This window comes from Hylobates moloch, unplaced genomic scaffold, assembly GCF_009828535.3.
Source record: "Hylobates moloch isolate HMO894 unplaced genomic scaffold, HMol_V3 SCAFFOLD_2, whole genome shotgun sequence".
NCBI classification, from domain to species: domain Eukaryota; kingdom Metazoa; phylum Chordata; class Mammalia; order Primates; family Hylobatidae; genus Hylobates; species Hylobates moloch.
In genome coordinates this window covers 175,855,627-175,927,140 of record NW_026652277.1, presented here as the reverse complement: position 1 = coordinate 175,927,140, position 71,514 = coordinate 175,855,627, and the positions used below count along the sequence as shown (strand labels likewise).

General features: G+C 50.4%; 2 long non-coding RNA genes across 2 annotated transcripts; both read right to left on the bottom strand.

Moving 5' to 3' along the window:
* Positions 1 to 19,987: 19,987 nt before the first annotated feature.
* LOC116476328 (uncharacterized) lies at positions 19,988 to 27,952 on the bottom strand. The gene is made up of 5 exons (XR_004250190.1): positions 27,815 to 27,952; positions 23,116 to 23,629; positions 22,693 to 22,915; positions 21,201 to 21,906; positions 19,988 to 20,656 (listed from the first exon to the last, which is right to left on the bottom strand). It is a non-coding gene; the product is annotated as an uncharacterized LOC116476328 (long non-coding RNA).
* Positions 27,953 to 58,226: 30,274 nt separating this feature from the next.
* Positions 58,227 to 62,745, bottom strand: LOC131381886 (uncharacterized). Its single transcript, XR_009210917.1, has 3 exons — positions 62,669 to 62,745; positions 58,379 to 58,498; positions 58,227 to 58,295 (listed from the first exon to the last, which is right to left on the bottom strand). It is a non-coding gene; the product is annotated as an uncharacterized LOC131381886 (long non-coding RNA).
* Positions 62,746 to 71,514: the final 8,769 nt, after the last annotated feature.

Below are 71,514 nucleotides of genomic sequence, written 5' to 3'. Positions count from 1 at the left end.
GCCTCCTGGGCAGGGTGAGTGCCCTTATGTAATGTCCTACATGAGGCCCAGAGGGCTCCTCACCCCTTCTACCATGTAAGGGCACTGCGGGAAGATGACACTAGGAAGCAGCGCTCACTGAACCTGCCCTGACCTTGGACTGCCAGCCTCCGGCCCTGACCTTGGACTGCCAACCTCCGGCCCTGACCTTGGACTGCCAGCCTCCGGCCCTGACCTTGGACTGCCAGCCTCCGGCCCTGACCTTGGAGTGCCAGCCTCCGGCCCTGACCTTGGAGTGCCAGCCTCCGGAACCGTGGTGGGTAAATGTCTGCTGCTGATCGGCCGCAGATTCTATTCTCAGAGCCGCCTGAGCAGTCTGAGACGTGGTGGTCTCCAGCTCTTCGTGGCATTTCTGGCTTCTATGGAGACAGGGCCTGCAGTCTCTGCTCCCATCAGGACCTGGCTGTTCTCCCTCTGTGTGTCCCACAGTGCTCCCCTCTCGGGTCAGTCCTCTTACTATAAGGACACTCTCATATTGCACTAAGGGCCACCTACCCTACTGTGACCTCATCTTAACTTACATCATTTTTGTTTTTGTTTTTTGAGACAGAGTCTTGCTCTGTCACCCAGGCTGAAGTTTGGTGGCACAATCTCTGCTCACTGCCACCTCCACCTCCCGGGTTCAAGCGATTCTCCTGCCTCAGCCTCCTGAGTAGCTGGGATCACAGGTGCCTGCCACCATGCCTGGCTAATTTTTGGATTTTTAGTAGCGACAGGGTTTCACCATGTTGGCCAGGCTGGTCTCAAACTCCTGACCTCAGGTGATCCACCCACCTCGGCCTCCCAAAGTGCTGGGATTACAGGTGTGAGCCACTATGCTGGACTTAATTTGCATCTTAATTGTAATTGCAATGACCATATTTATTAATAAGAACAGATTCACAGGTTTCAGGGGCTAGGACTTCAGCATATGGATGGTATGAGGAACAATTCATTCCACTGCACCAGGCAAGGCTTTCTGGCCCTCTGGGCTGGACACACGTGCAGTCCCTGCCACCTCTGCCCTCCCCATTCCCGATGTCACACCATCCATGGATAAGCCTCCTGCCTGGACCATGAGCACCTGTCATTTAAGAGTGTACAAATCGGAGGGAGTTCTATGTAGGGCACTGAAGTACTGAGCCTTGTTTCTAGGGGAATGCCAGGGAAGACACATTCTGGAACTTTCTGAGCACTTAGGATTTGCAGTCAAATGGAAGCCTCATAGTGTTTTCATGTAGAGAAGAGAAAATCAATGCTAAGAAAGTATTGATCTTAAATACACAGCCACACAAAAAGCCCTGCTAGATGCGATGGAGTGGTTCCTATGAACGTACCCTGTGCTCTGTGTGGGTTGACTCATGCCTGGGCGCACTGACGTCCACACCCCGACCACAGCACACACTGACCCACAGAGCCCTTCGATGGAGCCTCACTGAAGGTACCTCCAAAGAGGAGAACACCACACAGTCACCATTTATGTCAGGAGAAGAAAAATAAAGTGCAAAGTTGAGGCCAACATACTAAGTTAAAAAGTAGATTAGAAAACAGATTTTATGGAGCCAAACGTGTGATGTATTCAGAAAAACATTCGTGGCTGTGATGATGTGATATAGTAAGATGACTGGTGTCCACACATTGTGGCAGTGACGATGTGATGTGCTAAGATGATGGGTGTCCCACACATTCGCGGCAGTGACAGTGTGATTTGGTAAGATGATTGGTGTCCACACATTCACGGCTGTGACGATGTGATATGGTAAGATGATGGGTGTCCCACACATTCGTGGCAGTGACAATGTGATTTGGTAAGATGATTGGTGTCCTGTCCCACACATTCACGCAGTGACGATGTGATATGGTAAGATGATGGGTGTTCCACAGTTTTGCAGCAGTGATGATGTGATGTGCTGAGATGATTGATGTCCCACACATTCATAGCAGTGACGATGTGGTGTGGTAAGATGATTGATGTCCCACACATTCGCGGCAGTGACGATGCGATGTACTAAGATGACTGGTGTCCCCCCTGCTTTCACATTTCCCAGCATAGGGAGGTGTTTCTCAGAGAGATGAGTGCGCTTTTCCTTTTCAAACTTCCCTTAGGACCAGCTGCAACCTAGCCTGAGGCATTCCTTGAAACTTCCAAAATAGGATTTTAAAACTTACAGAGAAACAATGATATTGCAGGTCAGGCTTTGCTAAGGAAGAAAAGTGACTTCTAAACCCCAGAAGGCCTAGAGGAATGGAAGCCGGGACTCAGGCCCCAGCACACAGCTCCGGCTCGGCAGGGGATGGTTAGGGAGCTCTTGCTGCTGAGAGAAAGCTTTGGAATGGCTGAGCAAGGGTTGACCAGGCTTTGCAGTGGCAGAGCGTCATTTCCCATGAGACCGCCTTCCCTCCCCACCTGTGGATGACAGAGAGGCACCGAAGTGAGCACACACAGAGAGGGTGGAGAGGTGAGGCCCCAGGGCTCGACCTGCCGGGCTGGACAGGACCGCATGCAGCCAATTGACCCTGCATTGACCCTCCCTGACACCTGTGTTCCTGGTTCATAAATGAGAGCAACGGTCGTGTTCATATGACTTGAAGAGGAAACTCGGGGATCCGGTGTTGTGCCTGCTGCTCTGAAAATGAGGTGCTGCTGTTGGGAGGCTTGGTCTGCATGTGCAACCCCTCGAGTTTCCAGCTCTGAGTATGGACTTGCTTCGCCTGTTTCTCATGTGTACACCAAATGATGAAATGCTTGCCACTGGCTTACGCTTCAGAGGAAAGGTGTTTCCCAACACGGAGTCAATGATGTTGACGAGGCTTTCAGAAACTCCACATCGACTGTCGACATCAAACGACGAGGTGATGCTCGCGTTTTCAGTGCAAGGCGCCCCCTGTGTGTCTTGTGCTGAGCTCGGTGTTGCTTGTGTGCCACTGTCAAAGGCATCAGTCGGCAGCCCACGAGGTGTCTGTTCTGCTTTTACAATTAGTGCTGGGACTCTCTGAAGCTGCAGAAGATGCCTACGAGGGCTTTCCTGAAAGGCCCAGTTGTATTCAGGGTGGTTATTTTTGGAGCTGGCTGGAAGAAAGATCTGTCCAGATGCCATGCCCAGAAATCGGCATAGACCACAGCTCTCGCTTATTCATTAATTCCAAATGAATTAATTCACATTTCCATCAGCACGAGGCGCTCAGTGAAGGATGATTGATGCGAGGTCCCAGCTGCAGCCCCCACAGGAGCACACAGCGGCCTTGAGCACGCCCTCCCCATCCCCCAGCCTTGGTAGGAGGGACGTGGACAGGACAGGGCTGGGCCAGGGGCCGAGGACTCTGAAGGGGGGACAGGAGTGACACTGGATGCTGGTGGAGTCTCTACATCCTGGGGCTGCTCCACAGCTGGGCTTCACCCTCTGTGACATTTCCCCACCCGAAGCACCCAGCCTGGGAGGAGAGGAGGAGCGAGCCCAGAGACCTCTGACCCCACCCGAGCCCAGGGACCTCTGACCCCACCCGAGCCCAGGGACCCTCTGACCCCCCACCAAGCCCCTGGTGCCGGTTTTCGCTATTGCCCTGGACAAGGGATCCCAGTTCTCAAGCTTCCTTCTCCGCGGCAGTAGAATAAGGGGCCAAGTGTGACCGATGGGATTGAGGCCAGGGGAGCCCAGCCTGGGACCGGCGGGGCATGGAGACTCCACCCAGTGCAACCTCGGCCGTGTGTACAACAGACAGTGCAGCCCAGATTCCGAGGTTCGTTCAGCACGATGGGTCAAGGATTGTAGACCCTGCTCAGGCTAGGAGGCAGGAGGCCGGGCGGCGAGTTCGCACAACCTCAGCAGATGATGAGCTTGTGGGGGGAGAGGCTGCCCCGTGGGGAGGGTCCCGTCCTCGCAGGTGGACACCCTAGGGGCTCACGGCACCATCCTCTCTCTCTTTTGTGGCTGTGGCAACACCACGGGGGCTGCTGCCCTCACAAGCTCCTGCTCCCTACAGCGAGCTCAGAAGCAGGCACGCACCATTCTCCTCCTTCCCGTTCTCTCTGGGGAGTACACGGGAGGGTGTGGGCTGGACGGGCGGTGCCCATGTACCACTTGCGGAAAGCAGGAACTCACAGGTGACCTGGGCTTGCTAGTTAGATGCTCCTCACCAGGACAGGAGCAAGTGCCCCAAGAGACATGAAATCACTCCAGTGTGTGTGTGGTGACTGGGGAGAAACCCCATGCAGGAGAGGAGCAGGGCCACTCCATGGCTCACCCTGTCTTAGATAAACCACAGTTCCTCTGCCTCCACTTCTGGGCTAATGAACAACAAACAAATAAAACAGACAAGGACATTTGGTCACAATAAGTATTACTGAGATTTAAAATGAGGTGGGATGACAGCAAGTGACCAGACACCTGGCCCCTCCTGCTGGAGAGGGGCGTGGGGTCCCCCAGTCCTGCCTGGTTCACAATGCAGCTGCGGGAGCAGCACCCCCGGAGCCGCCATCTATCACCTGCGCAGCCTCGGTCCTGCACAGCTCTGTATCACGCGGTTTTGCAAGATGGTGCTAGGGGTTTGGTTTTATTCTAACTGTGTCAAGAAATCAATGGACAGATTTTGAGCAGAGAGAGGCATCATCTAATTTAATTTTGCTTTTCAGATGCTCCTATCTTATGTGTACAGGACAGATTATCACCGAGAAGAGTGGAATCAGGGAAACCAAGATGCAGCTATGGCCATGGTCCAGGTGACAGGTGATGGAGACGTGGGCCAGAGGGGAAGGAGCAGGGACTAGAGAACTGGATGGGCGTGGTGCACGTGATGCCATAGAATAAGGTGGTGCATGCAATGCAGAATAATATGGGTGTCGACAGAGAAGAGCATGGTGCATGTAACGTGGGGTGAACGTGGCCAATATGATGTTGTAGAATAACGTGGCTCATGTGGTGTAGAATAATGTGGCTCACGTGGTGTAGAAAAGCGTGGCCCATGTGATGTAGAATAACATGTATTTTTTGGAATCTCATTAAGTTTACATTGACTGTAAGTCTACCCGTTGGAAATGCTGAGTAGGCAGTTGGAATTCTTAACTGGAAGCTCCTTGGAATACGAAGCACTAGAGAGAGCGTTTGGGGAGTCACTGGCACTTGGGCAGAACTGGTTGAGGTCGCCCAGGGAGATGGCATAAAGAGGGGATACAGGGACCCGGGACTAAGCCCTGAGTCACTCCACTCTCTGTGGGTTTAACAGAGAAGGAAATACTGCTGATAAGCGCGAGGAGTCAAGAGTGAAGGGGCAGGAACCCCGGATACTGTGCTATCAGAGACAGGAGAAAGATGCTGCTGTCCGGAAGGGAGCTGCTGCTGGTGAAATGCTGCTGGAATGCAGCGCAACTAAGGCCACGCATGGGCTCCTGAGGAAGGATGCTCCTGAGGAAGGATGCTGCTAGACTGGGCTGGGGAGGAAGTGGGAACCCTCACACCTGCTAGCTCTCCCAAGAGCTACTGCTGCTCAGGCTGGGGAGAAGGGAACATTGTGTGGCGCGCGGTTTGGAGTCCAGCTAGCGGCCTGTTTTTGCAGGTGCTGGCTCCTGGGGCCAACACATGCTGGTGGCCGTCATCATCCAGCTCTACGGGGAACCCTGAGCAGAAGACAGGCCAGGTCCGCGGAGCAGGGTCTTTGCTTTGTGGACGCTGCACAGCAGCCGCAGAGCTGTGCTTGACGGCCCTCGCCCTCATCCAGCGAGGAAGAGACGAGGAGCTCCCCTCCAGTGGCCCTGTTTGTCGAGACGTGTGGGGTTAGAGTATCAGCTAAAAGTGAGGAGGGGAAAGGTCTGTGTCTGAGGGCAGAGGAGAGCTGTGCAGGGATCGTCCTGGGAAGGGGAAGACGCTGGCGGTGATTGCTGCTTTCTCTGCAGCTGCATGGCCGGACCCAGAGTGCCAGGCTTGCTGCTCTTGGATGGGTGGAGACTTAGAACGAAATGTCTCCAAATGGCAGCCGGCACACATTGTAGCCAAAATTACAAGATATTAGAAGTCTAAATTCACAAAATTGAAGACAATAAAATGTTCTGCGGATGGTCCTGTGTCATGCACATGCTAATAGGCACGGCCTCGCGGGCCCTGGAGCCCCGTGCACTCTGCTGGGATATTGCAAACCAATCCACGGAGCGGAGCAAAGGACCCAGGGCAGACGTGGGCCGTCACAGTGAAGTAACAGGCACGCATCACGGAGCACGAACTGCCGTTTCCCATGGCTCCAGCACATGTCAACCTTGAGTCCTCCTCGTGGTTTTAAAAGCAAATTTAATAATCATCTTAAAGACTTTGGTGGGATATATGCGAGTCCAAGCTTCGGCAGTAGTTCTTTGTTCAAGAGCAGAGAAAACTTGGAGCGAATAATTCAAATACAGCAGGAACTCAGTTCTCCACTGGAATTAGAGCGAATAATTCAAATACAGCAGGAACTCAGTTCTCCACTGGAATCATATTTCATCCTTTCAGTGAGGGTTAATCCTGATTACGTAATCTTTCAGAATTAGGATTCAGTCTATTGTGATAAAAGAAGGCTTTGGAATCACTCTGAGCTTCCCGTCACTGAGCACGGGAGAGCCAGCCCTCGGCTTGGTCCACCTCCCCCAGCTCACGTCCCACCCATTCACGTCTCCCTCCTCCTGTCCCCTCAGCCCTGGGCCTCTCTGAGCTAAAGGAAAATGTCCCTCATTGTTTTCCTGTGGTGTCACTCTCAGGCCTCGCGGAGAACAAGACGGAGTCCAAGGCACTATGGAGGAACCTGGGGCCTGTAGGGGATCCTGGGGACAGTCAGGCACACCAGAAACTTTAGGGGACACTGTAGGCTCTAGGGGGCCCAGTGACTATAGGGGACCTCCAGACTTTAGGGACCCCCAGACTGTAGGGATGTGGGAGACTGGAGCAACCAAGAGGGGCCCCTTCTCCCTGAGACTCGTGCTGTCACAGAGTTGCTCCCTTCAGGCTTGAGAGCGTGGCGGAGCCAGGTCCCAGCACACAGATGAGCTCTCCTGGCTCTCAGAGGGAGTCTGGTTAGCGCTGTCGTGGCATCTCTAGAAGAAGGAATCAGGCAGGAGTGCAGAGACGAGCGGAAGGGCACTGTTCCAGGAAGGCTCTGGAGGAAAGACACTCTGAACATCAGAGAGAAGCTCTTAACTCTGACAGGAGCTGCAGTTACACAGAGAACAGAGACTCCGCCCCAAGCTGAAACGCCGCCTGCACTTCCCAACACCACCTGGAGAAAGTTACCCATCCCTGGAACCACAGGTGTCCCCCTGTAAGTACAGCTGAGGCTGCCTTGGCCCACTGAGGACCAGGCTGAGATGGGAGGATGCTGGCCCAGGCGGCCCTGCAGGCAGCACCTCTGGAGTCTGAAGCCCTGAGTTTAAATCCACACCTCCACATGCTTGTCTCGGGCAAAGGATGTTAGCCTCTCTGCCCCCAGTTCCTTCTCTGAAACAGGATGTTCACCATGTCTCGAAAGCAGGGCTTGGAGAGGAGGGAATGCCAGCGTGGGCGGGATGCAAGGAGGGAATGCCAGCGTGGGCGGGATGCTGTGTTCCTGGCATGCAGGATGCCCTCAGAAAGCAGTTATAGGGCCAGGAAGCCCAGCTGCTAATCTGATGCAAACTCCCTTTGCCTTAGTTTCTCTGCACACAAAATGAGGGATCTGGACAAGTGGATCCGTGTGATCCTCCCCGCTGTGGGGAGGTCCCTAAGCTGTGCAGCTCAAGCCCGGGATATGTTTTTAAAGAGAAAATGCAACTGAAGCAGCACAACTATGCAGAAAGGAAGAGAAAGAAGAAAGAAAGGGAAGAAAGAAGGGAGGGAGGGAGGGAGGGAGGGGGGATTAGAAAGCAAGTTTATTAATGAAATCAGCAGTTGCCATCCTGCAGTGGCGATTTGCAGTGCCTGGCTGTGCAAACCATCTGCGGCTTCAGCCTTGCCCTGCCTCTTGCAGCTGCACTGTTCCCTCCTGCTCCTCCATTGCCTGGGGTGCAAGGGGTGTGAGAAGCTACGATTCATGCTTTCCCGTGGTCTCTGAGGTGCAAATGCTGCCCTATCCTGCAGGCCTCAGGCTGGAGAGGCCACGCAGAGGCCATTGCAGGGAGGGAAGGGGCGTGTGTCCCTGGGAGGGGCGTGTGCAAAGGACAGCTTCAGCTTCAGCTTCAGGCGCCAGAACCTAACTTTCTGCCCCTGTTTGCAGACCTGTGCAATTCAGACCCTCGCCGAGATTAAGATTTCTCAAGTTAAACAGTCAATTAAACAGGATTGTGTTTAGCCAGTCCTGTGGGTTAAACATTAAACCAGGCCAGAGGAAAAGCAATCCACAATGACATTCTTCCCCCGTCAGGACCTGCCCCAGCTGTACCATGTCCTGTAGGAGCTGTGGACACATTTATAGGAGAAGACAGAGACCTGGTGGCCATCCTGTCCGTCCAGACTGGGACATGGGACAGGGATGGGGTGTTCCTCGCACTGACTTAGGGAGAGCAACCAGGTGCCCTCTGAGGATGGCCACCTCGTTTCCCTGTCCTCCTGTCCTTGTGTCCTGGGGAAAGGCAGCAGCAGATTTGGGGGCAGGGCAGGGCTGGGACCTGTTCTTGTGCCAGGATGGGGGGCTCTTTGATCCACCCCGGACATTGTAAAGGGTGGGAGGGGAGTCTCTGGGCTTGGGTAAGAATACTCCCGTGTGGGATCCGTGCCGGGTTTTCAGGAGACTGGCGACAGCTCAGGTGGGGACTGGGGCGCTGTGTGCTGTGAAGGGAACCCGGCCCACCCCCTGCACCCAGCGGCTGTAACTGTGGTTCCTCCCATGGTGCTGGGCTGGGTGGAGCCGAGACGGCCAAGGGTGTGGAGAGAATGGAGTGGCTCCCTTAGGCTCCCGGGGTGACTAGGACAGTTGACGTTGAAACAAAATGCCAGGGTGTGTCTCCCCAGGCAGTCTGGTGGCCGCCTGCTCTTCCCAGGGTGGCAAGTTCTGCTGAGTCCCGTGTCCCACCGCACGCCCTCGACCAGGGTCCTGGCCCAGGGACACAGCCAGTGTGGACAGCGACGCGGGGGGGGACCCTGCATGCTGGCCTAGTTACCTTTCATTCTGATGCAGCACAAAAGAAAACTCTTGTTCCTGCTTTTGGATGGGAGAAGCAAAAGCAATTGCCACTGTCCCCACGACACATGAACATGAAACGTGAAGCAATCGGCACCGTCCCCAAGAAACGTGAACTTGACTCTGAGCTGCAGGAGAGCTCTCGGTGGGGACCTTCCTCCTCCCCGAAGCCGGGGGTCCCCAAGGCCCAGGCCTAGCTCCTCAGGCATCAGCCCAAGGGCGGCTGTGGGGGTGGCTCCTCACACAGAAGTCCAGGTCCCCCCTTCTGTGGGCTGCAGAAATCTTTAAAGAACCCGTCCCGGTGTAGGACTCATTCACACAAAGAGCCAGGGGCGTTGGCGAGCAAACGCCTTGCAAATCACACCACAGTTTATCACTTACAGGAAAATCCCTGAGAAGAAAAGATGTCATTGCAGGAATGTCAAAACTGTTGTTATATAAATAAGAGATTTGGTGGAAATACCATCCTCCTCTTAAGCCTCTGCACAGACTTGCTAATTTGACAGACAAGCCAAGTGTGAAGACTTCCTGGATGCTTAGCAGAGGGTCACAGCTTTCATGGAAATGGAACAGGAAGCCTCTCGGCACCATATTCCATTTTGATGTGTAATATGCCACTTAAATCTCCCGTGCAGTACTGTGAGACGAATTTCTGTAAGCTTTTTGTGTAAGGAGGGTTTCATACCTCACTTTTGTTTTTAAAAACACATTTACTGTAAATGTGAGATTTTGGTACTAAAGAAAACAGGATTTACTGTGCTTTGTCCATTCCCAAACTAATTTTGTGTCTTTGCTCCAGCAGCCAAGCAGTTAAGTTGCCCTATGAAAGGGGGCGAGATGCGCCTGCTGGACTTTTATTGGCTTCAACAGGGCGGCACAGACGTGAATAAGCCGGTTTCTGCAGCTTTTAAACTGAGACGACTATGACAAATTCTCTAGAATGGCAAAGAGTCGTAGGAGACAATTGGCTGGACTTTCAGTGAAAGGTTTTCCAGCCTCTAAAAGAAAGCAGAGACTAGTTTCCAGCTTGTAGAATAGTGCGTTTGCGGGGTACTCCCAGTCAAACCGCATGACACGCGTTCCCGACACTTCCTGTCAATCAGGGACGGCCTCCAGCAGGAGCACTGGGTCCCCACAGGCAGACAGCGAGGAGCGGCTCTCAGGGATTTCCTCTAGGACTTTGCCTGTGGTTATGTGTTTTGTTTTAGGGGTGAAACATTTAAATGTTTAAGGATGTTTGGGGAGGGCAGTGCACAGGCTGGGGTTGGAGTGTGCAGTAAACAAGCGAATGCAAACCTCGTGTGTGTGAAGTCCAGCATTTTATTCCATTCAGCAAACAGTAAAGTAAGAGACCCGCTCTGTCTCCTATAGCCACCGCTGATGCCTCCGTTGAGAGGCAGCGATATGAACAGACATCAATATCATGTCAATAAAACGGGCAGAGCCACGTCCTTTCACTGCCTTCGCCTTCAGCGCACCCGAGCCAGCCCAGGCCTGCCTGCATTTGCCACACGCCTGTGGAGCTGGGTCGCCACTGCTGGGGCTGTTCCTGTGCCGCTTCCGTGTTGCTGCTGTGCGTGTCTAGACACTGTGGGATTCTGAGCGCTGGTGTTGGGCTCTGCTGGGCCTGTGAATGAGATTTCTCCTGGGCCAGCTGGGACCCCGTCCCGGGGGGCGGACAGTTCCCGGCTTTGTTTAGATGGGTGATAGGACAGCATTTCCACATTACATGGATGTGCTCGGATTGTCTCTCACTTCTGCTGTCCCGGGGCGAGGTGCCTGGAGGGAGGGAGGATCCCTCGGCAAGACACCATCCTCCGGGGCCCTGCAGCCTGCACAAGAAGCATGTGGCCGCCTAGGCGGATTTCAGAGGGAATGAGGATTCCAGCGTGTGTGCGTGGCCCTGTGTGCATACCTGGTTGGGAAGGGGGTGGCCGCCCAGGGAATTCAGAGGGAACGAGGATTCCAGCGTGTGTGCATGGCCCTAGTCCTCCAGCACCTGAGACTCACGTGCCTTGTCCGGCTGCTTGGTCAGCCCAACCAGAGCACGGGTCCTCTCAGTGGAACGATTGGGAAGGTGAAATGGCCGGGCGCGATAGCTCATGCCTGTAATCCCAGCACTTTGGGAGGCAGAGGCGGGCGGATCACCTGAGGTCGGGAGTTCGAGACCAGCCTGACCAACATGGAGAAACCAGGTGTCTACTAAAACTACAAAATTAGCCAGGCGTGGTGGCGCATGCCTGTAATCCCAGCTACTCTGGAGGCTGAGGCAGTCTAATCGCTTGAAGCCAAGAGGCGAGGTTGCAGTGAGCCGACATCTAGCCATTACACTCCAGCCTGGGCAACAAGAGTGAAACTCTGTCTCAAAAAAAAAAAAAAAGAAGGAAGGTGAAGGCAGATGCAGACAAATCGTCTTGCACCCTCCCAGAGAGTGGCCACCTCCCTTTACAAAGTACAGAGAGAATAGCAGCTTTCTACTTAGGAAAGCCGAGCTCAATGGGGACAGGCGACTCTAAATGCCCTCACCCTAGAATCAAGCACAAGCCCCGTGCACTTGGCAGGAGGGAGCAGCCTCGTTGATCTGGGTTCTGTATCCCATAGCGAGAGCAGCCCCTTGGGCACATGGACTGGGGGCGTGGGAGCCTGAGCTCTGGATAGAGAGGTTTGTTTTTTCTGTGGGGCCAATGGCAGGAACCTCTATTGACCAGACCTGTGATGGCGGCTTGCGTTTTGTGTCGTTTGGCAGGATTCCCACCTGTAGCTTGTCAGGCAGGCCTGGCCTGTGGGAGGTTTTGCGACCACAGTTGATGGGAGTTGTGGGCCGCCCACTCAGAGGAGCCGGGGGACAGGAGACACCTCCATCACTGAGACGGAGCCTCCAGAGACAGGACAGCTTCCCCTCCTAGGAGAGCTAGAAGCCACTCAGGAGCTGTGAGATCGGGGGCCACTGGCTGGTACCCCACAGCGGCCATGCCCTGCGACGACGCATGTGTGTGTGAGACAACATGGGGTGTATAGTGTGTGCGGTGTGTGCATTATGTGTATGTGTGGTGTGCGCATATGGTGTATACTATGTGTGTGTGTGTGGTTTTGTGTGTATGTTGTGTGTCGAGTATGTGTGTTCTGTGTATTATGTGTGTGTATGGTCTGAGTTTTTTTTGTGTGTGTGTGTGGTGTGGTATACATGCTGTGTGTGGGGTATGTAGTGTGTGTGTGTGTGTGTGTGGTGTGCATATTACGTGTATCTACAGTGTGGTGTATATGGTGTGTGTAGTGTGTGTGGTGTAGCTTATATGTTGTGTGAGAGGAGTGTGGCAAATGCGTGGGGTGTGTATTATGTATGTGTGGTGTGATGTATATGATGTGTATGGGGGTGTATGTGTATGGTGTGGTGTGTATGTGTGTGTATATGGTGTGTGGGGTGTGGCATATTATGTATATATGGTGTGTGTAGTGTGGTGTGTGTGTGTGTGTGGTGTGTGCGGTGTGGCATATTATGTATATGGTGTGTGTGTGGTGTGTGTGTGTGTGGTGTGAGTATATGGTTGTATATATGGTGTGTGTGTGGTGTGTGTATATGGTGTGTGTGGTGTTGTTTAGGTGTCAATGGTGATATTGAACCTGTGGTGTTGACTGCAGGGTCACTATGTTCACTGATGCTCACATGCTTAAGGCACGAAACAGATGGCCTGAGGAGTTGGCCCCTGAGTTCTTAAATAAGAGAACGAGGAAACAGATAGGGCAATTTATTAGGACAGTATTTTTCCTAGGGAGGGAAAATAGGACCCAAGGAAAAAGAATCACAGACTGTCACACGTGCTGCCATATGGCTGGCGAGGCTCCCTCCGGGAGGCACAGCACGGGTGTCAGCGTGGACACAGCTCCGGCTTCTCAGGACTGCAGCCTGCTGCCCGCAGCCTGCCAGGGAGAAGTGGGAACCAGGGAGGCTGGGCACAAAACACCTCGCCCGTGTCCCTGGATCTGGGGTCACGGCTGGTTGTGCGGGTCCTTCCTTACTCTGCTGTTAGCTGTAATTGGCTCTGAGCTTCCACTTTCCTGCCCCAAATCAGCAATTCCTCATGTCCCCCCTAATCCTCATGTCCCCCCAACCCTCACGTCCCCCTAACCCATCACTCTAGAATTTGGCCACATGCTTGACAGACCTCTCCTCCTCTAGTGCTTCCTGAGAGCCCAGCACATCCCGAGGACCCTCACCCCAGGCCCTCCTGGGAGACCCAGCTCTCCTTTCCTGCATCACAGTCACCAGAGGGGCTGGGGGCTCCCTCGCCCTCCTGGAGCTTGGGTCCTTCTCACTGTCCCTGGGGCTGGGGTCTCTGTCACCATCTTCAGGGTTGGGGTCTCCCTCACTGTCCTTGAAACCTTCTGCATCAGCTCCACCTCCCACCGTCTCTCTTCTATCCCCAGGCAAACTCCTTGAAAACTGTGTCATTTTCACAGCCCACGTTTCCTCCCTCTCATTCACTGGTTTTGCCTTTGTTTAATGAGTTTTAACCAAATAAGCTACGCATAAACATCGTGACTCTACCACTATAAATGGCTTCAAGTGTGGCAGGAGACCAGGCATCCAGCACCTTGTCATCCCACAGAAGAAGTGCGTGGGCCCTGTAGGTCCTTCTGGAGGGACTCCCCTCTCTCCCCACCCCCAGTCCTGGCTGCTGCCCTCAACTTTCCATTGATCTTCCCCAGCCTAAGCCCTGCCCTTCTCGGCCAAGGACTGGACACTCCCGTCGGCCACGCACAGTTCTGTTGATCGGCATTTCCCTAATGACTGCTAACGTTGAGCTCCTTTTCATGTATTTGCAGGCCGTGTGGACAGCCTCTCTCGTGCTGTTTCTGCTCAAGTTCTCTGCTGAGATGTTCTTTTGGTTCGTCTTCTTACCGGTTTGGGGGACATCTTGTTGCATTCTTGGTGTGTGGGTGTTTGTTGAATGCACGGATTGCAAGTTGCCTTCACCATGTGGAGCTTGCCTTTGCCTCTCCTAATAGTATATTTTGATGAACAAAAATTATTAATTTTTCATAAAGTTCCTTTTTTAAAACTTATTTATGATTAGTGATTTCTTTGTCCCATTTAAAAAATCTTTGCTGAATACTTTCACACTGTTGGTAGGAATGTCAATTAGTTCAACCATTGTGGAAGACAGTGTGACAATTCTTCAGAGACCTAGAACCAGAAATACCGTTTGACCCAGCAATCCCATTACTAGGTATATACCCAAAGGAATATACATCATTCTATTATAAAGATACATGCAAATATATGTTCACTGCAGCACTATTCACACTAGCAAAGACGTGGAACCAACCCAAAAGCCCATCAATGATAGACTGGATAAAGAACATGTGGTACATATACACCATGGAATACTATGCAGCCATAAAAAGGGACCAGATCATGTCCTTGGCAGGGACATGGTTGGAGCTGGAAGCCACTATCCTCAGCAAACTAACACAGGAACAGAAAACCAAACACCACATGTTCTCACTTATTAAGTAGGAGCTGAACGATGAGAACACATGGACACAGGAAGGGGAACAACACACACTGAGGCCTGTCAGAGGGGACAGCGGGAGGGAGAGCAGCAGGAAAAATAGCTAATGGATGCTGGGCTTAATATCTAGGTGATGGGCTGATAGGTGCATTAAACCACCATGGCACATGTTTACCTATGTAACGAACATGCACATTCAGCACATGTACCCTAGAACTTAAAATAAAAAATAATTTTTAAAAATCTTTGTCTGCCCATCTTCTTGAAGACAGGTCTGTGTTTTCTTCCTGATTCTTTAGTGTTTTACCCTCCACATTTACATCTTCAATCTACATGAAATCAACTTTCGGAATGGTGGTTTGAGGCAAAAGAAAATATTTATTTTTCCCCTAAAAATACACAATTGATCCAGCCCTAGTGTTTTTGAAACTATCTTTTCCTCAATCTGTTGCAGTGACCACTTTGTCATATATTAGGGGATGTGGGGGGTCTGTTTCTGGAGCTCTGGTTCCCTGCCTCGGATCTGTTTGTCTGTCTTCTAGCCTATCATGGAAGAGTCTGACTTCCAACCTTGTGATCTAAGATCATTTATTGTCTGTAACTGGCCCTGTACATTTCAACATACACCTTAAAATATTGGAGTCACCATGTCAATTTTAAAACGTGTGTCCCTCTCCCTGCCCCCTCCAAAAAATATCACTTGTGGATTTTTGGAGGGATTCCATTGAATCTGAAGGTCTGTTTCTGGAGAATTGGCATTCTCAAGTGGTTGAGGGTCCATGTCTAGAGAATTGGACCTGTCAAGTGGTTGAGGGTCCCGCAGGAGCAGCAGCTGCTAGGCTGGGTGCACACACTTCCAGAGATGTGCCTGGCCTGGACACGAGAGCACCTGTGGTTTTAACATTTATTGCACACCCCGCGCACAAGCAAGACGGTATGCTGCAAGCTCTGTGTCTCTGGTCCCACAAGATGGCACTGAACCAGAGCCCCCCACTCACAGTAACCAAAAACCAGGTGGGTTGCTCACCACGTGCAGAGTTCCCTCAACAAGAGTGAGTTCTGATACAAAGACAGTGAGTTTATTCTGAAGCTGTAACTTGGGGAAGGGGCACAAGACGTCCTGCCTTTAAATGTGCTGCTTCACCTTTGCAGCAGAAAGTGAACTCTTTTTTAAGGTAAGGGCAGGGGCCCTCTGCTAGCCTGGTGCCTTATCTACCAGACATCTGAGGTGGCACCTTCCTGGCGCCTTGGGCAGAAATCAGTTGTAAAGGTGGCCAAAGGGGCATGCTTTTGCGATGCACTCCTGGTGGAGGAAGGTCCGGGGCAGCTCGCTGGAGTCTATGCTTTCCTCTGCAGATCCGGAGACAGCTGCCTGGGCACACAGGGTTAGAAGAACTTGCCCGCGGGGAATGTCTGGTAAGGAGGAGGTGAAAGGCTAGATTTGCATTTCTGAAGAGCTTAGTAGGAAGTGAGCAACCAAAGAAAAGAAGAGAGAGAGGGAAAAACTAATAAACCACCTCTTAGAAAAAGGGGGGTACTCGGTTACCCCATGACTGCATGAGCAGCCAGAGGCTCTGCTGTCGGGAAGTCCCCCCATTCTCCAGCAGCAGATTGGAAGCCTGCAGCTGTCCCCTGCGGGGTGAGGTGGAGACTCCCACCCTCATTAAAAGCAGGAGGCTACTCCTCCCACAGTCTCCAAGGGTCACAGGCCACTTGCTAAGACCAGCCAGACAACGGCAAGCCTGACCTGTGGCCGGTGTGGGTTCCCGCAAGGGTGTCAGGTGCCATGGCAGAGCCAATCCCCTACAGAGACCCTTCTCCACTGGTGAGGCTTCCAGCCTCTCCGTCTCACCTGTCCCCCACTCATAGTGACCTTCCAAAGTTTGCTGACAGTGGGTCAGTCTCCAGACACAAAACATCTTTAATGTGCAACTCCTAACCCCATCAGGTCTCCTCCATCAAACCATCACTTCTGATCCATGGAGAATGTTAAATCCTAGTACGGATTTGAATCCACTTAGGTCGCGTCTATTCCAGGACAATGGAAAGAAGGGGGGGAAGGAGAGTGAAGAATGAATTCCAGATGTAGCCATCCCATTGTCGGGTTTTCACGCATCCGCATCCACCAGCCCGCACGCTTTTGCCTTTAGATTGGGGCATTTGGGAAACAGCCTTGCTCTTCTGATCTCCGTCTCCTCTCAAGCCACAGAGAGCAGGTGGGAGCGGAGTGCCGGGATGCACCGACCAGGGGTCCCACAGAGGCTCTGGTGTGTGATGTTGCGGGGGAGGCCGCAGCGTTTCCTGATGTGCCCGCATGTTCCTTGCCGTGTCCAGCATTCTCTTGGGTCAACATCCTTCATGATCCACATGGGACAGTCGCAGCCAGAGCCCCTCCCATAACATGGAGCCTGAAGCTCCTATCCCTGAGTCGAGACGGCCACCTGCTGACATCTCTAGCCTGGTCTGCTGATGCCCAGGGGGTCTTCGTGTTAGGAAGGGAGGATTCTTCCAGAATCACTGTTCTCTGCCTTCAGGAAAAAGGGGCTGAGAAGGTAACAAAGCATAAAACACAGTGTAAAGGTGCAGGAAAGCTTTGGGATTTAAAACAGCGGGAGAATTGGAGGAAGGATGCGAGCCAGGGGTCAGTCCAGCGCCTCCCAGGAGGACAGTCGCTCGTCCTGGGGGGTGGGCCAGGCACCTCCAGCTCCTTATCTGGCTCAGATGGGCCCATCCCTAATCCCCTAATCAATCGGTGTTTGGAGAGAAAGACAGTTTTCCTGCATGGTGTCTTCAAGTGCCTTCCATTCCACAGCACTTTGGTACATATGTTTAGCAATCCTCTCATCCAACCAGCATGTCAGGGCTCGGCACACAGGGGCAGGGACTGCCCGGAGTACGAGGAGCCTTTTTACATGGCCTGTCATGTAGATTTAAAACGAATCAGTTGAGGTGGAAAATGCTATATGGTTTCCAAAAACAAGTCCCAACGCCTGACCCTTTCATGAGCTGGAAGCGGAGCTGTCAGGGCGTCGGTGGTTAGGAGGCGAGGAAGGAACGGAGGCCTCTTCTCCGACCGTCTGCATGTGCCACCAACAGCTGTGAGTAAGTCAAAATAGACAACATGCAGGAAAACAAAGTCGGCCCCACAGTTCTGCGACCGCTATGGGGAGAGTCATGTGGCCAGAAGCCAGTGGTGTACTTTGGAAAGCGTTATGCATTCTGGGGCCTGTTTCATCACATTTTTTTCAGTTATCCTTCATGATTTCAGAATTTTTTCCCCTCCTTTACAGTATTCTAAGTGAGGAGCAACATTTGTGTTTTCTCTTGGTGGTGAATGCACACGTTTCAAGTAATTTACAACTTAAAATCCTGGAGACTGGGGAGGGAAAGAGCTGAGGACAGGTGGGCTGCGGGTGAGGGGCGCCGGTTCAGGTGGGAGCCGGCACGAACCTGAAGTGTCTGCATAATTAAATTAATGACTTTAAAAATGTTGGGGAATATATTGCTTATTACAGTTTTTTTTCTCACTTTAACAGTTGAAGGGGCCCCAACACCTCTTCTTAAGAAAGTTAGTTGGCTTCTCTGTATTAATATTTAATATCCAAACCAGATAAATATAGTTTATAAATGTAACGGAAAATTTAACAACTTTATAATTATAAATCTAAGGAACTTAAAGAATCACAAAGTAAAAAACACTTGGATAATAAAAATGAAGTAAAACACAAGTTTACATTTGATTATGTTCACATCTAAAGAGAAATATTAGAAGGGAACAGGTAGGAAAAATATGTTTTTAAATATATTTTGTTATTTAAAAATACACGTGTATTTAATTACAGCACTGTTCGCAAAGTGTGGCTCAGCAGAGAGCCTGGTCTTAGACCCCGGGAAGATGTTCAGGTCCCACAGATTGTTTCTAACAAGGAGATGGGGGTTGGGGGGCGGAGGAGGAGATTCAGCTATTCTGAAGCTAAATATACATCAGTTTGGGAATAAGAGACGCAGAAAAGCCAGAGCTCGTGTTGGGCTTTCTTTTCCACCTGGCAGTGATCATCTGCAGCAGCCCACAGAAAGGCATCAGGCCGCAGACAGACTTGAGGCTCTATCCCGCCCGTCCCAATCCCCAGGACGGGCGCCTGTGCCGTCCCACGCCGGCTCCTGCTGCCAGCCGAGCCCTGAGTGGGGGGCGCGGCCTCTGAAGGCACCCGGCTATGCGGCTGGAAACCAGTGTCCAGTGCCCACTCTCCGCGCGTGTCTTCAGCTTTTCAGGGGAGACTGCGCCCACAGCTCCACCTCGTTGGAAGCATTAGGCAGTTAGAAATCAGCCTTCGGGAAGGCTTCGTCAATTTCCTTCACGGAGAGAACCCGGGAGCCTGGTGCGCCTCCCCTCTGAGGCTGGAGGGGCTTTGCGTCTGAATTCCTTCTCCAGCGTGAGACAAACCGCCCGCTCTGTGCTACTTGAAGGATACTTTTCAAAGTGAGGAACCCGAGGCCACGCGTCATGGTGTCATAATCCACCAAACACATTTGTCGGACGGTTTTCCTTTTCCTTTTACATCTCAAGGAACGCTTATTTACAGCTCAAGTGCAGAGCTGAGCTGGAAATGCAGGCATCACCCGCGTGAGGCTCAGGCCTAGTAAAATATTGACACTGCTTTACACTTTGTTCATTGTAAGGAGTCTCTTTCTAGAAAATAATAAACTTGTATTTGCAAATACAGAGAAAGGGGCACTTTGGGCTTTAAGATGCTGGTACGTTTCAGCGGCAGAAGATGAATTTGCCCCAGTCTGGTGATTCCAGACCCTGGAGTCGGGAATCAGGAGGCCCTCCCTTCCTGCAGGTTGAGGCCCTCCCTTCCTGCAGGTTGAGGCCCTCCCTTCCTGCAGGTTGAGTCCCTATAGGCCTGGGGGCCAGGACCAGGCAAAATGTCAGCCGGTGTGACCGAGGACTCTGAGGAGAGCCCAGGAGAGCCCACAGCTGGTCTGAGCCCAGGCTAATTTTGTTGTTGTTGTTGTTGTTTTTGAGACACAGTCTCACTCTGTCGCCCAGGCTGGAGTGCAGTGGCGCGATCTTGGCTCACCGCAACCTCTGCCTCCCGAGTTCAAGCAATTCTCCTGCCTCAGCCTCCCGAATAGCTGGGATTACAGGAGCCTGCCACCACGCCCGGCTAATTTTTTGTATGTTTAGTAGAGACCGGGTTTCACCATGTTGGCCAGGCTGGTCTTGAACTCCTGACCTCAGGTGATCAGCCTGCCTCGGCCTCCCAAAGTGCTGGGATTACAGGTGTGAGCCACCATGCCAAGCCTCCTTTTTCTTCTTTTTAATTTTTTTTTTTTTTTTTTTGGAAACAGAGTCTCACTCCATTGCCCAGGCTGGAATGCAGTGTGGCACAACCTCGGTTCGCTGCAACCTCTGCTTCCCAGGTTCAAGCGATTCTCCTGCCTCAGCTTCCTGAGTAGCTGGGACTACAGGCACCCACCACCACGCCCAACTAATTTTTGTATTTTTAGTAGAGATGGGGTTTATCCATGTTGGCCAGGCTGGTCTTGAACTCCTGACCTCAGGTGATCCGCCTGTGCCTCGGCCTCCCAGAGTGCTGAGATTACAGGCATGAGCCACTGCGCCTGGCCCCAGGTTAATTTTTAACATGACTGTGAACTCTCAGAGACTCCTGAAGAATAAACAAAAGCCTCTCCCGCCTCATTATCCCTGAGGGAGAGACCCTGGTGCCCTGCGAGGGAGAGGCTGAGGGTCCGGAGGAAATGGGAGGCTTTCCACGGCCACTCCAAGTGTTTGCTTTAAACAAATATTTCAAAAGTCAAGATCCCAAGAGCAGCCATATGCCTCCTTCTGGGGACCCATGAGTCTCTTTCATCTGTAGTTTATTCAGTGGGACATTGGCCTTCTCAGACTTCTGAAGGTCAACCAGCCGAAGCCAACACACCCTCTTCAAATTGACTCACAGCGCAGGCCAAGTCCGCCTGAGTGGAACACACTCCTGAGAGTGAATTTCCTGGAAGAACATGGGAAAAAGAGAATTTAAAGAGGAAATTCTGATTTTCTTTTCAGTGTCTGAGCCCAAGTAAATATCCACAATTATAGGATAATTTAAGTTTATTCTTACCTTTTCTTACATAAAAAAATCTACTTTTATAACATAAAAGTTATAACAAATTAACTTCTTGTTCGAATGCACTTTGTGTTTTGAGAGCTAGTAGTTTTTCAAAAAGGCTTCAAAGCTTGTTCATCCTCAGCCTCACTTGCTGTCCCACAGGGACTCTGCTTAGTGGGATATCTGGGGTGTCGTAGGATACACATGGCTCAGCTCATGGGACATTTGTATGTCCAGAAGGAACATGGCCCAAGGCAGCCTCTGTGGTCAAGGGATCCCACTCTTCTCCTTCTGTGGACGTCTCCCTTAAGGGGCGCATGGGAGCAGCTTCGACACAGCAGCCGTTCCTGGCGCTCTCCCCTCCCACCCTGGTGGTCTCCCCAGAGCTCCGTATCACCTGCCTCCGGGGGATATCACCTACCTCTGCGGAGTGTCACCTCCTGACCTGCCCTGGCAGAATCAGGTGCTCCTGCACAGAGGAGTTTGCTCCCAGTGATGGAAGGTGTCACATGCTGTCCTGAGAGCTGAGACGGTCGATACAATGTTCGAACTTCACAGAGCACATCAGACCCACAGGAGTAAAAGGAGGAACTTTATTTTCCAAAGCGTCCCCTTGCGTCCCTCCTGGAGCTTGACCCTCTGTAAATGAGAACCATTGGCTCTTTCCAGTGTAAATCAAAGTGCGTGTTTACAGATGTCCCTGTGAAAATGAAACTATCTGGGCCCTGCCTTTCATAAGCAGAAAAAACAAAACAAAGTGTCCGGTGAAGGCCATTCCCTGGGTTTCATTCAGCACCCATGAGGCTCTGGGAAGAGTCCATCCACGCGGGAGATATTATTACCAACGGACCCGAAGAACAATCGGTGGATGACAGGGTGGACAACATGAAATAGACACACCAGCACCGGAGGAGCGCCCCGGCCGTGCCCCCTGCCCTGCATCCCCCACCCACCGCCCTGCAAGGTCAGCCTGTGCAACGTCGGCCCCACGCAGGCGGCCTCTCCAGGTCGAGGGGTTTCGGTCGGTGCTCAGAGCCGTGCAACTGCCCTTCCGGAGGTGGACAGGCTCCAGGGGTGCCGGTCAGCCCCGTGCAGGCCCGAGAGCGCCTGGAGGCAGGTTTCAATGCGTGTTTTGTTTGGGGCTCTCTAACCTGTGGAAGGAAACGCCCAGCGGTTTAAGCCAAGTGAGGGGAGGGCTGGGGCTTTACAGGCAGTGCCGGGATTCCCGCGGGCACCCAGAGGGAGAACCGGAGGCGCCGCCCCCCAGGACCCAAGCCTGAAGCCTCCACCACAGCCGACAGCTTTCCTGTGTTTCCCGGACAGCAGCCCCCGAGAGCATGCCGAGGGTCCTGCTGCACACGCGGTCAGCTGCGGTGTACACAGGATCAAACGACCTCCCTGATCCGACCTGAGTTGGTCAGGGAGCTGTGCAGGGCACGACAGGCTCTGGGAAAAAGTACGATACGAACATTAAGGTATCAGCCAAGGCCGGGTGCGGTGGCTCACGCCTGTAATTCCAGCACTTCGGGAGGCCAAGGTGGGCGGATCACTTGAGGTCAGTTCCAGACCAGCCTGGCCAACACGGTGAAATCCCATCTCTACTATAAATACAAAAATTAGCTAAGTGTGGTGGCGAGTGCCTGTAATCTCTGCTACTCGGGAGGGTGAGGCAGGAAAATCGCTTGAAACTGGGAGGCGGAGGCTGCAGTGAGCTGAGATCATGCCACTGCACTCCAGCACTCTAGCCTGGGCAACAGAGTGAGACTCTGTCTCAAAAAAAAAAAAAAAAAAAAAAATTGCAGCTAAAATGAAATGCACAAGGTGCTAGCACTGATTTCATGGAGGGTAGAGGAGGAATCTGAAGGTGTCAGATTGTTATTTAATAGAGTTCTAACCTGAAGCTGAACAGCACTTAAGGAGCTGAGCCAAGTCCTCACCTTCTCATAGGGAAACCGGGCCCACAGGGGACAGTGTAAAGGAACACAGCACATTTCACCCGCACTGGGACGGCATTCGAGGCCTCCTAACCCACAGACCCAGGCCGCACTCTGCCTCCCTGGCTGGTCTGTAGGGTGCAAATGCTCCTGACAGGCAAGCTTGATGGACTGAATATTTCTTCCATGATGATAATATTTGAGATTTAAAGAAAAATCACAAGTACTGGGGGGGGAAAAAAAGACTATGAAGTACAGAAAGAGCTCCATGTTTCCATGCATACTTCTTCTTCTTATTATTATTATTTTCCTGCACAGATCAACCCATCCCCTGGGTATGAAGCCCCACATGCATTGGCTCTTTATCCTGATGCTCTCCCTCCGCCCGTCCCTGAAAATACTTAGAAAATTAAACAAATAAGTTACCGTATGTTAGGACATTAGGAGTGCTTTTGGGGCAGGCATATTATAATTAAGTGGTTATGTAAAACTTTAAAAACCGTGATTAGTTTCCACTGTTTCTGTTCTTGTTTTCATCCCTAGCAGAAAAGCAATTCAGAGTCAGTCTCAGGGAGCAGAGAGAAGGCTGGGAATCTCAGCTTTGCTGAAGGTAGTTGTGGGGCCTTGAGGAAGTCATTTAATTTCTTGACACGCCGTTTGTGCACGGGACTGACCCCAGTGGCTTCCTCGTATGACTGTCCTGGGTGGCAAAGGCATCCACACACAAGGAGCTGTGGTGGGTATGGTGATGCCTGGTGAGGCACGTGCTCCCTGCACCACGGATGCTATCTTCTTTAGGTATGTTCTGAAAGACTTGACTTCTCGGCCAGGCGCGGTGGCTCACGCCTGTAATCCCAGCACTTTGGGAGGCTGAGGCGGGCGGATCACAAGGTCGTGAGATCAAGACCACCCTGGGTAACACAGTGAAACCCCATCTCTACTAAAAAATAAAAAAAATAAAAAAATGCTGGGCGTGGTGGCGGGCGCCTCTTGTCCCAGCTGCTCGGGAGGCTGAGGCAGGAGAATGGCGTGAACCCGGGAGGTGGAGCTTGCAGTGAGCCAAGATCACGCCACTGCACTCCAGCCTGGGGGACAGAGTGAGACTCTGTCCACAGTGACTTGGCACGGTGGGGTGGGGGGAATCCTGAATTCCCTCTTCCTTGGCATCAGGTGGCTCTGCCGAAGCCAAAGCTGGCAGCGAGGGTTGAAAAGCTCCCTTTCCACAATTATGCCTCAGGCCTTTATTGCTCTAACAGAGCAGCCATCCCTCTGGCATTATCAAAGCCCTCACAACCTCCCTTTGCAAGGCAACACCGGCATGAGGGCAGTGCCCAGAGAGCTGACGTGGATCCCTGGATGCAGTCCAGCCCTGGAACTAATTTCCTGAGCTTGCAGAGAAGTGGTAGCACGAGAGCCACTGACCTCCCTGGCCCTCACCCTCCATCTGTCCCATGGACACCAGGATTTTGCTCTCCTCTGAGAGCCATTAAGGTGGCTAAAAATAATTACAGAGCTCGTCATAAACGCACAGTGTTATGTAAACAGTGCAGGAAATCCCCCACTGAGCAAATGAAACACTAAGATAGTCTTTATGAGCCAGCGATGGGTGAGAAACAGAGCTCAGGCTTTCTAGCATCAGCCCTTTACTTCAAAACTAAGTTGTAATAGCGACAACTCTAATAAAAGTTATTCTCATTTCAATCATTCGCACCTCATTCATCAGTGAAAAATAGAGAATTGGCATAATTCGGTATATATAACTGGAACTGTGCTTTTCAGAATAGCACTGCATTTCACAAATTAATAACTTTCCCAAAGACTCTTAAATTCAACAGAATGTTCGGCTCCTAAGCAACATCTCTCCAGTCTGTGAATTATAGACTCTTAATATAAAGTAACAGCACTTTCTGTGTGGAATGTCTCACTCTGAATACCTTATCAAAAATATTTGACAGCATCAATTACACCTCACACACTGCCCAGGGCTTAGGACACAATTGTGTGCGGATCTTACAGGAGGCTTTTTCGCAGATAGACTGGAGTGCAAATTTACACACACCCAATGCATATGCGCTGCTTTCCCTGTGCCTCCCTTGGGTGTGTCACTATAGCAATGCAACATGAGCAACTCTGATGCACGGACATGAGAATTACCAACTCCCTAGAAGTAATTCTGATTTAATTGGGAAGCAACATGGTCTATTAAAAATTAACACAGACTTTGGAGACATCCAGTTGTGGATTCAGTTCTCTGTCACCCTTTGAGCCTACATTTTCTCCTCTATGAAATGGGGCTCACCCTCCTCCACCTCCGTGTTTCTGGCTGAAGGTTGGATTCGCGGCTGTATTTGAGGTACAGGCTTGGGGAGCGTGGGAGTGTAAGCCCATGACGTGCAGGTTGCATTTCTGCTTTTATGGTTTACAGATAACAATGGAAACATTAAGTGTAGTGCTTGTGCTGTGCATGTCTGGAGCGGTCGTAGCTGCCACACGAATAAGGAGGAATCAGGTGGTGTGTTCCTGTGATTCTGGGCATCTGAGAGCTGAGGTGTGATGTCCTCAATCCACACAGCTTCTCAGATTCAAAAGAAATCCACCTTCTTGCCCCAACCCTCCCACACTGCCTTGGTTGTAGGAAAATCACTCAGTGGTCATTCAAGGCTACAAGTTGTATTCAGCTGCTTAAGCGAATATTGGATTACGTCTTTGATAAACTGTTTTTCCTACCTCTCAAATATACAGTATGTTTTAAATAGAATAATGCTTTGTGGCAGATTAGATTCGGTTCATGAAAAGAGTAATAAAAATTCAGTTCACTCCCAACTGTGTATTTTTTTTAAATGATTTGATAATAGCCACTTTGGGGGTTGCTTCTGATGATTGAAAATTCCTGAAAGTTGCTTTGAACATCCCAAAGACGGCTGCTCTATCCAGAAATTTCGGGTGCAGGTTAGAACATCCCAAAGATGGCTGCTCTATCCAGAAACTTTGGGTGCAGGTTAGTCCGACAGCCAGCTGCCCCGGGGCTTTCGCGTTTTTGTGTGAATTGGATTCAGGTTTCTTTTTTTCTGAGCCATGTACTTTTGCTGAAAGCCTTGCAGCTTTGAAGGGCTCTGAGTTTACTCAGCGCTGGAGCCAGTACTGTTTGAACTTGGTGTGTACGTGTTAACAGACAAGGTTTTGTTTCCAAGCTTGACTGAATTTTTCAAGTAGTGTAAACTAACTTCAGCCCATAAGCTGTTATTTCCATTTCGGTAACAGCACACACAGCCAGGCCTGTGGAGAGCATCCTGTGTACTAAGGCCAAAGCTCATCTGTGAAATTGTGAACTGGGCCCACACTAAGGGGCCTTAAACAGTGAGCAGTCGTACAGGGGCAAGAGTGGGGATGGGGCCGCATGGATCCGTCCGCTTTTGGGGATGGCCCAGAGGGGAGGGGGTAAATAATTGAGGAACCACGGAATATTGGCACTGCCTGGTTTCTACATGGAGGGTATCATCCCCCCAAAACTCAGGTGCTGTCCTGATAAGGCGGGCACCCCTGGCCCTGTGAGCCCTTCAGCTGCGAGTGCATCTGCAGCGTCGGCTGCTGCACTTGGCGTCCCTGAGCCGGACGCAGGCTCCTTGAGAATCTTTGGAGAGCTACGCGGGGAAATGGAATTTACGCTGAAGGGGTAAAGCATTCGTACTGACTTGCTGGGGGTGTGTGTGTATAAAGCTGTAGCGTTTCGGCCTCTTTAATATAAAAAATACCATCCCTTCCTTTAAGAACTAATCTTTTCCTCAAAATCAGAAAAATAATAAGCAAATCTGTCTCACTATGCAGAAAGTTGTAGAATCTATTAAGACCACCCCCACTCACTTCTTTTTTCATAAATTCATCCAACCCTGGGATTAACTATGTCTTTCTCACCATCTTACAAAGCCAGGGAATGTCAGCTTTTGCCCAAAGTGAAGCTCAGCTGAGACAGGACCATCCCTGTAATGGAAGCGTTTGCATGTACATTCGGAATAGACGGGACCCCAGTAATAGAAGCGTTCGCATGTGTGGTCGGAATAGACGGGACCATCCCAGTAATGGAAGCATTCGTATGTATGGTCGGAATAGAAACGGTAGTTTACAAACACTGAAAAGGTGCCTGTGTTGTGTTCATATGAGCGAGAACGAAAAAGAAAACCTCCGATGGCGCCGCAGGTGCCCACCCTTCCCCATGAGGGCCCTGTGCTTCCAGGAATCCCCCTTCCCACTGAGGGTGAAACGAGGGCCTCGTGCTTCCAGGAACCTCGCCTTCAGCTACAGAAAAGGGACCGTCTCCAGGACAGTGGTTACATGTTCATCTTCATTTCCAAAGGCTCAGGTCAAGGGCTCAGATTCAGAAGGTTAAAAATCTACTCAAAGCATTAATTATTCACAGCAAAACTGGTATAGGAGGTGGGGTCGGGGACAGAGTGAGTATTTTGTGGAATCTTTAAAGAGTTTGATTTCTTTCATTAGTGCCATTGTTTGCTGCTGTGCACTGTTTCTGGTTGGGATGGAGAGGAAGGCTGGGCAGAGAGAGGGAGAGAGAGAGAATGGAGAGGAAGGCTGGGCAGAGAGAGGGAGAGAGAGAGAATTGTTTCTTGATGAGAACTGATGCACATGTGCCTGTGTCACACATTCTCAGAGGAACCTGTATGTTTGATCATAAATAAAATATTTTTTCCTTCATCTCCTTACCTAAGCCGAACTTGCTCTTCTTCTCCTTTTTATTTTTGTTTATGTATTTGTTTCTCCAGAGCGCAGCTTTCTTTGTGATCCTCAGGGTTTCTTTTATGTTTCTTGGGATTCGCATTTTCCAGACCTGGTGCTGCTGGGAGACCTCAGGTTGGGGCAGTGGCTGGGCCACCCAGGCTGCCTCTGCCCTCTGCCCTCTGCCCTCTGCCCTCTGCTCTCTGCCCTCTGCTCTGCACTGGGCAACCTCGCGGAGCTGGATCCTGGGACCTAGCTGTGAGCACTTGGCTCAGTGCTCAACTCTCACCGGGCCGAGGTAGCCGGGAAGGCATGAGTGATAGGCACAAGCCCTTGCAGGCCCCGTCGGGGTGGTGGCCCTGAGCTCCACATGGAGGGCGTCCTCCAAGCCACTCACCATGTGAGAGCCCCAAGGGTGGGACGGCCATGGCCTCCTGCTTGCTGGTCACGGAGCCAACCACACTCCAAGGCAGAGTTCCTGGAAGCCGAGGCCTGTGCAGGAACCTGGGGGGGGGATGCTGGGGTTGAAGAGGAATGACCAGGGCTTGGTGGGTGAAGGGCGAAGGCCCGAGAGGAGAGGAAGGTCTCACCATAATTAGAATAATTAGAATGCTGACTCCATAATTAGAATGCTGACTCCAGAGTCCGAGGAAGTGAATTAGCCCGGGCCCTGTTTTTGAGCAGGCTCTATGGAATATCACCCAAAGGCCACGGTTCTTCAGCAGAACATGTTTTGGACCTACTTTTTGAAGAAACATGGAATCCGAGGAATGGGAACCTGGCCTGAGAACGGATGTATCAATGCTGTAACCACACACGTATATGGTGGATTTGTGTTTGGTTTTTGTCTTCCACAAAACCTCACATACGCCTCAGGAAGTTACCTTGGGAGCAAGTGGCCATGGCTGCTGGGGGAGAGCCAGGCTTCCTGCAGAACTGCCCCCTTTTAACGTGTGTATACACTGGGGTTCCACACAGGGTCTCCTCAGTAGAAGCCAAGCAATGACAGCCACCTGCCCAGGCCTCATTTGACAGTGGGAGACCCGGGACCCAGTACAAGCAGGGACTTGGTGACCTCCTGAAACCCCCATGGTTACGTCGCCACACTGAAGGCCTGGCCTGGGTGCTGCACTGTGGGGGCCCAACCTGGAGCCCTCTGGCTGCTGCCCTCTCCATGGGGCACAGGCTTCCCAGGGCAGAGGGACTGACCACCTGCCCAGCCCCATGCCCACTCTCTAGGCCAAGCCAACACCCGGACCTGGAATTCCTGCCCCATGTCTTAGGCTGGCAGGGTCTGTGCCAGCCTACCCCTGCTCAGACAGCCAAGGCCCATCCGTGCTGCCAGTGTGCACCCCAACAGGAGGCTCTGGTGGAGGGGTGCTTGGAAGTGAGAGTGAGGGTGTTGACATGCAGGCATGTATTCGAGACCCCCTGCAGCGTCACTTGAGGGAGGGGGAAACTGAACACAGACAACAGCGCCATGTGCAAAGACGGAACTCTGACCCGCAGCCCGGAAACGGACACAGCGCCGTGCGCAAAGACGGAACTCCGACCCGCAGCCCGGGATGCCAAGCGGGAACCCCTGTGACGACTGACCCAAGACGGCCGAGACTTGATGAATAGCTGACAGCTGCCTAGGTTTTGTCCCTGCTTCCAACTCAGGACCAACCAGCGAAAGCCAAGTGTGCACCCCACCCTGCAGGGTGCCCTGATTCCAGTTCACTGCTTCCATCTTCCCCAGCCAGCAGCCTCCATAGGACGCACCTGGCACCTTCCGCTTTTGCACCATGAGGCTCCCCTCCTCTGGCTGCCTTTGAGGCTGTTGAACATGGGTGATGGTGGCTGACTCCTCCGCTACTTAAAGGGAGACATGTTGCATGCTCCCATTTCTACAGGAGGAAAGCGGCAGGCTGCAAGCTGAGGGGCTGCTGTTTGTAATCTGGGTCTGCAGATATTGGGGAAACCCTGAGAGGTGGCAAGACCCCTTGGTTTTCTCGCTGGGACACTTCTCATTTAAATTAGGCCCAATTCCTGAGAAATTAAAAAGATACTTACTGATTTTCCAAATATCTCCTTTTCAGACCAGGAACTGAAATGAAGAATGACTGTGCTCTAGTTTCTAATTACACGTGGAATGCTTCCCCAGGCCCGCTGAGCTGATCCCTGCCCGTCTGCTCCACCAGCACCTGCCCCACTCCGGACGCCATGGGAAGCTTCTCTGGGTGACCCTCCCCAGGCCCAAGGGCTCCCCTTGCCGATGTCATGTTTCCAGTTCATCAGCCACACAGATTCCGGAGGGAGGTGCCAGGTATGGGAAAGTGAACAGGTCAGGCTCTGCTTAAAACTCTCCCAGACATCCCTGACAAAGCCCAACCCTTGGGTGGCTCAGGCCCTGTGACCTGAGTGGATGTGATTCAGCTCACCAAGTCCGTCTCACCATTCGCTCCGCTGCTTTAGCTGACCTTGTTTCCATCTCTTGGAGGGTCGTCTCTCCTCCTGCAGGTTTGCATAGACACTGGGACACCCTCCCCCACACACCCTCTTTATCCAGCTGATTCTGGTCATTCTCAGGTCTCAGCCAAAATCATATTTCCTCCTGACCCTTCCTTGACCACAGGAGGCTCAGATGGACACAGCGCTGCTGCACCTTCCCCGTTAACACCTGCATACTTATTGGAAGGGCTGCTTTAACCTGTGTCTCCCCCACTAAACAGCAGGCTCCGCAGATCACAGACAAGACGCATTCCCAGCACCCAGCTCAGTGCCTGGCACAAAATCCACAAATGCTGTGGGTAAGCCTTGTTGAGAGTAACTGGGATTTCATGATTTCACTGTATTCATATTTGAATTGTGCTTGAATGTGACCCTGTGGGAACAGGGAGCCTTTCACTCCACTGAGTTTCACATTGCCGGTGATGGTTGAGGGAAAATTCACCATCAACTCCTTTAATGCCAGGAAACCCCCAGACGCAGCCCCCGAGGCTGGAACTCTGTGATCCTCCTTTGCTTTGTCAAAAGAGGCTCTTCTTTTCCTGTTCCAAAGGTTTTCTTTCTGTGTCAGTCCTTGTGAAAGCAAACAGAGAAAGTCGTGAACTTGGATCTTCCTTTCTAAAAATAAGCTCAGTACTGGAAAATCTCTGGCTTAAGCTTATCATTTCTCTCAGAGCCATGTGCAGACACATCACACCAGGGAGAAACCACTCACAGTTCACAAAAGACACTTCCAGGCCCTCACTCAGTAAAGAGCTCCCATAGTTACTCTGTACACAGCTAATTCATAGCCTCGATAATCTCTAGAAAGTCAACGGTTCTGTCTCATGTAGCGATCTCAGGCCGGGGTCCACATAAACCCCCTAGACAAGGATGGAGCAGGAGGGCACAGCAATGTGGAAACACCCCACGAGCAAATCTCGTCTCCCCCTGGGGATAAAGTTTGAAAACAGGTTCCGCTCACACAGATGGGCCATGATTCTGCTCTGATCCAAATTGCATCCGGAACAATTCCATCTCCTAAGAAATGGAGATGTGTATCAGTTAGGATTCAACTGTCAGTGACAGAAAACCCAAAATGCCAGTGACTTACACAAAATAGACATTGATCTCTCTCTCTCTCATGGTATGGAGTCTGGGGGTCGGCAGTTCTGCACCTAGCCAGCAGCACCATGGGTACCTGGGTCCAACTCCTTCCATATAACTCCACCATTTTGAACAAATGGTCCATCTGCTCATCCATCCATCTGCCCATCTAAGCATCTGCCCATCCGTGTGTGCATCTGTCTGCCCATTCCACCTACCCATCCACCTATCCATCCACTGCCCATCCATCTGCCCATCTCTCTGTCCGTCTGTCTGCCCATCCATCTGCCCATCCATTTATCCATCTATCTATCCATCCATCTATCCATCTACCTACCCATCCATTGCCCATCCACCTGCCCATCTGTAAGTCCATCTGTCTGCCCATCCATCTATCCATCCACCTATCCATCCATTTGCCCATCCACCTTTCCATCCATCTGTCCATCCATCTTTGCATTAGTCTGTTCATCCTTCAGTCCATCTGTCTGTCCATCATGCATGTTGATGTATTTATCATTGGTTTAGTGTCCACAATGTGCTGGCACCTGCCAGGAGCTGGGTTATATCCCAGTCATCCAACCAGGGATGGAATACTAAGGAACGGCCCACCTCTCCCCTTAGGGACACTCTGTGGCGTCACCAACATATCTCCCACATCATCACATCCTGCCAGACTCATCTTGTCACCACGCTTAGCTGCACGGGAGTCTGGGGAATGGGATCTTTGCTCCTGGGGATCATATAACCAACTAAAATTTAGGGTAACCATCTAGGGCATGAGCTCCTCTTCCCCTGCCTTCTAGCAGGGGAAGCCGTGGGTGCTGTGAAGGGGAGCCAGTCCTGCTCTAAACTCAAACCCCTGCCTGGGTTGGGGCTCTTGCTTCAGGAGCAGAGGCAGGTATCAGGCAGAAGGCCCCTGCCTCGGCGCCTCTCCTCTCCTCTCCTCTGTGGTGCGATGCTGCTGTGTGCCGCTGCAGCACGATGCTGTTTTTACCTGCTAGGCAATTCTCCATAGGATAACAAGGACCCCATTTGGCCTGGAAACACCTCTAAGAGCCTCCTGGGGTTGTGTCATGGTTACAGGTTACATGTGTATGTGGCTGTGCTGCAGTGCCCAGTTGTTTGATCAAACCCCAGTGTAGATGTTGCTGACAGGTATATTTTAGATGAGATTAACATTTAAATCAGTTGACTTTGAGTAAAGCAGGTGACCCTCCACAGTGTGGCGGGTCTCATTCAATCAGCTGAGGGTCTCCAAGACAGAGGCTTCCCAAAGAGGAAGGCATTCTGCCTCAAAATTGCAACATAGAAAGCTGCCTGGGCCTGTAGCCTGCTGGCCTGCCCCATAGTTCTCAGGTGTGTAGGCCCTACAATTGCATAAGCCAACACCTTAAAGGGAAAGTCTTAACATACATATATCCTGTGAATTTTGCTTCTTTGGGAATCTGACTGATACAGCCCTTACCTTTAACGGCACTAACTCACCATTTTCTAAATTTTTAATTAAGAAAGACAAAGTTTTGGAGGGCCTAGGGATGTCAATTTAAAATAAAAGGATGCTGAGGCCAGGTGCAGTGGCTCACGCCTGTAATCCCAGCACTTTGGGAGGCCGAGGCCGTTGGATCACGAAGTCAGAAGATCAACACCATCCTGGCCAACACGGTGAAACCCCGTCTCTACTAAAAATACAAAAAAAAAAAAAAAAATAGCGAGGCATGGTGGTGTGCCTGTAGGTGGGACCTGTAGTCCCAGCTACTCAGGAGGCTGAGGCAGGAGAATCGCTTGAACCCGGGAGGTGGAGGTTGCAGTGAGCAGAGATTGCGCCACTGCACTCCAGCCTGGGTGACAGAGCAAGACTCCATCTCAAAAAAAGAAAAAATAATAATAAATAAAAAATAAAAATAAACAAAAGGATGCTAAAGTATAGTCGGTCGTCTGGCATTGATTTGGGGCCCAGAGCCCTGAGTACAGATATTTATTACTTTTAGTCCGTGAAGGGGAAGGGCATGGCTTCGCAGCTTATCCTAGTTTTAACATAAGCTTTGAGTTGGAGGAGAAGAAAAGAACAAGTTGCCTCATTTATTCAGACCCCAGGCTTAGAGCTCAGAAAAACCACTGGAACTATCAGGAAAATATCCAAGCACCAAAAGGATGCTGTTTTCTTTAACCCAGCTATCTTCTGAAGCTGACACACTTGAAAAGAAGGGATGTAAAAATGCATTATATACTTCAAGTCCTGGGCCAGATTTTATGTGTAATGTTTTTAAGCTCAGTTACAAAAGTAGGGACCGACTAGCTGAGAGAGCTTTAGAAATTTCAATGGACACGTTTCCTATGGAAAAAGCAAAATAAGAAATTTGAAGAGAAGCTGGGAGTTGATTGAGGAAGTTACTGAAACACAATTGACCCTTATACAACGTGGATTTGGGCTGCATGGATTCACTTATTCACAGCACTCTTTTCAACCAAACATAAATGAATATACAGTGTTCATGGAACTTGAAACCGGCATGTACAGAGGGCAGCTTTTTTGTATATTCAGGTTCCTCAGGGCTGATTTTGGGATGCGTGTGCAGATTCGGTTCTATGAAGGGGTCCTGGCGCCAATGCCCCGCCCCCTCCAGGAGACCACTGTCCTTCAAACGGAGCTACACTGTGCCCAGCACCTGCAGGGCGGCTGCAGAGGAAGCTTCACGACGCCTCTACAGAATCCCTGTGCTTCCCGCATGGCCGTCCTGCGATGGTGCCGTCCACTGGCTGCCACCTGAACGTGCAGCTGGGGCTAGAACCGTGTTTGTCCTCAGACACCGTGTGCAGCCTGACACAGGAGTATCCTCCGTCTAAATGCCTTATTATCCAGATTCTGAAAAGAACCCATCATGTTACCTATTTTAGAGACAATTGCACCGCACACATATCAGTGACATTATTAAGGGCTTCGATGATCTTTTCAAAAATCCGACCAAAGCTGCAAACCTTTGTCAGTGGCCCTGCAGACTTGGCCTTGTTTTTCCTTGGTGACGATGGTTTGACGTATGTTTGCTACGTGAAAAACAGGCCAGGCTCCCAAGGCGTCCGGATGGACTTGAGGGAGCCACACCCCTGCGTTGGCCTCAACACCAAACCTGGCAAGAGGGTCCCCAGAGGCAGCCGGCGCACCCCCGAGAAGCGCGCCCTCCACAGCCCTCCGCCTCCTACTCAGAAGCAAGGCCTCAGGCTGTGTTCCCTGCTAAGCCCCCTTTGTGGTGAGGACTTTCCCGCCTCAAACTCTGCTTCCAGCCATTCCTTCATCACTTTGCACCTGGGAAGTCCTTCAAGGTAATGCTTCAGCTGAAGGAGCACCAGGAGGACTGGCTTCCTGAGTGTGGGCTCCAGGGTGGAGTCCAGGGCCAGCTGGATGCAAACCCGGCTTTCCTGAGATCTGTTCTAGTGTTGATCACAGGAGACGCTGTCCTGACCCCCACCACTGTCATCCTGTCCCAAACCTGCCTCTCCACCTTGCCCTCCACAGCCCCCAGCCACAAGGCATCTGTTTTATTCCTGAACCAAGGCTGTCGGAGAAGCACCTGTTTCCCAATAGACGCAATGCGAGGTGGAGGGTGCGGGCCATACCTCACCCACCCTTCAACCCAGATGTCCAAGGAGATGTGTCTTTATTTTGACTGAACTGACGTGGGAGGAGGGGTTACTGGCTGATCATTAGTCAATGGCGATTTAAAAACCAGTCAACCAGCAACGCAGTCCTCCATTTGGTGGTGTTCAGCCCTTGGGTGAGCTGACCATAGGCCCCTCTGCTGACCACAGATCCTTGGTTCTTATCACAGACCCTCCCCAGTCCACAGGCCCCTCTGCTGACCCTGATCCCCTCTGCTGACCACAGATCCTCGGTTTTTATCACAGACCCTTCTCAGTCCACAGGCCCCTCTGCTGACCACAGGCCCCTGGCTCTTCAGGGCCCTGCCTCAGGCCAGTCACTCAGTGCTCTCCTTTCCCTGCCATACAGGCTGAGGGCAGGATGACTCACTCTCCCCTCGGCCTGCAGGCCGCTGAGGCCTGGAGAAGGTGGCTGGGAGCCCACGCTGACCCCTTCAAGCCTGCCCATACTTCACTGACTGCCGCCAGCTGGGCCTGCAGGTGGGAGCAGGGCTGCCCTGACCAGCATTCCCCTCAGTCCCTGCCCCGATGATCTCCTCTCACTGGGGCAGCCTGGCCCTGCCTTCTCCCCTGTGTCTCTGTCCCTTCCTTTCCCAGTGACTCCTTGGAATGTGAAGAGTGGGCTTCCCTGCCCAGCCCCTCTCTCCTTACTGCCAGCAGCTCCATGACAGGGACCTCACAGCCTTTCCACCGAGCTGGCATCGATGCTAACACAGGCGGTGAAATCATCATGTGTTCTCTCTCTCAGGCTTCCCTGCCTAGCATCGTTGCATTTACCTGACTTGCAGGTCTGAAGGGACTGTCCACTCTGTCTCTTTGCATTTACCTGGCTAGCGTGTCGGAAGGGACTGTCCACTCTGTCTCTTTGCATTCTTTTGTGATGCTCTTCATCCCATCGAGGCTGCTATTTGCTAAGCAGGTTGTATATAGAAAATGTAACATACAAATGCTCATTAATATTTCTAAAAAAATATCAGCCTTGTCATAAAAAGCAGAGAAGAAATAGGACCTGTCCCCGAGTCTCAAGGCTCCCTATGTGAGTAGGTGAAGAGGGTTGTGGAGGAGACTCCTGGGGCCTTGGAAGGGACTTCGCCCTCACTCCCTCATCTCAACAGTGCACCCCACATTTCTTTCTATGGAACAAAGTTTTATTCCAGTAAGAGATAAAACACAAATGCCCAAGGGAGACACAATGCAACACTTAAATACATCCTAAAATGCTTCTTTCTATTGACCACAAGATGTAGTTTTGGCTCATTCTGGGAAATACTCACACTTGGCATTTCAGAGAATTTCCCAGAAGACGCCACGTGTGTATAAAAGATACAATTCCCTTTATATACCCTTCACCTCCCGCCAGTGCTTCTGTTTCTAATGCTAAGTACAGCTTTGTTGTTAAGATTTTAAAGTCTAATTCAGCCTACGGACTTTATGAAAGCAATATTGTTTATATGATTCAGTCCTTCAAGCATGGAAATGGTTCCACATTGGTAAGAATTCACTAAAATTTCTATAAAAAATCTCCACCTAGTGCCATGGCAAGTTATTAGACACTGATGGTAAATTCTGAGTAAGTCAGGCCTGTCAGCATCAGCCACAGGATGTCAGGTTGTGACTCGTCCTAGTAAACACACTTGCATTTCAAAGATTATGCTTTGCTGGATTTTAGTGAAATTAACATGCATGTAAAGCTGATTATTTTTGCAGGGATGATTCCATAGGCTCAACCCCCAACCAGGTCAAAGGGAAAAAATAAACCAAAGGAGAAAATGAGACTTAAACCCTCTCCATACAGAGAATCAGTTGTATAAACTCACTCAGTTCCTCAACTATCCTGATAACTTGAAACCAATACACATTTTGTCGAAAAGATGACAGAAATTTGGAAAAATTAAGTCATTCATCTAGATGCTGTTTGTAAAATCTCCAACTCCTGGAATCGTTGCTTCTCCTCCCCTAGTTATCACACTGTGCTCTTCCTCCCCTAGTTATCACACCGTGCTCGTCCTCCCCTAGTTGCCATGCTGAAAGCTGGTGTTGGCCATCAGAGGCCCTCGCATGGGAGCATGTGGGGGTGGCTGTTCTCAGTGCGAAAGAGGAGGAACTGAACGATTTTTCCTCAGGGTACAATTGGAGACAACTAAGGGGATGGGTGTCCATGCTGTAAGTCCCCCAGGGGAGCCCCCCAGGGCCCCCAGGTCTGGCCCATGCAAGAAGGCACTTCTTCCCGAGGGTCCTGCCCCAAGAAGACCTCAGCTGACTTAGAGAGACGCCTGTCATTGGAACTGAGGACTGAACTGGTTTCACACTCAGCTTGTGTGGGTGTTTTCTTATTTCTTACATCTGCCTGCAATGACAGTGATGTTTTTCACGTGCCTGGAAGCTTGGTGAGGGTGAAGCATCAGTGAGAAATACCTTTATCACAACAGAGCTCTCTGCGTGAATTTAACATCTTGAAAAGCAGTTGCTTCTCAGCTTACAATAACCTGTGTCTCAAAAGGAGCCTTGAAAGATGTGCATTTCCACAGAGATGTGATAATACAATGATACTGATTTCAGGTATGGAGCCGCGAGGAAATTCGGAGGGAGGATTGTCACTGCACTTGTGCTTGGGTGACAGCGACAGCCTGTGGCGCTGTGCAGTTGCCACCTGAAAATCAAAACGAAGATGACTGTGCCGCAGCCCGTGACAGACGCAGCCGGTGTCAGGGGAGGCAGGGGCAGCCCCGGGAGCCGGTTCTGGTTCCGCCACTTTCTGCACGTGTGTCCAGCGGTTGCCACCTCTTTATCCAGCCTCCCGGTTCCATTGTAAACAAATAATGGAGTCATTATTGCTATTTTAAAATATTTAAAATTTTAATTCCTAATAAGCGTAAATCTTGACATACGTAATTTACATATATACATTTTTCTTGGAGAAATCTTTCAAAACCAAACAATGAAATGGGGGTTGGAGCTGAGAGAAGGCTGAGTGTGCTCGCCTGTCTTTGTGCCCTGAAGGCCGGGCTGCATGGGCGGATTCTCGGCTGAGGAAGTGGCTCTGACAGCATCAGGAGCCCTGGATTCGGGGCCTTGGTTTGTCTCCCGGAGCTGCCTTTGTGGCTGGAAGGGGACAGCCTGTCCTAAGCAACGCTCCCTCCTGCAGGAGCTCCCTCAGGCTGTTTTCCCTGCAGGACTTCTGAGCTCAAGGACAAAAACCAAATTTAAGTAGCAACACCTAATTTACCCATGTATAGGTTTTATTAGAATGCCAGATGAGCTAAGAATCTCCTCTTGTAACTCAATACATCAATGTTAAACCCCTGTATGTTCTGAAATCCGAGATGGCCCGTGAGTATTCCCAAGTAATTCAGAAATGGCAGTTTAAATGCGGACTCTCAAGAGCGTTAGAAATTCCTCTCTTGAAGGTACTAAATGCAGATGAATTGGCCTTATGTTTGGGTTGCCTGGGAAAGGAGGAGAGGAAACCAGGGCGTGGGGCCTCCGGAAAGTGCTGGTTGGCCAGAGTTTCGCTGCAGCTGTTGCTAGTGTGACATTGGAGCTGGTCCGTCCTATTCACACGACAGCTGTCACCCTTGAGTGTCCCCCAAACTGATGACTCTTCACTTCTGTTTCTCTTTCATTGATCACAGTTCTCAGATGTCTCATAGAAATTTTAGTCATTTTGCCTTATAGACCAAAATACCCCACAAACTAAAACTTGAAGAAACGTATTTAAAGCTTAAAACTGCATGAGGGCTTTGGGGCCGCTTCACGTCACACCCAGGCTGCAATAGAAGGTTAACCAAACGCTCTTGCCAGGTCCCCGTGACTGCCATCCACACTGCTGGGGTCCCGAGACCCCTTCAAGGGGCCCACAAAGGGAAAACTATTTGTATCATAATGCTACGCCTTTTTATTTTTTAACTGTGTAGATATCCTGTTGCTGGTGCATAAAAGCAATAGTGGGTAAAACTACTGAATCCCTAACCCGAAGCAAGCTGAGTGCCAACCACACAAACAGCTGTGGTCTTCTTCACCACCACCCACCTGCAGGAGAAAGAAAAGCTGTTTTCACCTAAGAGTGTCCAGAATCAAGCAGTGAGGCTCATTATTAACTATTTAGCCTCAATCCGTGCAGGCTTGTCTTTTTAATACTCTGCACCGAGAAGTGGGAACTGGATGAAGCATTTCTCCACGTCGGAGTCACGTGATCACTGTTGTGGGAAAAGCACTGAGGCCGTCATTCCAGTTACCTGCTGCACTCGCTGTTTTTTTCTTTACATGGAACACAGTTTTTACTTGAAAGAACAACCGATAGACAAAAGAAGGTATTCAGACCTAGCTAATTAACAGCCTGTTCCTCCAAGAGAAAGAACTAGTAGTATTTGTGGCTCATGATAAAATCTGAGCGTTTGAGAAACGTTAGAATTTTGGGTGACTTTTATTCATCACCTTGAGCTCGACAGTTTTACAATATATAGAGGCTTTCTTTGTGAGATGGGTGGCAATATTAACAACTGTGGTTTTTTTATAGTGTATAATTTAAGTGTGAAAATAAACAAAGACCAACTCAGTGGGAACACGCAGAGGCTGTGTATTCGGGGCTTGCTGTGGTGGGGGCGTCGGTCACCAATGCGAGTGTCCAGCACAGGCTCAACGGCAGGGGTCCGGGGGGTGTGCCCAGCAGAGACTCAAAGGCAGGGATCTGGGGTGTGTGTCCAGCAGAGACTTAAAGGCAGGGGTCTGGGGGGTGTGTCCAGCACAGGCTCAAAGGCAGGGCTCCAGGGTGTGTGTCCAGCAGAGACTCAACGGCAGGGGTCCGGGGACTTATGATGAGAAAACTGAAGGCCCCAGGTGAGCCCTGCGGAGGCTGCTGTCTGGGGACACTGGAGGCCAGTAGCTGGAATCGGAGCATCCTATGGGACTGGCCAGGGAGTGTATTCAGCTTTCTCTGGTTGGCGCTAAGTGGGAAGCAAGGAAACAGTGAAGAAAGCTGTTAGTTACTGATCAAGCCCTGCCATCTTGGGTCAGCTGTGGTGGGGTCCTTGTCCCACCTCCTGCAGTCCTGACTCCTGGACAGCAGGCTGGCCTCTGGGGCTGGTGTTTGCAGATACTAGGTTAGGGTCAGGTTTCCTGGGCAGGCTGCTGCAGGTGTGGGTCAGAGTTTGGGCTTTTCTCTGGTCTGCCCAGCGTCCTTTCGTGTATTCAGTCTCTCGGAGACGTCTGCATTTGGAATTTCTGCACGTCTCAGTAAACCGATATTTTCTAAATGGTGAACACATGAAGTTACAAACTTAGGCCTGGGTAAAAGGCCCATTCAAAGGGCAAGATAGACAAATGAATATTAGCGTAGGAGAGAAGGAAACATTCACTGATGTGGCTTCGGATTCTATGTGGCCATTAATCACTTTAAAAACTATCACTTTTCAGGTTTTTGTAAAGATTAAAATAAGAATATCCATAATAATCCAAAAAAGTTCTTAAAATATTCCTTTCTCCCCCTACATATATGTACACACACATACACGCACACACACACACGCGCACACACACACACGTCTGGATTTTCCTCATATATTCTCCAAAACACACCATAACAGGTGGAATGCAGAGGCAGCTGGGTGAGTCCAGCTGTCTTCCATTAAAGCCAGACAGAGTGACACACATGTAGATTAATGCCACTCTTCTCACCGATTTCTTTTCTCTTTTGAAAAATATAGTTGGTTTTAATAAAAATATGTTAACACATAATGGATTTATTATTGTTATTTTAAAATGAATTAGAATATTTAAAACATTTTCTGTTTTAATTCCTAATATGGTAAATATTGACATATAATTTACATAAACAATTTGGGGTCCTCAATGACTGTTAGACCATACAGGGCACTGAAACCAAAGTCCAGACACACTGTGGGTTCCACACAGCCTGAGGTTCTAACCCAGTCATTTTTATTTTTCACCTTAGACCAGCATTGCTGAACTTCGGCTGAAAAATTGAGTCATTTAGGAAGATTTTTGGGAAAATGCAAGTACCTAGGGTCTCCTCCCGAAGTTCTAATTCAATGAACCTGTGCTGTGTCCTAGGCACTGATACTTTTTAAAACCTCCTTGAGTAAATGTTTAGTGGTTAGCCAGGGTTGAGAATCAGTGCCCGAGGCCAGTGTTGCTTGAGGTGGGCGCCATGAGCTCGCTGACACCGGAGTCTCTGGAGGGCCCCAGGGGCCTGCGTTGTGAGTAGCGCCCCCAGCGAGTCTCGGGTGCTGGCAGTTTGGGAGCCGGTGAGTCTCAGGCGCAGGCGATTTGGGAACTGTTGGCTCCACGTGAATCCACTCATCCGCTCTGTGCCTCTCACCTGTCAAACAAGTTCCTCATCAGACACAAGCAGTGCAGACGCCTTTTCCATCCTGGGAAGAAGCAGGTGAGCCTCCAGGACCCTGCCCAAGATAGGAGCCTAGTTTGGGGACCAGGTGAAGAGGAGCCCTGAGGGAGGGCCTCTGACTTTGATCCAGGTGCCCGGGACAGACTGAAATTACGGGACGGCAGCAACTGCAGAGATGCTGAGATGCAGAGATGTCAGCCAGTGAGGCTCGCCCAGGTGGCCACTCATGATTTTCCCACTTCACAATCATTGCATCTAAGAGCACTTCGTGGAAACACTGAAGCCAGGGTGATTACTGTCAATGTCGTTCCTTGACTTGCTCCTCCATTGTCCACTGCCCCCAGGCCCATTTGACAACCGCAACTGCCGGCGCCCGCGCACACAGCCGACTTAGCACCGTGCAGAAGCAGAGCACGTGCTTCGTAGACAATGAAATGACTCTGCACTCTGAAATCTTTGAACATGTGCACCTCCTGAGGCTTCGGCTGTGGTTTTAACTTCTATATGCCTTAAATTTCCCAACAAACGAATAAAATTATGAATATAAAAAAACCTGGAAAAGCGCTAGAAGTGCAGATATTGGTCTTCCTGTCTATGTTGTTACAGAAGGGCTCTGAGAAATAAGGTTTGCAAGAGATTTTTAAAGTGAAATGTTGGCAATTACAGGTCTCTGGGGCAAAAGCAAAGCAAGGGACACGTTCATTGCTTTAACCGAGATCCTAGAGAGAATACAGGACCTTGTGATTGGAGCTCTGGTGCTCCTAGATTTAAAAAGTAGTCAAGGCTCATAAGATTAGAAGCATCATGTTAGGGACCAGAGCTACATTAGGAGGGTAGGGCTGGGCTCCCCTCTGCTCATTGCTGGGGCATTTAGGATGCAGTCATGGCCTCGGGACCTACATGCACTAATTCTGGCGGTCAATTTGTTTTTAAAAAATCATTAAACAAAGAGGCAGTCTTCATATTGAAATATTTAACAGGAAATTGTGTCTTGGATGAAGGTAGTATAAACAAAAGTACTTCCTCATCAATTAGATTATTATGAAGCCATCAAGTCAGACTTTTAATCAGTTGGAAGCAGACAGGTGGAGGTCACTGAGAAAGAATGAAGACAGCCAGTGCCTGCCCTCCTCCGGCTTCTGTAATTAAATCCACACCCTGAAGCTAGTTTGGGGTTGTTACTGCTGCTGCCACAATTCAGGTAAGCCAGCTGCTCGGGCCCCCCGCCGTCCTGCACTGTGCGTGATGCCGGAGCAGGTCTGCACAGGTGCCCAGTGGTCGGCCCCTGTCTGCTAAGTCAGACGGGCACACCCGACTTCACCTGTGATTCATCTAAATGTGTGTTTTAAAACATCCCTGTTACTAATTGTACTGGCCAATACAGTAGTCACTACCCGCACATGGCTATTTAAATGTTCATTAAAATTACATGGAATTCAACATTCAGCTCCTTGGTGTCACTCGCTTCATCTCCAGAGCTCCGTAGCCACGTGGGAACAGCAGCTTTGTCGTGGGACGGTGCCACCAAGGAACGTAGCCTTCAGTGCGGGCTTCTGTTAGCCTCACTTCCGCAGTGACTCACACAGATTGGGATTTAATGAATGACTCCGATGATGTAAGGTTGGGGTAGTGACGGCATACTACATATGTGAAGGCGAAAAGTAGAAAAAAATAATAAAATATCATCTAGAATCTGCCACCTCCCCCACCTGGTGATCTTTCTATTAATATGTGTGCATTTCCTTTATGGAGACTTTCTTTTTACAAAAAAAAAATGAGATCACACATACAATCCTGCCTTTTTCCACTTCACAGTATTAGATAATATCTTGCATTTCTTAATATCTTGAACTTATCTCCAGCGGCAAGAATCAAGACTTTGTTTCTAAAACTCAGGTAGGGGTGGAGGTGGGGCATTGTATGGACTGAGAATGAAACAAGAAACTCTGAGGCAGACAGACCTGTGTTCGAATCCCTCCCCTGCAGCTCCCAGCAGTGGGCCCCTGGCCAAATCACTTTGTGTCTCCAAGTGCAGCATTGTGAATGGCAACAGTAAATTTAAGTGATATCATGTAGCTGAAGTGGTCCCTCGAAACTCAACAGTTAACATTGTTGGGCAAAGTGGAAAAGGAAAATTAATGTCTTCAGTTTGGCGGGGAGGATACAATTTCACACTGGGTGGAGAGGCTGTGAATTCCTGCTGCCAAACAACGTGTGCTTTGATGGATTTCTGCGATGTGTTTTGATGGATTTCTGCGGTGTGCTTTGATGGATTTCTGCGGTGTGTTTTGATGGATTTCTGTGGCGTGTTTTCCTGCTTTCGTTTTAACTGTGCAGGTTGAAACCTGGGTTTCCCAATTGACTCAACTGCTTACAGTGTCTTGTCTATGAAAGTCTATTAAATTATTCATCTGAAGCAAAAAAAGATTGTGTGAACAACAGCAGGGCCTTGCTGGGCAGATAAATAGAAATAAAAACATATAAAGACAAGCAAATGGGTTTTGTGACTAAGGAGCTCACAGGTTCCTAGAACCAGGTACTCAGGACCTCCCTGAGGCATCAGAATAACTCCGATGTTTCAGGCAGGGAAAGTGTTGGCCAAACTTTTAATAACCTTTGTTCAGCTTAACTGGGAGAGCTGCCATGGGGCTTCTCCCTCCCTCCCCAGTGCAAGGGGCCATATTCAAGCCCATGCTGGATAATATGGTGCTAGCACACAGCGAAACCAAGCTGGACTCTGGACATGTTACTGCGACACCAGCCTGCACATCCCCAGGAGCCAGACCGGGGAACAGCCTCGGAGCTCCCCTCCCAGGCTGAACCCTGCACCTGCTCCATCACCTGCACCATCTCCCTCCTCTCTTCTGGACCTCATACTTTCTTACTTTCCTATACCTGTAAATGGTTTGCTGTGACCAGGGAAGAAGAAGGAAACACATTGAAGTCCTTGTCCTGCAAGGCCTGGGTCTGGAAAACTGTCTCAGCAAAGCAAGAGCCAGTGGTGAGATCACTTGGCATTTTCCTGGTTCTCCTCACCGACGTCAGAGTGAACACAGGTGGTCTGAAGCCCTTGCACATTCTGTGTGTGTGTGTATGTGTGTGTGATGCTCTACATGTTCAATTGAAAATAACAGAAAAGTACATTATTTTGTTTGTTTTATATGTAAGGAGTTGAGAACTTCGGAATTTAGAATTCCAACATATGCCAAAATATGATGGAAAGAAATGCATTGGGCCAAAAGTCTTACAAGAGGAGGAAGGGAGGAGGAGGGGGAGGAAGAGGAGAAGGAGAAGGAGGGGGAGGAGGGGAGGAGGGGGAGGAAGAGGAGAAGGAGAAGGAGGGGGAGGAGGAGGGGGAGGAGGAGGGGGAGGGGGAAATTCTTTGCTAAGGCTGCTCAGGGAGGAGTGGGAGGGGTGGGTGAGGTAAGAAGCCGTGAGCAGTATAACATCTAATGCTCGTAGCATTTAGTTGTCCAGCCCATTCTGCAGGACAGAGGCTGACAGCTGTTGCACCTGGGCCAGAGTAAGTGCACGCAGATGCTGTGACGGGAACGGCAAGCCTCGCTCCCCTTCCTGAGAGAGGTCACGTCCCAGTCCCAGCACCTTCAACAACAGAAGTGGGGCCTGGAGCTGATGCAATGAAAGGGTGTCACGCTGGGCAGAGGTGTCTATTTGATAGTTGTGAGTCGCTATAGCAATAACAAACATGTCTCTTTTATTTTGAACAGGAGGGACGCATTGTGAAGAGCAGGAATTCTTCTCTCATGATCCACAGTCTCTGTTGGGTTGCAGGAGTCATCGTGATGCTCATAAACTGAGAAAAAAAAATATATGTCTTTTTCACTTTATTGGCAAATATTACATAAGTATATAAATTTCACTTTTTACAGCTAAGGGCTGCGTAGCCATAACTTCTGAGCAATTTATTAAGGTTGAATAAAATTGATATAAGGAATCATTTTATAAAATAAAATCTTGTGCAAATGTGTATGTTTTTATTTTATAAAGTGCATAGCTAGTAAATCTGTGTCTGCCCCACACGTCGCTTTCTCATTCCTTGTTATTCCGGCATTCAAGCACACACACACACCAACATGCACGTACACACATGTGCCCAAACACATACATATGTTTATGCATGTTCACACATACACGGACGAGTGCACAGCACACCATGCCTCACTACCGGACAATGAGGTTAGGTAGGTCGACCGCAGAGGACTTTCTGTACCATCTTACATGTCAGCCCAAAGACCTAGAGGCCCCTGAAACAGAGCAAAGTGGCATTGATTTTATTTCACATGCGAATCTGTTTTTCCAAATACAAAGCCTCCCCCCCTTTGATTGGGTTATCATGTTTATCACTCAGTTTCGACCAGATTTGGGCAGCCTCTCACCCTTTTTAAGCTGTATTCTTGACGTAGATATTTGAAAAGATGGAGTCGATGATGATAGGTTTTAGTGAATCAGCTGAAAAAAGTTTGACATATCATTAAATAAGAACACAGTTCAGGAAACCTAACTTCAGATACACCAGTTGCTGAGACCCAAGGAGAGTGGTTTCCATGCCGGCCTCAAAGTTGCAGGATGAAGATCGGTCAGGTTAAAATGAAAGGAAACGTCTCAGGAGTCGGAGACAAACAGAATAGTTAGAAAAACAATCTCTGCATTGTGTCGAGTGACCTGGCTGCCTGCTGGGTCACCGTGTGCTTTTCACTCAGGTGAGTCTCATCAAACCATGGTGCCGCTTATGGAGCCGGACCCAGCCGCCCTCCCCAGACCTCGGGGGACTCCGGGTGAGGAAGCTTCCTTGGTGCGTGGCGTCTGGGCTTGCTGAGGGGCTCCCACATGCTTCCTCTGCCTCGATCCTCATATCTGTGGGTGATCATACCCTTATTTCTGCTCCATGCCACTCCAAGCACACCCTGGGGGCCTGTGTCGGCAGTAATCAGAGCCTTTGTGGACCAGCCTGCTCCATTCTGCATGATTCTAGTGGGGCTGCCCATCAATCCCACTGTCCCCAGACACAGCCTGGCTGTCCAGAGAATGCTGCACCCCTAAACACAGCAACTGGGCCAAAAGGCAGTGCATGTCCCAAGCAAGCCAACTTCCTTTTTCTAGAATTGATACAAACACTGGAACAAATAGAACCCTTCTGCTTCTGAGATTATCAGTTGTACACATTACATCCGCCTGGAGTGGTAGGTGGGACATAGAAACAGCCTTCTAAAAAATGACGCCAATGCAAAGAAGAACAAAGGCAGGAGATAAAGGCAGGGATAGACCTGGTTTGGGCACCTAGATCCAGCCATGCCTGAAGTCTACCCTCTCCTTAGAATTCTGTTACATGAGACAATAAATTAATATTTTTGCTTGAGCTAGTTTGAACTGAGTTTTTATCATGTGCACAGGAAGAATTCTTGCACTTTTCCTTAACGTCCCCCAGAAATCACTTGCAGGAGGTATTATTTACAGGAGAGTTTTACTCCAAGTTCAAGGGCTTATCACACAGCATCAGAATTAAGAGCTTAAATTTTAGGAACACTTATCTTACCAAGCTCTTTGGCTATTTCTATTCCTCCAGCCAGCTCCTCTCTGTCCCCTCTTCATGTCCCCAGAATAGCCAGGACATAGCCATTCCCATTTTTAATGTGACGACCTCTTGAACAGAGATTGAAAGCTAAAGTCCCATCTCCCATATGACTCGGCACCTGTGATTGCAGGTAGCATTTAGGTTGTCTCCATCAGAGGCACCTGTGCCAGACTCGCAAGGTGGGATGGGATACAGGCTGCTGCAAGAACAGTCCCTAAGGACGCGGAGGAGGTTCTGGGGCCCAGGCACTGGCTGCATGAGGCGGTGTAATTCCAAAGTTGAAAGCTGCAGCAACAGCCTCCTGGGGACCCAGTTCTGGGGTGACAGCCCCCAGTGCACCAGGCTCCTGAGTGAGGAAGAGGCAGCTGCTTCCTTGGGACCCAGTTCTGGGGCAAGGCTGTGGGAACCGTTTCTAAAAGCTCAATGTGAATTCTACTTCTTTAGCTTCTCCAGTGCCTCTGGAAGCCATTGAGTACCCCCAAAATAAATACCCTTCTGCTTAGAAGTGCAGATTCTGATTCTGTCATCTGAGCCTCAACCCCCAACCGGCAATTCCCGCAACTGAGGTGGTTCAGGGCCCTCTCCCCATTTCGACATCCTCCATCCCCCATAGCTCGAGCACTGGTCCCTGCTTATTCCTTGTATGGGTTATTTAACCCTCGATGAGGCCCTGGCAGTCACCCTCACAAAGCCAGTTTCGGCCCTGGAGAAGTTTTGCTGAATCAAGCTCCTGGAGTCCCAAAAGCCGTGCCCCAGTCCGCAGCTACCCACACTGGCTTCCCGCCCCTCAGCAGAGGCCTCTGGCATGAGTGAGGAAGACCAGATGGAAGATCTGAGGCCCTTCCCTGCCACCACCATCTCCCCTTTCCCACCCCTTCCTGCCACCACTCACCGACTCTACCCTTTGCTAAGCACTGAGTGGGCATTATTTTCCTTATCCATCAGCCCGAAGAGGCAAATATTCTGGCAGTGTTCCAACAGATGGTGTCTATTCAGGGTCACCCGAAAGAGTTCCCACTGTCACCTCCATGCCTTCCGCCCTCTGTGGCTGCCCAGTGGCGGGGGCCCCTCACCACACACTCAGAAGCTGGAGCTCTGGGGTAAGCCCGAGCCTGAGGGGGAATGATGTGAGGAGCCTGGACAACACCAGGGAGATGCGGGGCCCAGAGAGGCATCAAAGACAAAGCCGAGTGAGCACAGAGCCAGGGAGGGCACCATTCGCTGATGGCAGGAGGAGCAGGTGCAGCCACCACGGCCACACCTGAACCTGACTCCGGCCGCCTCCCCCCGACAGGAGGATGCTAAACCAGGGCATCTCTGCCTTCCCTGTTGGCCGGACACTGAATAGTGGCAGGGCTGAAGGATTTCAAAGGAAAATAAAGACCTAAGCCCAGCCATATGCTTTGTGTTACTTAATTTTCAGAAGGGATGCATTGATGAACAGAGGTACAGAACCCAAGAAGAAAGGAAAAGACTGGTTTAAGGCAATAGATATTGACAGCAGGAAGAAACTTGCCAACAGTGAGCCAGTGAACAAAACGCTGAACAAAACCTGAAGCCGCCGAGTCCAACATTCACCAAGTGCAGGCCCTAGAGGGGCAGCATCGCGTTCCTGACCGAATGTGCTCTGTGAGCCTCTGGACAGCACTTCATTTCTCTTCCCACCCTTCTGGAAACTTCCCATCTCCCACCCATCCCTGGCACCCATGGCCTGTGGCGATGCCAGCTGGGCCCCCTGCCCAGACACATGCGTGCACTGCAGGGCCCTTCGGCCTCCAGGTCCATGCTTTCTCCGAGGCTCCCGCCCGCTGCCCTCATTGACCTGGGGCTCACACCGCAGTGCGCTCCACCCTCAGAAGGAAGATCCACTGAGGGGCTTATGCAGACCATCAAGGGGCTCAGGGCTCAGTGAGTAGAGAATTCCTGGGCCCAGGATGCCTGGCCAAATCTGCAGAGTGGAGCAGGCTCCAGGGCTCCCAGGGACACACCGTGGGGTGGGGCTTGGTGGCCGAGCAAGGCCAGGGTGAGGTCCTCCCAAAAGCAGATCCAGAGCATGGCCCTCTTGGTTAGATCTGAGGGCAGAACTAAGAGGCATGTCCTGATGGGGACGTTCTTTGGCAGCCAGTGAATACCGGAGGAGAAATTAGGTTTAAATATAAGGAGCTAGAAACAATCTATAAAGAATTCTTCCAGTCATCGAGAGTGTGAAACTGTACACGGGGGACTCAGGTCGCATTGCCCACCCAAAATAAAAACACAGTCCTCCAGGATTGCTACTGATAACACAGCGTCCACCATGAAGAGCACATCAGGCTTTGCTTTTCTTTACTGACGTGAACTGTGCCAACTAGAGTTTATCAGAATTCCTGTGTGTGTGGTGCAAAACTATAGCTGGGTTACACACAGCAGGTGCCTCTGTGTGTGTGGTTTATGTCCTATGCATCCTTGCAAATCAGACCGTGTCTCAGGATGTGTTACATCTTGTCCTCAGAAAGTCTGCAAGCACCTTGCAATCATACACACTCAGACTATACCTACGAAAGAATGCAGAAAAGAAAGAGGAGTTGCCAGTACAAGAAATCCATAGGCCCCTGAGCTGGTTGGTCATCCAAGGGACACAGAAGAGCTACTCATGGGAACACAATGGACAGTTTGACATCGAGTTTCATACATCATAAAAATGAGAGCACTGAAAGCAAATTCCCTAATGGATATGGCCAATTTAAAAGGGGTCAGAGCAGAGGAAGACTCGAACAGCTCTGAAGTCCTATCGTTATGGACAAAAGCAACTTGGTAGAGGTTTTCCCAAAGGAAACGAAAACATTGTGAAAAGTTGCATGCTATTACAATGAAGTTTTCGATATAAAATATTTCCTAAACTCAGTAATAAAAGCCACTTTTGGTCATGCATGCTAGATTGCTGAATTTACTTTTAATTTTCTCTATACAAGATTTGGCACATGAAGAGTCAACCAAAGGATACACAGACAACAATTACAGGGGAATAGTACTTTAGAGGCGTGTCAGCAGCTACTTAGTCAAAATATGTTTTTTTCTGGAAGTTTCATATGATTAACTTTTCATTAATTGGATTATCAAATAGTCCATGAGCCCATTTATTTCTTCTATTTCTTCTACTTGTAATTATAAGAAGGAGATGGGCTGGAAACATGGCACCACTACCTGTCCTGGGGGCCCAGGCTGCGCACCCGCCTCCGGGGAGCCCCAGGAGCTTCAGATGCTTCCTAGGAGGAGAGGCTGGGAGGAGGAGGTAGCAAAGCTCTTGAGAGTGATTGACAGTGGGGGCACCCCATCTCTACACCAAGTTACACTGATTCCACAAAGGCCTGAACATAAATTGAAAGTCAGAAAACACTAGAATGCGGACATCCTATGTCTTGAATATTGTATTTCTTAGGATCTTGGATCATTGTATTTTTTATCACACAGTGGACCATAACAACTATTTCCCCAGATGTAATGCTGTTGATTTTTCTAATCTAAAAGCATTAGATCATAAATAATTGGTATGACTTTCCACAGAACGCCAGCTGTGCCGCTCCTGATATCTGGGTGTCTCTGGAAATCCAGGGTCCATGGGAACAAATGTCTTTACATTGGCTCAAAAACCCACAATGAAAAGCCAGAGCGCTTCAGCCCTCTGCGTTCATCTGATAACACGCCCAATGGGAATGGATGCAGAGACTGGGGGCAGGCAAAGGGGACTCCGCCTGTTTCCGAAGCTCCCACCGGGCACACTCTGTGTTTTCTGTGGGCATCATGGCTCATGCTGTGGTCAGAGTACATTTTCTGAAATGTGTATGATGCACCCAGCATAGCGCTGGGCTCTGTGCAGAAGCTGTTTCATTTACTCTTCACAAACGAGCGGCTGAGATGCAGAGGCCAGAGGACCCACCAGGTTCACAGTTCAGCTGACTTCTGGTCTTGGCCACTGGAAGCGGAGATGGCTCACAGCATTCCTTGTACGTAGACTTTCTCCCTGGCAGGCACCCAGCTCTGTTCCATGTCACTTGGGTCCCTCTTGCCCTTGTCTTTCAAAGGGCAGTTGAGATGGGGAATTCTGGCTCTGAGCCCACCAATCGCGGCCCCACCAAAATGAACACTTCAGGTTCCAGAAGCAGGAGGCCCCTGGGAAAGGGCGTGGGGTGAGGGGGGACCCAACGGAGGGCCGAGCCCAGCAGTGGAAGGCTGCGATCCAAGAACCCGGAGGCTGTTTCCGGATTCCGCCTCCAGGACTCACCAGGCAGAAAGACTCCAGGTCCCCAGACTGTATTTGGTGAAATTCCTAAAACCCAGGGGGGAGTTCTGTGAAGCAACTCTCACATTCACTTGTTTTTTTAAGCATTATATCAGAAGACATTCTTACAAGATGAATATGCTGAAGTCATTTCCAGAAAAGTTTGATTTCCTTCTGCTAACCACTCCTCATCCCTAGAGAAAGTGAACATTTCTGTTAGTATGAAGAGCAAGCATGTGAATGCTGCCTCAGATAGGAGCTGGTTCAGGCCTCCCAATGCTTAGCATTGAAAAACTCGGGTTTAAGTTGATTTTGGCATTTGAGTAAATCCTTGCCTATGCAAGATACTTCATGAACGTTATACTTACCAGGACTTTTCCCAGGGGTAGGGTAAGAGAGATTAAAAAGTCTGCAGTAATGGTGTCTTAGGAGCAAGCTGGTTGATTTAAAGCAGTAAGCTGCACACGCTGTTGTGTGCCATCTGTGCAGCCTGTGCAGTGAGCTGGTGAAATCTGACAAATCAAGCTGGGGCAGGTGAGGGTTGTGCTGCCATCGTGGTGCTTGAAAAACACCCCAAAATATAAACAGAAATGTCCGCAGTTTCTAAAACAATATCATGTTGCATAGACTTCCAGACTCATGCTTTTGTTTTTCTAGCGAGAAAGAGAAGCATGAAGCTTGCTTTCTTTGTTCTCTGTACAGGTGATGAACAAGGCACGTCTTCGCCATGGATTCTGCCTGCACAGAAGACCTGAGATGTGCAATGTCAGGCCAGTCCCTAACAGGAGGAATTCTCTCCATGTAGCCTTCATTTAGGATTTTTTTAAATTATAGTAAGTATAATAAAAAGAAAAACAGCTGATTTGACTCCATCCTCTTCCAAATGAACTATTTCTGTGTATCTTTTGCTTTGGTGCTTAATTGGAAGTGAAATTGTTCACGGCATTGAAAGGAAAACTAAACTACCCCCAGGGAAGGTGCTCTCCAGTGGGTACTTGCCGGTCACAGGGTGGGTCAACTCCACTTTCCTCAAAGAAGGTGGTACTTTTGTTTAGAATCATAAGAGACAAAGGACTCTCAACTGGATTTGCATGACGTCTCATGGCAGGGTTCCCAGACTTGCTAAGGAGCTGTTCGATGTCAGAATCCATTGTGCTGGCTGCTCATGGGTAGCACTGGTGTTCTTACTGTCCACTAACTGAAATGAACAACCAACAAAAATCACAAAAAGCAACTGTGAAATCAAGAGGACTCTGAAGACACACCTCTACTTTGTCAATCTCATGTGTATCTACAGATATTGACATCACAGTGTTAAGTGTCTGAATGAGGAGTGGTTTCTTCTGCAGGTTGTGATGTGCACTTGGGTCCCGGAACCCTTGGAAACTCTGGCTCCAGGCACCATTAGCTCAGAGAGAGGCTGGTATTGTAAATATCTTACGTCGGATGTTTTGCACAACTTACTTCGTTGTGTATTTTATAAAAGTAAATCTTTCCGAGGCTGAGAATATTTATAGGTATTATACTGTACTTCCTAAATAGGCTAATTTCAGAAGAATAAAAATTAAAAGGAGAAGATATGAAGGTCACTAAAACAGGTGATGGGAAAGGCAGCCTGAGGTCCTCAAAGACCCCATCCCCAGGAGACATTTGTAGGTGCCTGGAGCCACTCTGGACCCTCTTCCCCCTACTTTGGGGCCACCGCAGTTCTCTCTGCCTTGCTCCATTGTGGCTTGGGGATGTATGAATGAAGGAGGCCACGTGAAGCTACTGACTAAGGGGTCTGGGGAGCCCGGGCACCCCACACCCCACAGTTACCCCATCAGCCTGGCATTTTAAAGCTCTTCCAGCCCACTCCCAGGCACCCCTTTTTCATCAGGACTTCCCCCCAGTTTCCCAAACAAGCACGAGTGACAGCCTTTATCCACCGAGCTTCCCGGGCACATGTGCTCGTGTTCTGATCAGCAGGAGACCTGGGAGGGAAGTGGCCGTGTCCTGCCAGTGACACGCGGCCTGGCTCGCCCTGCACCCTCCCTCCATCACCCTCCTCTTCTGCTGAACCTGTGGAGTCCCCCGCCCCCATCTCCCACCCAGATCCCAGGCTCCACATGAACTGTGTCTACCCTCGACAGGGCAGGTGTGATTTCTGTCCTGTGCCGCCTCAGATCCTGGAAAGCGAGGGTCATCCACTGAGGGTTCTTGACCCTTCCCCTCCAAAGGCTGATCCACATGCAACCAAACAACTCACTTCTGGGACTAAGCGGAGACGCAGACACGCTGGGAGGAGGCTGGGTGGGCACTCCATGCTGCCCTGAGTTCACCTTCAATTCTATCGGGAAGAGATTCGGTGCAGACATGCTAGAAGCTGTGAAAATTGTCCTAGTCAATCATGATAAACCTCCACCAAAGTCAACACAGTGACGAGGAAGGGGCATTCAGTGCCTCTCCACCTCATCACACAGGCGAGCTTGCAGCAGAGTGCTTCTTGCTGCTAATTGTTCTACCCATTATCTACAGGAAAAACAGCAGCCTCTTGGAATGAAAACCACATTCTCCCTCCCATTGCAGTAAGTGTGGCCATGTGTGTAATTTCTGGACAAAGGATGGGAAAGAAATGGGGGCACGGCTCCGGGAGCCCTGCCTGAGGCTGCGTCCTGGCCCACAAATTTCCAGAGCACTCTGGGCCCTGTGACCAGCCCCGAAGTCTCTGCACCTGACCTTCAAGAGAAACAGAAATAAACTTCTGCCCTGTTTAAACTCCTGACATTTTGAATATCTGTAACCAGAGCCAAACCTAATTTTTAACGAATGCAAACTCCATCTGATGGTGAGATGAGTAAAAAGGAAAATTTATTTATTCAACAAATATTTCTGTATCAGGCACCTGAAACATTGCTCTTTGGTGTAGTTATATACGGTGATCATCTAAACAGACAAAAGTCCCTGTCCTCATGGTTGTCGTGTTCTGGAAGGAAAGAAAGATGATAGGCAAATGAAAGCAGAGAGTTGAGTGATTGCAAATGATGGGGCTGCCATGCGGAAAGACAGCAGGGCGAGGTGTCTGGGGTCTGGGCACAGAGAGCCCTGAGCCGACAAGAGGTTCCCATCCTGCTCCAAAAGAAGCGAGGTCCCTCAGTGACCACATGGGGCCAGGAATTCCTGAAGAATTCTCATTTACTCTGTTACAAGTTAGGTAGTTCATTTAAACTGTGCTTGAAGTCACATGTGTTATTACTGAAAAAAATGTGATCAAAGAGAAAAGACTGGACGTGATTAATACAATATGATAATATGATATCTAAGATGCAGAGCGTGAAAGGAGAGAGCTTTGTTTCTCTCAAAAACTAAGGCGAATGCTTTGGAAAGATAGAAACTGTCTGCTTTACAAAAATTGCTGTTGACTTAGGAGCAGATGGAGACATCATAAAAGTCCCAAAGCGTGTTTGTCTCTGCAGGGTTGTGAAGTCCTCGCCCTGCTCTGCGGAAATGAGCAGAAAATTGTCGGAGGATCATTTGGCATTTGTTCATGCAAGAAAGGCACAAACCCCAGTGAGTTCCTGCTAGAGAAAAAGCCTGAGTCCCCAACAAAATATTGTGTCTAAGTGGCCATGGAAATATTTAGTTTCTGTCGGTATTTCTCTTAATGATTTCCTATTTAATCGACCATGAGCCGTTTGGAAGATACCGGAAGGGAGGGCCCTACAGTGTCAGGTGTATCTCTGTCCAGTGGGCTCCCTGTCCGTGATGGGGTGCGGCTGTACCTTCTCCGATACGGGCAGGCTGGGGTGTGACAGCGGCAGGTGGTTGGTAGGGGTCTCACCCCACACAGGGTGTCATGGAAGCTTCCAGAGGAGAGGGAGCGGGAGCTGCGTCATGAAGGACACTACAGTTGTCCACAGTAGCGTGTACACAGACGCAGAACATGAAAGAACTCGGAATCTTCTTAGGGCCCTCATGTGTTCTGTGAAATGGAGCCCAGGGCTTCCTTGGAGGGGGAGGAATGGTGAGTGACTGGGCTGGGGAGGTGAACGGGTGGATGGGGTCAGGTCAGCAAGGCCCTCGCCTGCCCACGCCTCCGACCTTCCCCGCCAGGCCCAGAGGGATGTTTGGCAAGGTGGAGGCCTGCTCACCTCTGAGTTTGGCGAGGTCCCTCTGGCAGGGGTGGAGAAAGGTCGCCAGGCGGCTCGTGCAGGGCAGGCGCTCTCCAGGGAAGGTCATTTGGTCGAACTTGTGCTTGGGAGTTTTTGGTGCACAGGTGATAACTGGTGCCATGGAAATGAGAGGGAGAGAGAGGGCCTGGCCACGTGCGTGTCCACACAGCACTGTCCTGAGTAGACTCGCTGTGAAGAGAAGGCAAGAATTAGAGAAAGAAGGGGACCCAGTGTTGAGGGATAATTTTCTAACCACATATGAGATGTGACTATTTCTACGCACCCAAGGAAAGGCCCGTCACAGAAGCAAACGTGGAAACTGAGGGAGGAATCGCTGGTGGAGAGCGAGCCCCAGGAGGCCTGAGCCAGCGCTCAGGCAGAAACATCCTTAAGTCAACAAGCATCAATCAAACCTGTGAGTGACCCATGGAGGCATAAGGCCACATCTGCTGACCGCATCAGACCAACACCCTTTTCGCTCTCATCTGAGTTTGCTGAGCTGAGGCTGGACGAGAACATCTACATGGAAAAGTGTTAGAAGGAGGAGGATTTTAAATCTTATGCATGACTGGCTATTAGAAAGTTTAGCCTTGGGTTTTAGATCTATTTTCAAAACCTGACCTGCATGATTCCTTATTTCTTTTTTGTGACTACGGCTTCAGAAATGTTGGGAAATTGCTTATGAAGTGATGTAAGTGAAGTGATGGACATCACGATGTGAATGCCATGACTCCAGGCAGGGCCACTCATCCTTTTTCTCCAGCTTCTATTAAATGGGGTAAGCAGTGCAAAATACGTCACAGGTTGGACTTGGAGACTTTGCCGCGCGCCTTTCCTTTTGTTTTTTGTTTTTTTTTTTGAGACGGAGTCTTGCTCTGTCGCCCAGGCTGGAGTGCAGTGGCGCCATCTCGGCTCACTGCAAGCTCCGCCTCCCGGGTTCACGCCATTCTCCTGCCTCAGCCTCCCGAGTAGCTGGGTCTACAGGCACCCGCCACTTTCGCCCGGCAAATTTTTGTATTTTTTTAGTAGAGACGGGGTTTCAACGTATTAGCCAGGATGGTCTGTATCTCCTGACCTCGTGATCTGCCCACCTCAGCCTCCCAAAGTGCTGGGATTACAGGCGTGAGCCATGGCGCCCGGCCCCTATTTTTTTAACATTAATGTAAAGTGAAGATACAACTTGGCTGTGAGGGGGCAGAAGTCACAGCTCAAATGATGGGCATCCCATTTTCCAAACCACTGGGGCGGGGAAGTCAATGAGGCAGCTCAGCAGGTGCCTCAGGGAGAAAGAACTGGCTGGCGTGGCTCCGTCGGGGCTCTTCAGGCATTTGGACTTTGCAGTGGCATCTCCCATGGGCGAAGCCAACGCGATCCCACTCACAATGGGCCTGAGGTGGCTCCGCCCATCACGGATTCATCTGTCCTCCAGGGTCCACGAGGGGCTCTCAGCGCTTTCATCCTCAGATCCCGGATCCAGGCGGTGGCTCTGTCTGGGGAGGGGCTGACTGCAGAGAGATCCCCCCATGACAGGTTGAGAGACAAAATAGCTGATGAAATTGCCGGCACAGAACACTCAGTAAGCGCTCGGCGTGGTGTGCACGGCTGTATCTCAGCTTAATGTTGTTTCTTTTTTCGGAAGCTCCACCCTGTCTCAGCCTCCTGCGCCAACTCACCACACTGGCCTGTCAATTTCATCTCTGCAACTGAAAATCTCTCAGATCCGCTCCTTTCTCTCTGTTTAAGCTGCAGCCTCCAAGATCCAGGCCCTCACCCAGCCCCAGGCTGATCCTCCGTCCCCCTGGGCAAGAGGACCCACATCAGGAACCCGGCCACCCCAGGACCACAAGGAAACCTCCAGAATCCCAGCAGGAGGCTGGTTTCTACCCCTTCAGGATGAAGTCCGGAGAAGCCTCTCTGACCCTCCAGATGTCCACGCAAGTGTAGACCCCGCCCCCGCCCCACGCAAGTGTGGACTCCGCCCCCGCCCCACGCAAGTGTGGACCCCGCCTCTGCCCCACGCAAGTGTAGACCCCGCCCCACGCAAGTGTAGACCCTGCCCCCCGCCCCACGCAAGTGTAGACCCGGCGCCTGCCCCACACAAGTGTGGACCCCGCCTCTGCCCCACGCAAGTGTGGACCCTCCTGCTCCCTGACCCTGCCCCCCACGCACGCTGTGCTACCTTCCAAAGTGTCTCCAGACTGGGGATTCTGCAGCGCCTCTGCCCCTCTCATGCCCTCCGGCCCTGCCCGCTGCCCCGCTGCCCCAAGGGCTAGCCAGTGAGCATGAATGTCCTCTGTCTGTTGTTCTGTATTCTCGATGGGATAGGCACCACCACACGCTTACACAGTACAACGAGGCAGTAACGAATATCCTTGCCCCGCCACCCAGCTTAAGAAAAACAACTTTGGACCCAAGGCGGGGGTCCCACCCCCGAGCTCCCCTCAGAGCTGAGCCCTGCCCTGAATTTGTGCTCATGATGGCCTTGCTTTGTTATAGTTTATAGCATATGGCTGTGCCCCAAATATGTTCATAGCGGGTTTTGTGGAGTCAACTCCGCTAATTAAGGGACATTCATTACAGAGTGGCTTGATAATCTAACAGTTCTCATACCAGTAGACAAGGAATAAAAATTACATTGATTTGCTAATTATTCTCCTGGGCCTGACTCTTAGAGGTTAATTCTGTGAAGATTTGGTTGAAGTCAAGGAAAGACGACAAACTTGCAGAGATGCTGAGATGCGCTTGTGCTTCTTGCTTGGGTTGTGTGGGAAAGGCCTGGTGGATTCCCTGAGACCTGAGGTTCCCGAGGCCACGTCCCTGATCTCTGATGAATTCAGGGTGACAGGACTAGGTCACACTTCATTAGAATCGTGAATTCACGTGGCCATGTTATTCTTTGTAAAATAAATAGACAGCTTGAATTCTTGATTTAACATTTGATGTTTTATTTTTGATTTTCTTTTTTTATTTCAAAACTCAATTATGTCTAAAGATACAAGCAGCATAAACAATAATCGTGGGACCCACTGATCTGAGGTTCCCTAGCAGAGTCAAACCACAGAGACAGAAAGGAGGGTGAGGGCTGCAAGGAGCTGGGGAGAGGGAAGGGGAGTGAGTTTTTAATGGGGACAGAGTTTCCATTTGGGAAAATAAACAGGTTCTGGAGGCTGGGCAAAGTGGCTCACACCTGTAATCCCAGTACTTTGGGAGGCAGAGGTGGGTGAATTGCTTGAGTCCAGCAGTTCGAAACCAGCCTGGGCAACATAATGAAATCTGTCTCTATAAAAAATACAAAAATTAGCCAGGTGTGGAGGCGCATGCCTGTCGTCCCGGCTACTTAACAACAGAAATTGTTTTCTCACTGTTCTGGAGGCTGGAGTCCGAGATGAAGGCGTGGGCAGGGCTGGTTCCTGGAGAAGGCTGCCTCCTGGCTTGCAGAGGGCTCTGCCTCCCTGCTGTGCCCACACAGGTCTTTCCTTCTTCTGTGCACAGAGAGAGAGAGAAAGAGAGAGCTCTCCAGTGTCCCTTCCTCCAAGGACGCTAATCCTATGGGATCAGGGCCCACCCCCATGACCTCGTCTAACCTTAGTGATCTCCCTCAAGGTCCCATCTCCAATGCAGCCACACTGGGGCTTAGGTCAGCCTAGGGGTTCTGGGGCACAGAGTCACTGGGGGCACCAGGGAACAACGAGGCAGGCTGTCACTGCACCCTCTGCTGGCAGGAAGCACAGCGCCAGGCAGGACCCAGCAACGCTGGAGAGTGGGATCCTCAGGGCGTGTTTGGCGCTGCAAGTGCACACCCAGCTGGTGGCCAGGGCCCCCATGAGGAGGAGAACCCAGGCTCGGGCACACCCTCCCATGGCCACAGGTTTTTAGGGCCCCACCCTCACTGGCCTGGTCATCTCCAGGGGCCCGAGAGCAGCACGTGGAGGGGCCTGGCTCGTCTCCACCCAGCACCCATTTTGCTGCTTCCTGCAGCAAAAACACAGCAAGGAGAGGCCCTACTCCGGGCACGGGCTGCAGAGCTCAGCTTTCAACTGTGGGTCTGGGCAGCATGAAGGCAGCTCAGCGGGAAGGCTTGAGCAACAGGACCCTACAGAGGCGCCTTCCTAGGGAGCTGCCACATGTGGCAAACAAAGCAAGGTCTCACATGCACACATGCAACCTGCACAGACGCACACAGAGTGTACAGACACACATGCACAGACACACACACACACATGCACACACACATAGCATACAGACACACACGTGCACAGAGTATACACACATGCACAGACATACAATGCACATACACAGTGTACAGACACACATGCACAGACACACACATGCACATACACATGCACACATACATAGCATACAGACACACAGAGTGTACAGACACACATGCACACACACGTGCACATACACATGCACACATACATAGCATACAGACACACATGTGCACAGACACACAGAGTGTACAGACATACACATGCACATGCACAGTGTACAGACATACATGCACAGACACACACATGCACACACACATAGCATACAGACACATGTGCACAGACACACAGAGTATACACACATGCACAGACACACATGCACATGCACATAGCATACAGACACATATGTACACAGACACATAGAGCATACACACACGCACACATAGCGCATACAGACATGCACACACACAGGAACATAGAGACACATGCACAGATACACACAGAGCGTACAGACACACACATGCACAGACATACCACACACACAAAACACAACACACACATACACACAAACTTGCAGCACACAAACACACAGGGACACACAGCACACACACATAACAGACACATGCTCATGTCACAGACACTGAAGATAGAGCAGAATGTAACCTCCAGGGGAAAAGCTGTGACCCAAGCACGGCCTCATCTCTGTGGGGAGCAGGAGGCCGGGAAGCAATGTGCTCAGTCCCCCGAAAACACGGAAGGATGAACGCGAACTCCAAGCTCGCACCAGAGGGTTTTGAGGCTGTGGCTGTCAGTGCTGGTTGAATAAGAGTCACAGAGCCAGCGCGTGGTGAGCCGAGGCCTCTCCCACCAGGCCACCCCTGCTCCCACTCAGGTCTGGCTGCCCCAAGTCGGGCCCTATGGTGGCAGGGGCCCTCCAACATCCTGACTGTCACGGCGGAATCCATAGCGGCCTGTTCCATGGAGCCGTCCCAGGCACACCCAAGGCTGGTTCTGCAGGGGCAGGGCTGAACAGGACGGCGCTTTCATATGCCAGACCCCTGCCCCGTCTCCACTGGCCATGGTGAGGAAGTGAGGCAGTGTGTCCCATGCCCCTGACAGCAATGGGGCCAGGGAGGCAGGGCGGGCTGGGCTCTGCATCCTCCGCTTAGCGATTGGATCCCCCCGACCTCACAGGCCTAGCCCACTATCCCCAGGAGGCCAGGCTGCCTCCGAAGATTTGGACGAGAGAGAGACAGAGACAGAGATGCAGAGAGACAGAGAGAGATCGAGGCTGTTTACTGGTCACTTGGGTCCAGGCACCTTCAGCCCCTTCAGCCCCTGAGCCACTGGCAGGGTCGTCAGGCCCAGTGCAAAAAGTTTAATAGGCAAGAAAGAAGGAAGGAAGAAGAAAGCAGCTCCCCTGTGCAGAGCAGAGGGAGGGGGATTCAAACAAAGAGAAAACCCCCGTGTGGGGCGGAAAAGCGCCTGCTTATATTGCGATGCTGGAGGAGGCGGTGTCTGGTTTGCAAAAGGCCGAGGGGATTGGCTTGATCAGGTGTGTCATTTACATAGCCTGAGAAAAACCTGGCCCTCCCACCTTAGCCCTTTAATATGCAAATGTGGGTCGCCATGATGTTCCCAACACTTCGTGTTATCTGGAGGTGGCCATGAACTTGGTACACGTGCTGGCAAGGAGAAGACAGCGGGAATTGCCATATTGAGGGACCCAGTTTCTGATGGTCGGCATTTGCATATCAAAGCTTGCCAGTCCAGCCCTTCAAGCTGCCTTTTCTGTTAGAAAAGAGATGGTTCCGGCGTTTTTTATTACAGGAAAGTTTACACCAAGAACCTTTACTATCTGCCTAAAAATTATTTCTTAATAACTCCTGTATCACAGGGTCTTGGCCTCTGGAGCCAGCAGGGCTGAGGTTTCATGGAGCTGGGAGCGAGGCCTAGCCCGGGACCCTCACCTGGGCTCTGTGCCCGGCCCCCACTCACTTTTCCGGAGCCCTTCATTGGGGCATTGGGAGACACAGTCAGAATCCTTTAAATTCCCACTGTCCTGCGTGTGTCCCTCCTTGGCAGTGGACCCTCATGGGCAGAAGAAACAACCCCACGGGGGAACCTGGCCCTTCGCATCCTGGCATGGAATACGAACATTGCTCCAGAATCCACAGTGATCAAAGGTGGGTACCACGTGTATTTTACTTTAAATGATCTTTTCCGCTAATAAGCAGCATTTCCTTCAAGTTAGTCTGAGTTAACAGTGCTTTACTGTAATTTATTTTTTCAAGCTTACAGAGGTAGATTTATGCTTTCATTTTTCTCTAGAGATGTCTGTTTCCTAGAAAGGGTTTAAATCTCGAATTAAAAAAAAAAAATACTATCTACCAGATGAAGAAATGATGCAGGCTACCTCCAGCCTGGAATTGAATAAATGAGATTTTTGTTAAACCTCCAGTGATGATGAAAAGTCATGAGCAAGTTGCCCATAAGGACACACAAGCTGCCACGTGGGTTCTGCCCTGGAGAGGCAGCCACTGCCGTGAGTGATATTTATATAAAACAACCGTCAGTGCCGAGCAATGAACAGAGCATTCTCCTGGGAGTGCTCGCAGTGGCTGAGTGGGGACAGTTGGGTGGATGAGGGGAGTCAGGGCGGGGATGAGAGGGAGGGTCCACCATGCTAGGCCATAGCAGAAGCTGGGCAGAAAGGCCTGGAGCCTGAGGCTCGCTGTGGCCACAGCTCAGGACATGCCAGAGGACATAAGCCAAGGACAGGGGAGGGGGCTCCAGGAAGGAGGAAGGGACTGTGTTTCTCTCCCATGGATGCCGGGACAAATGGCACTGACTGGTGGCCTTAACCAGCAGATCTACCCGCTCACAGAACTGCAGCCAGAGACCCGTCATCTCGGTTCCAGGTGCAGGCAGGGCACACAGAACTGCAGCCAGAGACCCGTCATCTCGGTTCCAGGTGCAGGCAGGGTGAGCTCCCCTGAAGGTCCAGGAAGGCTCCTTCCAGCCTCCTGACGCTCTGCGGGGCTCTAGGCCTCCCCTGGCTGCAGCCGCACCTCCAGGCTCCATCTCCACACTGCCCTCTCTGTGTGTCTATGACCAAACCCCTCTGCCTTTCTCCCACCCGGAGGCCTGTGATTGCATTTAGGGCTTACCAGGCAAATCTAGGATCAACTCCTCCTCAAGAGATCCCTCACCTAATCCCATCTCTTACCATGTAAGATATTTGTCACAGCTTCTGAAGATTAGGAAGTAAAAATATCTTGGGAGGGGTCACTTTTCAGGGCTCCATGGTGAGAAAGTGAAAGAATTGGGCTTCTGCCCCCTCTCCCTTCCTCAGAAGATCAGATACAGGAGACCACAGGAAGTGGTCCCCGAGCGGGTAGAGTTCTAACCCTCCTGTTCACGAATGAGCACGGGACTTACGATGGTTCAGAGCCTGTGCGAATCACCCGGCAGGTAGAGGGAAGGGCTTACTGGTTCCGTGTCAGAGCAGCCTTTCCTGATGAGCTCTGCGGGAAAATGAAAGGGCTGTGGCCAATGGCCCTGGCTCACCCGTCATCCGTCACGCCTGCTTAGCAGGATGCCGCAGAGGGCCCTGGAAACCGCGCAGAATTGAAAGACTTGTTACATAAATGCTGCTTGTGTTTTTTTTTTTTAACTCAAAGAACCAAACGAGTCACTGGACATTATCCCAACTTATTCTAAACGTAAACCCTTGTCATCCTGACCCAGCACCCGAGGTCCTCCGAGGACGTGGCCTCCTTCGACCAGAGCCTCTGTCTTTTGTGTGCCATCAGGTTGGTCTTTGCCAGCCTGGCTTTGTGTGCCTTGCTGATTTTTCATGCATAACTCATGAGGTGCCTGTGCTATGTTCCTTGAATCAAACGCTTTCTTCCAAGCAGCACTGAGAAAGGGCGGTCTTCCCAGGCCTCAATGGGGTCACAGAAGGCAGCTCCTAAGTCACAGGTAAAACCCCCAGAGGCACTAGATTAATTGCTCTGGAAATTGAATCCCTTCATTGCATTTTTCCAAGAGAAGGCAAGTTTCTGCCTTCCTGGTAATCATCCCCCCTGCTCTCCAAGCAGGAGAGAAACTTAGTCATCCTTTCAGTGCCTGGATGCTGCCAAGACACTGGCCACAGCCATCTTCAGCCAGGAAGTGGTCTTGGCCTTCCCAAGAGCTCTTAAAGCCACACCACCCTCCCAGGCATCTGGAAGTGCACGCCGGGCGGGGGGCAGGGGTGCTGACCTGCTGGTCGCACTTGGCTTTCAGCTACAGATGGCCTGGAAACCCTAAGGCGGCCCCACCCCGTCCCTGCCCAGCCTGACTTCATGCCTGAAGCGAAGTTTGAGTCACTCGACGCTCAGGCTCAGACAGAGGCCTTAGGTCACTGACTTGCCAACACCATGACTGAGCTTGTGGAATTAATTATTTAACTGGTGTTAACATCTGCTAGAAACTGTTTGCTCTTCCGATCCAAATCACTTAAATGGAGAGATCAGGTTGGGAGGGACTATCCATTTTTCCTCTCCTGATGCGTTCTTCTACCTTCAGTGATTTCTTGTGTTGTTGTTACTACCAAAGTGTCTTCAGTATTTACACTGAGGGCACAATCAAAGAGCTTCGGGGATTAGAAACGGGCTGAACTGGCTTAAAGAAGAAGGAAACAGGCCAGGCACGGTGGCTCACGCCTGCAATCCCAGCCATCTGGGAGGCTGAGGTGGGCGGATCACGAGGTCAGCAGATCGAGGCCATCCTGGCTAACAAGGTGAAACCCCGTCTCTACTAAAAATACAAAAATTTAGCCAGGCTTGGTGGTGGGCGCCTGTAGTCCCAGCTACTCGGGAGACTGAGGCAGGAGAATGGCATGAACCCGGGAGGCAGAGCTTGCAGTGAGCCGAGATCATGCCACTGCACTCCAGCCTGGGCGACAGAGCCAGACTCTGTCTCAAAAAAAAAAGAAGGAAACACTGATAAATTCTCTCCAAATGCTTTTCTCACCTCACAAGCACCTAGAAGGTGCAGCTCTTTGCTGGTTCCAGAGCTGCCAGCCCTTGGTGGGGTCTGATCTTGGTACCATGAGAAGGAACTCACACTTACCGCCAGGGATTTTAACCCGCAAACATTCATAGCAACTCTACTTCAAAACGTTATTTTTACCCCATTTTGCAGATAAGGAACTGGAGACTCAGAAAGGTTATTCCAAGTTCCCCAGGGTCATACAGCAGGTCCGAGGTGGAGCTGAGATTTCAACAAGGCCCACCTGACTTGGAACCCGGCTCCTGGACCACACCCGCAGCCATGTGTGTGCATGAGCGTGTGCTTGCATGCGTATGGATGTGGTCTGCATGTGAAAGTAGATATTAGGAAATGTACCATCCTGGCTTCCTATTGGAGAGAAGTAGGCATATTTGAGGAACTGATAAACCATGTTTAAAAACAACAAATTCACATATCTCAATGTTTTTTGTCTTCACAACAATCAAAGAAAATAAAGGTAAACACTCTTAATGGTTGTTCAGAATCCAATAGTTTGTATCTCTGTGGTCAAGAAGGGTGACTTATCTGTACCTATCCTTGTTTCTGAATCATTCCATGTTTGGACCTGTGTTTTAAATATCTTTCTGTCAAAATTTCATAGTCATGCTTAGATCGAACAATTCTCAAGGCTGCATCCTTGTTGCAAAGAAATGTTTCAAACAGATGTACCATCTGCTGCTGTCTTTATTCGAGGCATGAATCATGAATAAAAGGAGAAAGCCAATTTATGTGCAGGGAGCCACCATACCGCACCCGGCTGGGGACATAGTTGTCAGAGGTTATCAAGGCTCCCAAGTCCTTCTACCCACAACCTAAACAAACAGAGGAGTTTTCTAAAACACAGAAAAGTTACAGTATGTTGGTTCCTGTGTGTGCATGTGCGTGTGGGAGGAGACCGTGTGTGTGTGGGGGTGGTGCATGCGTGTCAGGGGGTGCGCGTGTGTGTGTGTGTGTGTGTGTGTGTGTGTGTGTGTGTGTGCTGGGCTGCTTTCTTTATTCTTTGGCCAGGCTGCTCTTTTTAAATCAATAGAGGGAAGGAAAGAGAATGGTCATGTCTGTTCCTAATGAAAACACATGTAAGGACCAGGAAACAGTTTCTGATTGAATTCAGACGCTTTAATCAATAATCACCCCCACCAGGAGGCACGATCTTCCGCTGCGGAGGCGTGGAGAGGCGGCGTCACCGTCCTGCCCCGTCAGGGCCCCCCTGCTCCTGCATCAGCCAGGGCACAGATGCCAGGCCAGAAGCGAGGTGCCGCCATCCTGCCCCGTTAGGGCCCCCTGGCTCGGCTCCTGTATCAGCCAGGGCCCAGACGCCAGGCCAGAACCTTAGGTCCCCGGGAGGGATTGATCTCGAAGGACAGGCAACATCAACCACATTCCCAGGAACAGAAAAACAGTTTGACCTGGAGATGAGCTACCAAGGCTCAGACCCTCCTGGAAGCAAACTCCTGAAAAATATTGCTCCAAAACGGGACAGCAATGTAAGGAAAGGGGAGAAGACGCAGAACCCTTTGGGCCGTGAGGCTGACTTCTTCCAAGTCACCAGTGTGCCCCGGACCTCGTCACGGTGCTAAGTGGCACCTGGCAGGGCTGTATTTTTTTCTGTTAAATAGAAGATCCATTAGCACAGGGATATGACAACTGGACACTTTATACAACCTGAAAAGAAAGTAAGCAAAACCCCATATTTATGATGCTGGTTTCTAGAAATATTTTATTGATTTTATTTTGTAATAAAGTTAGTGAATATTGGCAAAAACGTTGTAATATATTAAATGCTATGAGAAAAATGACCTACAATCTCATCACTCAGAATTATAAAATGGTAACATTTTGATGTAAGTTGAGTGCGTGTATGTGTGTTATCAGGCACACACGGCGGTGCTCACGGCTACATGAAAGTAAACACTCATACGCTGATAGTATTGCTGGAGTGAGGTGTACAGCTGAGGCATCCTGGAAAATGCTATGACGTCACGACTTTTAATAGCTGTGTAACGAACAGCCCACCCCACATATCCCAGGTGCAAGGGTAACATGGCCCAATCTGTTATCGTCAGACTTCTGCATTGTTTTTAATATTCCAGATAACTCCAAAATAATTATCATTATTATAAAGTAACAATTCTTTATGGGAATTACTATAATAGAAAATTATGTTTTCAATGAAGCCTTGACTGTCCTGCCATTGCAGGCAAAGCAGGTGTGAAAACCCCGCCTGCTGCAGAAGGCTGGACTCCGTGAGCCCTTCCGGCTGCCCCCAGCGCTCTGGATTTTGCTAGCATGACATTCACCACACAGGACTGTTAAGATCTGGTAGTTATTTTCTTACTAGACCGTGAGCTTCAGGAGGGCAGGAATCCCATTCCTTTTTTCACTGCTCCCAGTGCCTGTCATGTAGAATCTGAGTAACACATGTTTTGTTTAACTCACAGGTGTGTTTGTCAACTATCCACTGAGGGCACAGCATGTTCTGGGCATTGTGCCAGCTGCTGCAAACATGATGGGAAACGAGAGCATCCCTGCATTCTAATAGGGAGAGAGAACATTCACGTGCACAGACATGCACATGTGTATATATGCACATGCACGTGCATCCACACAATTGTGTATATGTTCACACACCTGTGTGTACACACCTGTGCATGTGTGTGCATGCACTCACATGCACACAGATACACGCACATGTACCCACACACTCGCCTGTGACACACACATTCACGTGTGCCATGCACACTCACATGTGCACATGCATATGTACCCACACATGCATGCAACTCATACCTACACATATGCCCATGCACACTCACATGTGCACACGTGCACATATGTACACACCCACATGACACACACATACATATATCCCATGCACACTCACACGTGCACACACAGGTACATTCATGTGACACACAGCTTCACACGTGCCCGTGTGCACTCACATGTGCACACATGCATGCACACCTGCTCTGCCAGTGCTATGAGGTAAGATGCAGCACAGCAAGGGAACAGGCAGCAGTAGACCATGGGGCTGCCGTAGTGGGTGCTGAGGGCAGCTTCCCGGGGAGGTGACATTTAAGTGAGGCTTGAGGGGAATGAGTGAGTCCGAGGAAGAATGTCCAGGACAGGAGGCAGAGCGTGGTGAAGGCTGGGAGGTGGGAGCATGGTTGGCATGCTGGAGCAGCAGTGAGAAAATCAGTGTGCACAGAGGGCAGGAGGGGCCAGGGTGGGGAAGCAAGCACAGAGAGGCAGGCAGACACCAGGTCATGCTCAGCTTTCTGGGCCATGGTGAGGGCTAAGAACTTATCTGGAGTGATAAGAAGCCATTGGAAAGCTTTAAGTAGATTAACATAACTAAATTTAAAATGTTAAAGGCCACTTGGTTGTTGTGTTGAGAATAGGCTATCAGGGAGTGTATCAGTTATCCACTGCTGTGTAACAAATAACCCCCAAATATAGGGCTTAACACAACAGTAAAAATCTGCTATGGACTGAATGTTCGTGTCCCCCTCCAACCTCACAATCATGCTGAAGTCCTAATCTGCCATAGAGGAGTATTCAGAGAAGGGGCCTTTGGGAGGGAATCAGGTTTGGATGAGGCCATGAGTGTGGAGCCTCATGACGGGTTCAGGGCCCTTGCAAGAAGAGGAAGAGATCAGCGCTCTCTCTTCACCCTGTGAGGACACAGCAAGAAGGGGGCTGTCTCCAAACAAGAAAGAGAGCCCTCACCACACACAGATCTGCTGGCAACTTGATGTTGGCCCTCTCAGCCTCTACAACTGTGAGAAACAAGTGCTGTGGTTTAGGCCCCAGCCTGGTATTTTGTTCCAGCCGCCCCCAGCTGACTGAGGTCCGTCGTCACCTTGCACAGCTTCTGTGGGCCAAGAACCCAGGAGCAGCTTAGCCAGACTGTGAGGGCTCAGGGTCTCTCACGTGGTTGCAGGAAAGACATCAGCCTCATCTTAAGGCTCAGCTGAGGCTGCAAGATGCCCTTCCACAGTGGCCCACCCACACGGCTGGTGGGCTGCTCCTGGATCTTGGCAGGAGGCCCCCGTTTCTCCCCACAAGAGCCTCTCCATGGGACTGCTTGAGCATCCTCACAACATGGCACCTGGCTTCCCCCAGGTACAGCAATCCAAGAGACAAAGTCAGCAGCTGCTGCTGTGCCCTGGGACCTGGTCTTGGGAGTCATCTGTCACCTCTGGGAGCTGCTGTGCCCTGGGACCTGGTCTTGGGAGTCACCTCTGCCAAGCTCCATTCATCACACACGAGCTCCAGTTCTGTGTGGGGCAGGATGCACGTGAAGGAATACCAGAAGGCAGGGGTACTAAGAGCTGTCCTGGAGGCTGACCCCCACAGAGAGGGAAAGCAGGGGTGGGAGACTGGTGAGCAGGTGCATGCAGAGTGTGGCAGCAAGACCCAGGGTGGTGCCGGTGAAGAGGACAGGAGTGGGTAGTCTGAAGGCACCATGTGGAGGTCGAGTTAGCTGTGAAGTGTTGGCTGGGATTGATGTGGTAGTAAGAGGGCATCAGGGATGATGCCAGCATCTTCAGTGGTTGCCCAGTGGAAGGGCTATTTACTGAAAGAGGGAACTCTGGAAGAAAAGCACTTTTTATAAACCATTTATTTTTGTGGAACTATATCTGTGTCCAGTGGTACTAGTTTTCCATGCAGATAGTTCATAACCAGGTCGAGTCAGGATAAGTATGCATGCTCCTTCTCTGAACACCTTCATCGTGGAAGAATTTGACTTGCTCAGCAGCAGGAAGACCAGATTCTCACCCCTATGTTGTCCCTGCTTTGCACAAGCAGTTCAACCCCTTGCAGGGCCTCGGTTTTCTCACCAATAAAGTATTTTACTTTATTGTTCATTGCTGATAAGATTGTTATGCTTTGAAACCTATACTTGACATTATATGCATCTGTGTACATGGAGCAATTAGATTACTAAGGCAGAAAAATGAAATTAAGCTGCTAAGAAACATTATTTAGATCTTCAAAATATTCTTATCTTTTGTATGAGCCTCTAATTTCAATCAACTGATAACAAAAATATATAGATTGATCCATGACAGTAATGAAATAAAACTCTAAAGAGAGGAACCAAGCTCTGAGATTTGTAGTTTCAGCCCCAGTTAAAGTAGCATCAGCAAAATGGGGGAAGGAGTGGCTGCAAAGTGTCCCCTTTCCCCTCCCAGAAACATCAAAAAACAAGCAGAGGCCTGCAGCAACCAAGCAAATGTTGACAAGAAACAGCAACTTGAAAACAGGAAGAAAGCTCTTTGGCTGCTTTACTCTCCCTGCCCCCACCCACTTGAAGAAGAGGCTGTCCATGTTCCCAGTGTGGGAAACCAGCCCTCATTGTGGAGGGAGCAAGTAGGTCTTCTTCACAAATCACTGTCTCTGTGTGTTCTAACCTGTCCAGGGGCTACTGGAAGGATGAACACGGATGTTCTTTGTTTCACCTAAATAGGAACTGAGGCTGGAAAAGTGCAGGCATGAAATCTGGAGCTGAAAAGTATAACAACTGAAATTAAAAATTCACTAGAGGGCATCAATAGCAGATTCTAGCAGCCAGAAGACATGATCAGTGAACTTCAGAGCCCTCCTCTGAGACGGCGACACCATCAATCCTCAGCCTTTTAGTCCAGGAAAATACGTCCTTAAGGGATCACCTCCCCAGGTGTCTGACGGGGGTTGCAGAGCAGCACCAAGGCCTGTGTGTCCATGGGCAGTGTGGACAAGCGGAAGAATTCTAAACTCCCAGAGGACACCTGGGGTGAGGCGAGCCCTAGGGGTGAGGGAGAAGGCAGCTCGGCCAACTTCTTTACCTCTTTTCCGTGCATCCTCTGCAGGCAGCTCTTGAAGGCAGGAGCTGAAGCCTTAGTGCTTTGCAGGACCAGCTGTGATGGTCACTGGCAGACAGCACCAAGGGACCTGGGCACAGGACTGAGGGAGGCCACTGGGCAGCGCTGAGGGCATCCCATGAGGGCCACCTGCACAGGGGGTCCCTCACAGACCCCTCAGCCCTTAGAGTCCCAGTAGGAGGGTCTTCCAAAGAAGTGAGGGGAGATGCCAGAGGTGATGGTCAGGACATGCACAGCACATGAGCCGTCACCACGGAGTGTACCTGCCGTTTTGTGGGAAGGGTGGCCGGTGCTCCAAGTGGGCTCCTCCCTGGCCACGTGTACCTCCATTTCCCCATCTGAAAAATGGGCAAGACAACAACAGCCCCTTCCTCACAGGGTTGCAGCAGGGTTTATCCAAAAAGTACACACTGCCACTTGTAACGAGTGAAGGGGCCAACACACCACAAGCCATGGCTCCTCCAGCCAGCTTCCCTTCTGCAGGAAATTCACAGGAAATGAGACAAAGGAATCAACTCAGTCCCTCTCCTGCCTCCCAAGGGCTGCCTTCCCTGAATGCTAGTTATAATAAGATCAGTGAGTCCCCTCAATCACAGAAATATAAGAGACCTTTTGTTGCCATTGCTTTTGGTGTTTTAGACATGAAGTCCTTGCCCACGCCTATGTCCTGAATGGTACTGCCTAGGTTTTCTTGTAGGATTTTAAAGGTTTTAGGTCTAACATTTAAGTCTTTAATCCATCTTGAATTAATTTTTGTATAAGGTGTAAGGAAGGGATCCAGTTTCAGCTTTCTACATATGGCTAGCCAGTTTTCCCAGCACAATTTATTAAATAGGGAATCCTTTCCCCATTTCTTGTTTTTGTCAGGTTTGTCAAAGATCAGATAATTGTAGATATGCAGCATTATTTCTGAGGGCTCTGTTCTGTTCCATTGATCTATGTCTCTGTTGTGGTACCAGTACCATGCTGTTTTGGTTACTGTAGTCTTGTAGTATAGTTTGAAGTCAGGTAGCATGATGCTGCCAGCTTTGTTCTTTTGGCTTAGGACTGACTTGGCGATGCGGGCTCTATTTTGGTTCCATATGAACTTTAAAGTAGTTTTTTCCAATTCTGTGAAGAAAGTCATTGGTAGCTTGTTGGGGATGGCATTGAATCTATAAATTACCTTGGGCAGTATGGCCATTTTCATGATATTGATTCTTCCAACCCATGAGCATGGAATGTTCTTCCATTTGTTTGTATCCTCTTTTATTTCATTGAGCAGTGGTTTGTAGTTCTCCTTGAAGAGGTCTTTCAGCAAAGTCTCAGGATACAAAATCAATGTACAAAAATCACAAGCATTCTTGTACACCAATCACAGAC